The sequence below is a fragment of the Heptranchias perlo genome, chromosome 1, assembly GCF_035084215.1.
Source record: "Heptranchias perlo isolate sHepPer1 chromosome 1, sHepPer1.hap1, whole genome shotgun sequence".
NCBI lineage: Eukaryota > Metazoa > Chordata > Chondrichthyes > Hexanchiformes > Hexanchidae > Heptranchias > Heptranchias perlo.
In genome coordinates this window covers 24,695,953-24,768,041 of record NC_090325.1, presented here as the reverse complement: position 1 = coordinate 24,768,041, position 72,089 = coordinate 24,695,953, and the positions used below count along the sequence as shown (strand labels likewise).

Below are 72,089 nucleotides of genomic sequence, written 5' to 3'. Positions count from 1 at the left end.
TTGTTTTGGTGCTATGCGGTCTCCTGAAGTGCCAAGATGGCGTCTTGGCTGCGCACGCATGTTTCCAGCGTGATTTGCGCTGGATGCTTTCTTGGTATAGGTATTAGCGCATGCGCAAATACCGAATGTTAGAAGCATGTAAAGTAAGGAGAAAATGGATACAATCAGTGTGATAGACACCATTTTGGGACTTAACGCTCCACTCAACGCACAGTCTTAACCACAACCATCTGAACATGTCTTAGAGTGCCTGGAGGACCCCCACCAGTGCTATTTAAAGGGACCATGCAGGATTTACAGGTTAGTTGCTGGATTATTGCTTCTGGCTGCTGATACATTTGTAACTGTTTTTGGAGGTCCCCTATACTTGAGGACGCGGGGACATAGCCTAACATTTAGAGCCAGGACGTGCAGGAGTGAAATTAGGAAACGCTGCTACATGCAAAGGGTGGTAGAAGTTTGGAACACTCTTCTGCAAACGGCAGCTGATGCTAGCTCAATCGTGAATTCTAAATCTGTGATTGATATATTTCTGTGAACCAAGGGTATAAAGGGATACGGGGCTAAGGCAGGTATATGGAGTTAGGTCACAGGTCCACCATGACCTCAGTGAATGGCAGAACAGGCTCGAAGGGCTAAATGCCACTGCCTCCTGTTATGTGCCACTTTCTCCTGCAAGCAAGCGGGACGTGTGTCTGGGTGATGGTTGAATAGCTGCCAGTGTGTGTGACCTGTGAGTTATGGGTGGGAGGCTTGCAACAGTGGTAATGTGTAAGGGTGAGAGGAAGCATCTGATTGAAAGAGTTGAGTACTGATGGAAAGAGTTTGTTGGTATGTGAGTGATGGGAGTGCGTGGAGCAGTGGATGTGGCTAGTGGTGCAGTTGGTAGGAGATGTCACTTGTCAGTTGACCTCACTCACCTTGACAACTCATGTGAAAGCATTGAACTTCTTCCTGCACTGCATCCATGTTTGTGGTGAGCATTGATCTCGTCCCCTACTGCCTCCCACTGCCTTTTAGGCATATGTCTGGGAGGTCTCTTGCCACCCCCACCCCCCCCCCCCCCCCCCCGGGGATATGGGATGTCCCTCCTTCTGTCCACCTCTTGCACCCAAGGTCTCTAGTGCATCAGCAGAGAATCTTGGTGCATGCACTCTTGCAGGCCTGGTACAAACTCAGATCGGCAGATTAGTGAAGTCTGGCATGCAGATTGGAGGATGTGGAATTTAGTAGTGTGAAACCTTTATTCAATGTTTGAACATAACTCATCAGTTTATAAACATAGGGACGGGACCTACATCTGTGTTTTACGTGTACAATGATTGATCTCCGTTCAGACTCCGTGCCGACAGCAGACTGTTATTTTCAGCAAATAACAGGAACCGGCTACCTTTAACAACAGACTCATGACTAAGGTCAGAGCATGTGAAATCAGGGAACAGGTAGCAGAATGGATAGCAAGCTGGCTACAAAACAGAAAACAGAGAATAGGGGTTAAGAGTCGCTACTCAGACTGGCAAAAGGTGGGAAGTGGTGTTCCACAGTGATCGTTGCTGGGACCACAATTTACGTTAATGATTTGGATTCGGGAATCGGAAGTACAATTTCAAAATTTGCGGACGACACCAAATTGGGAGGAGTAGTTAATACAAAGGAAGAATGAGTCAAAATGCAAGAAGACGTTAATAAACTTGCAGAAAGGGCAGGAATTTGTAAATGATTTTCAATATAGATAAGTGTGAGGTGGTGCATTTTGGTAGGGAGAACATACTGCTTTGATAATAAGGGGGCTAATTTGGATAACCCCAAAAATTGGGCGCGGGTAGCGCGATCCGCTATTAACCAAATGCTTCCTGCGCAGGCAGGACGAGACTTTCGTCCGGCCTGTGGACTTACCTTCAAGCAGCATAGGAAATCAGTGTTGACACGAGGATTCAACGCAACTTTTACTTTCCACCAGCAGGGGGAGCCCCAATCTCTTAAAGGCAGGCTGTCTCTTAAAATCTTTGGTACCTTATCAAAGGCCTTTTGAAAATCCAAATATATTACACCTACTATATTTCCCTTGTCCACTCTTTTTGTTACTTCGTCAAAGAATTCAATAAGGTTGGTCAAGCATGACTTTCCCTTCTGAAATCTGTGCTGACTATTCTTTATTATATTTTCATTTTCTAGATGTTTTTCTGTTGCATCTTTGATTGAAGATTCCATTATCTTTCCTACCACCCACGTTAAGCTAACTGGTCTATAGTTCCCTGGACTAGTTCTATCTTCCTTTTTAAATATAGGAATCACATTAGCTGTCCGCCAGTCCACTGGCACTATTCCCTTTTCTAATGAATTTTGATTTATTTATGTATTTTTAAAATATATTTTATATATTTAAAAAAGGAGAGAGAGAGAAAACAGGAAACTGCAGACCGGTTAGCCTAACATCAGTAGTAGGGAAAATGCTAGAGTCTATTATAAAGGATGTGATAACAGGACATTTAGAAAATATCAACGGGATTAGACAAAGTCAACATGGATTTATGAAAGGGAAATCATGATTGACAAACCTATTGTAGTTTTTTGAGGATGTAACTGGTTGAATAGATAAGGGAGAACCAGTGGATGTGGTTTAGTTGGATTTTCAGAAGGCCTTTGATGAAGTCCCACATAAGAGGTTAGTGTGCAAAATTAAAGCACATGGGATTGGGGGTAATATACTGGCATGGACTGAAAATTGGTTAACCGACAGGAAACAGAGAGTAGGAATAAATGGGTCTTTTTCGGGGTGGCAGGCAGTGACTAGTGGGGTACCGCAGGGATCAGTGCTTGGGCCCCAGCTATTCACAATATATATCAATGATTTGGATGAGGGAACCAAATGTAGTATTTCCAAGTTTGCTGACGACACAAAACTAGGTGGGATGGTGAGTTGTGAGGGGGATGCAAAGAGGCGATTTAGACAAGTTGAGTGAGTGGGCAGATGCAGTATAATGTGGATAAATGTGAAGTTATCCACTTCGGAAGGAAAAACAGAAAGGCAGTGTATTATTTAAATGGTGATAGATTGGGGAATGTTGATGTACAAAGGGACTTGGGTGTCCTTGTACACTAGTCATTGAAAGCAAACATGCAGGTGCAGCAAGCAGTTAGGAAGGTAAATAGTATGTTGGCCTTCATTGCAAGAGGATTTGAGTACAGGAGCAAGGATGTCTTACTGCAGTTATACAGGGCCTTGGTGAGACCACACCTGGAGTATTGTTTGCAGTTTTGGTCTCATTGATCTCAGGGGATCTCATTGAAACATATAAAATTCTGACAGGGCTTGACAGACTGGATGCAGGGAGAATGTTTCCCCTGGCTGGGGGGTCCAGAACAAAGGGTCACAGTCTCAGGATATGGGGTAGGACATTTACGACTGAGATGAGGAGAAATTTCTTCACTCAGAGGGTGGTGAACCTGTGGAATTCTCTACCATAGACGGCTGTGGAGGCCAAGTCACTGAATATATTTAAGAAGGAGCTGGATAGATTTCTAGACACAAAAGGCATAAAGGGGTATGGGGAGAGAGGGGGAATATGGTATTGAGATAGAGGATCAGCCATGATCATATTGAATGGTAGAGCAGGCTCGAAGGGCCAAATGGCCTACTCCTGCTCCTATTTTCTATATATGTAATAGTGCCTTTGCTATCTCTTTCCTAACTTCTTTTAACATGCGCAGATGCAATCCATCCAGACTAGCAGTCTTGTCTTCCCTAAGTTTGATTAGTTTATCAATTATCTCCCCCCTTTCTATCTTAAATGTCTTTATATCTTTTTTGAACTCTTCTTCTAATGTCATGCCCACCTCGTTAGCCTCCCTGGTAAATACTGAGGCAAAGTAACTATTCAATATTTCTGCCATTTTGCTGTCATTACCTGTGTGTTTATCTAGTGCATTCCTTAGTGGCCCTATCCCTATCCTGATTTTCTGTTGTTATTAATGTGTCTGTACTTTATTTTTTTCATATTCCTTGATAATTTAATTTTGTAGTTCCTCTTTGCTTTCCTAATTGTTTTTTTGATTTCTCTCCTAACTTCTTTGTATTCCCTTTTCTCATCCTCTCCTTTATTGTCTACGTACTTAGAATATGCCTTTTCTTTAGTTTCAGTTTTACCCTTATCTTTTTATTCATCCATCGTGTTTCAATACTGGCTAGTTTGTTCTCGCTTTTTAGAGGAATATATTTCTCCGGAACATTATTGATCACCATTTTAAATATTTCCCACTGCTGTTCTATCTCTTTGTCTGTCAATTTTTTTTCCAGCTTACCTTCCCTAGTTCCATTCTCATCCCCTCAAAATTAGCTTTTTTCCAATCTATTACTTTGGTCTTTGTCTTACTTATGTCTTTCTCAATGACGTTATGATTGCTATTCATAGAATTATAGAATCATAGAAATTTACGGCACAGAAGGAAGCCTTTCGGCCCATCGGCTATTGCCTAGATGTTCCCCTACGCTTACTTTTCTTATCTGCTCTGGTTCTTTTCCCATTATTAGATCCAGCAGTGATTCCTCTCTTGTTGGGCTTCTCACATACTGGGTAACCAAGGAGTCCTGTACATTGTAAAAACTCCATTCCCTTTTCCCCTTTCCCTACCTGCTTTCCAGTTTATTTGGGGGTAATTGAAATCTCCCATAATCGTCATTTGTTGTTATTTTACTCATTCCATAGATTTGACTACATATTTCTTCCTCCACTTCCCTTCCACTATCAGGTGGTCTGTAGAATATACCTATTAATGTGATCGATCCCTTCTTATCCTTTGAATCAATTCATATGGATTCTGTTTCTATTTGAATATTACTTGTGTCTCTTTTTTCTATTGCCATTATGTTGTCTCTAATTAGTTCAGCTACCCCATACCACCTTCTTCCTGCCCTATCCTTTCTAAATATGTTATATCCTGCAATATTTAACTGCCAGCCCTGTTCCTTATGTAGCCATGTTTCTGTTATCCCGACTACATCCGGTTCCTCACTTTTGAATTATTGCCTCCAGTTCCTCCGTTTTGCTTCAGTTGCTGTGCACATTGCTATACAAGCAATTTAAATTGTTTTTAATAATTCTTCCCCTCACTTTATTTTTAACAGTCATCTTGTACTTATGCTCTATAACTCTATTTATTTCCTGACCGTTTATGTTACCCTTATTCCTTATCTTGGTCTGACCTTTACTCTCCTCTCCTATTTCTTTTATCTTCAGACTTATGTTATTTTCACCAGATCCCTCCCCTCCTGTCTTACTAGTTTAAAGTCCTAGCCACAGCCCTATTTTGCTTTTCTGCTAGGATATTTGTCCCATTCCAGTTCAGGTGGAGCCCGTCACAGCAGTACAGCTCCTTCCTGTCCCAGTACTGGTGCCAGTGTCTCATGAAATGGAACCCTTCTTTCCCACACCAGCCTTTCAGCCACGCATTCACCTTGCTGATCTGTCTGTCCCTATGCCTATTTAGTATGTGGCTCAAGTAGTAATCCTGAGATTACCACCCGTGTGGTACTATTTTTAAATTTAGTTCCTAACTTCTGATATTCTCTTAGCGAGACCACCTCCCTTTGCTTCCCTATGTCATTGTCCCAACATGGACCATGACAACTGGATCTTCCCCCCCTTTTCTAAGTTCCTCTCCATTTGCCCCGAGATATCTTTTATCCTTGTACAAGGTAGGCAACACACCCTCCTGGACCCTCGGTCGCGACTGCAGAGGACACTATACATCCCCCTAATTACTGAATCCCCTATGACCAGAACCTTTCTATTCTGCTCCTCCCCTCCCTTGGACTGCCTCCTGCTCCATGGTGCGATGGTTAGCATTCTGGCCTTCCACCCCACAGCCTGCATTCTTATCCTCACAGGTAGCTAGTAGATTGTACCTATTGGAAAGGATCAGTGTCTGTGGGGCCTCCTTCTATATCTCCCATAGGTTCCCCTTACCCTGCTGACTAACAGTCACACTCTCCCCTTCCTGTGCCTGTGCTTTCCTCTGAGGTGTGACTATACTCTGGAGAAAACTATCCAAAAACTCCTCCCCCTCCCTTATGTGTCAGAGTGTCTCTAACTCGCACTCCACTCAAGGGCTCTGAGCAGGAGTGTCTCAAGGCAGAGATATTTCCTGCAGATGCGCCAATCTGGGACATTCTCACTGTCCACAAACTCCCACATATCACAGTCCCGACACATAACCTGCACTACCATTTCTAGTTTTTATTTATCTATTTATTAGTAGTAATTTAATTCTAGATATAATAGAATTACTTGAGATCTAGATTATATTTAATAGACGGATTTAGCTTGATTTCAGATTAATTTGTAACTAATTAGTCTTGTTTTTTGTTTATTAACTTCTTTATTTTAGTATCCCCTTAACTCCTATTCATTATTTATGTATACCAGATTTTTATTTAATGCAATTCAGATCCCTTCAATGTTGGTAACCTCTATTTAGTTAATTTTATTCCCTTAGATCTAATTAATTACTGATTATTTATTTACTTATTCACTGTTGCACCTTTGTTTAAATTACTTAGCATCTCCTTCCCACTCTCACCAAATTCCCGTCATCACTCTATTTAGTAGACTCACGCAACTCTCAACAAGCTCTGTGCTTTTGCAGATATCCCTCTAATATATACCTTCAGAAACACACTAGTTACAACTGGTGAGTCAACTCCCAGCCACAATAATTAACACCCACTTACAGTTGATTGACTGTTAACTGCCACTGACTTGCAGTTTTTTTAAAGGTGTTCTAAAGTTAGAAAGCTAAGTTAAATTTCAGTTTGATGACAATACACTTTCTGTACTATTCACCCATTACTTACCAGTCAATTCCTACACTCACCAGATTCCCATCATCACTCAGTTTAGCAAGTCACTCCATTTCGTAGATTCACCTAACTCTCACCAAAAGAAGTCGCCAGAGGAAATGCAATGGGCCCCAAAGCGATCCCAGACTAATTTCTGGAGCAAAGAGTGGTCAACGCTTGGAATGAACTTCCGCATAGAGGAGTGAGACAAGAAATAACTGGCCATATTGAGGGAAGCCATGATGTGGAGATGCCGGTGATGGACTGGGGTGGACAAATGTAAGGAATCTTACAACACCAGGTTATAGTCCAACAGTTTTATTTTAAAATCACAAGCTTTCGGAGATTATCTCCTTCGTCAGGTGAGTAGTAACATTCACTACTCACCTGACGAAGGAGATAATCTCCGAAAGCTTGTGATTTTAAAATAAAATTGTTGGACTATAACCTGGTGTTGTAAGATTCCTTACATATTGAGGGAGATTGCAAATTATTTCTGGTGAATTAACTGAAGTGGGCTGGATGGTATTTCTCATCTGTACTTATCTTGTGAGTTTGAGATCAGCAACCTGGTGCAAAGTCATGTTTTGAATGTGCCTAGGAGCTCCAGGGAACTCTTCAGACTTAATTTGTACTTTTAAAAGTATTAGGAGGGAAGCAACACTCTTAGAAAATAAAAAATTAACCACGGGAGTGGACTTGTGCTGAGAACTCATTTATAAACAACAACAACAACTTGCATTTATACAGCACTTTTAACAAAGTAAAACATCCCAAGGTGCTTCACAGGAACATAATCAGACAAAAACTTACACCGAGCCAAAGAAAGAGACATTAGGAGAGGCTGGTCAAAGAGGTAGGTTTTAAGGAGCGTCTAAAAGGAGGAGAGATAGGTGGAGAGGTTTAGGGAGGGAATTCCAGAGCTTAGGGCCTAGGCAGCTGAAGGCATGACTGCCAATAGTGGGGTGAAAGATGTAGAAGATGCAGAAGAGGCCAGAATTGGATGAAAGCAGAGTTCTCGGAGGTTTGTAGGCTGGAGGGGTTTACAGAGATAGGGAGGGGCGAGGTCATGAAGCGATATGAACACGAGGATGAGAATTTTAAAATCGAGGTGTTCCCAGACCCGGAGCCAATGTAGGTCAGCGAGCGCAGGAGTGATGGGTAAACGGGACGGAGTGAGTTAGGATATGGCCAGCAAAGTTGGAGGGTGGAAGATAGGAGGCTGGCCAGAAGAGCATTGGAATAGTCAAGTCTGGAGGTAACAAAAGCATGGATGAGGGTTTTAGCAGCAGATGGGCTGAGGCAGGGGCAGGGACGGGCTATATTACAGAAACGGAAGTAGGCGGTCTTTGTGATGGAGAGGATATGGGGTCAGAAGCTCAGCTCAGGGTCATACAGGATGCCGAGATTGCAAACTGTCTGGTACAGCGTGAGACAATGTCCAGGAAGGGCGATGGAATCGGGGGTGAGGGAACGGAGTTTGTGGCTGGAGGCGAAGGCCATAGGCTTCTGTCTTCCCAAAGTGGAGCAAATCGTGGTTCATCCAGGACTGGAAGTCGGACAAGCAGACTAAAAACACAGAGGCAGTGGAGGGGTAGAGAGAGGTGGCGTTGAGGTAGAGCTGGGTGTCATCAATGTATACATAGAACATGACATGTTTTCAGATGATGTCGCCGAGGGGCAGCATGTAGCTGAGAAATAAGAGGGGGGGTCAAGGATGGATCCTTCCAGGACTCCAGAGGTAACGGTTGCAGACAGGTCGAGAAGGATGAGAAGGGATAGTGCACCATGGTCACAGTCACAGAGAATGTGATTTGTGTCTTTGATTAGGACTGTTTCAGTGCTGTGGCAGTCTTTGCGCTTGGTGTGCAGCAAGTCATTTACCAATTTCACACCGACATCTGTATGGTCACGGGCAGTCTTAATAAAACCCAATAACACTAATTGTCGAATGACATGGCAAAATGTTATTGTTTGCCAAATCAAGTGATTCAGTCATGGGAGCCAGGCATCTGTCGCTCTCTGCCTCAACATTCCTGCTGGGGAAATACAAAAGAATTGACAACCAAAAGCTAAGTTTGAATATGTAATGAAGAATAATAGACTGTATTCCAAGGCAGTAATATACCTCAGGAATGGACAGTGTTGATAAAGTACTAATGTTTCACTGTTGTGATATCATCTCAGAACTTCGATGTTTCACTGCCTTGGTTTACACTGCAGACTGTGTGTTACACTGTTACACATATCGATTGATTGTCTACATTGCTAACCATTAAACAATGCCAAGTCCTCCCTGTTAACTATGTGACCAACATTTAGTGTAGCTAAGTAAAAGTTCAAGGCTAGACATGGGAAAATAGCTTGGGCAGATTGTTTGACAATGGTTGCCAGTAATATTCTGGTGTGAGCTAAAGCCAGATGCTTAAACTAATCCTCCAAAAGCATATTTCATTAATCATTCTAACTGTTATATAAGGCATGACCTCATCAAACATCAATCTAGGACACATAGCTGCAGCTACAAGAAGCATTAAGTCAACACTCCTGTTCCTTCTGGACCGCAAAGAAACCCCCCAAAAAATTAAACGTCCTTACCTTCCTGGGCCTCTTTTGGCTCTGCTCCTGTTTGCAGCCAGGTTTCACTGACAGGTATTGCACTGTGTGCGACTTGCACGATTTGTAGTTAAAATTGCGTCGAGATCCTAACTATGTCATAGGACTCCCTGACTTTAACATATTCATGAGGCCCATGCCTGCCTGCAGTGGGCACCTCCGAAGCTTCCAAAAATCCAGAAGTTAAAATGGTGGTGAGCAGGAGCACATCGGGAACGCAGCAATAAGTATTCCACCGCTATTTTAACCACTCACCTGCCCTGTGCCCGTCAGGCAAACAGGGTTAGAATTGGGGCTTAGGTTTAGGAGTTCTCCTAAACTGTCACTGATCTCTGTTCTTACTACCTCTAAATTTCCTGGACGATTTTCAGTTCAAAGCAAGCTGCTGACTCAAACATTGTGCTGTAGAATGACCTACATTGTTAAGCTTGTGAGTCCCATTTAATATGGGTTATAGATTCATAGAATCATACAGCACAGAAGGAGGCCATTTGCCCACTGTGCCTGTGCTGGTTCTCTGAAAGAGCTCTCCAATTAGTCCCACCCCCCTGCTCTTTCCCCCTAGCTCTGCAAATGTTTCCTTTTCAAATATTTATCCAATTCCCTTTTGAAAGTTACTATTGAATCTGCTTCCACCACCATTTCAGGCAGTGCATTCCAGATCATAACAACTCGCAAGCTGTAGCAGAGACCAAATGCAGAGTGAGTAAAGCTCACTCTACTTTGTGCCAACAATTTTCATTAATTCCATTCTCAATAGAGCACAAACCTACGTTCCAGTGGAAATCTCCAGTTTGACTGCACCAACAATCTGCGCAAACTCTCAGGAGTATTTTGAGACTGACCAAACTAATTGTACTTAGGACTCACTGCAAATTGTATGTTAGAGCAGATTTTCATCCTAACATTTTGTTCTGAAATCAAGTTCCAAAGTTGAGAGGGCAGTTTCTAATATATCCCAATACTCAGTCTACATGTGTTAACACCATCTTGGTCAGCAGATTACAACTGTTCTATATAAAGAGCTTCAAATTGATATGAAGCTCACAGCAAAAGAAAACGTGCTGTAAACAGAAGAAAAATCTGGGACTCAACCAAACTTGTGTGCTCACTTTTCATATCACTGGCATGTTTCAAATATTAACAAGTAATAAATTGGCATTTGCTAATATATTTATGTCTAATTTTGCAGTCAGGTTATGATCAGGAAAGCTCCTTAGTTAGATATTTTCCCCCTGATTCTACAGTTCCAACAAGAAGCCAAGGAGGAATTCTAAGGTCCTGTTGTGTTTCCCAACCTGTTGGAAATAGTAACTTGCATACAAGCTCTGATCATCTTCAGAGAATGAAGTGATTTATTGGGACTGGAAAAATTACCATTCTTGTTAGGTTACCAGCTTAATAATATGCAAGATGCCTAAGTAAAAGTATGGAACGAGAAAATGTTATTTGGTTTAATAAGCCTGTTGCTACCACAGGCTATGTATAATCATGTAATCTACCCAGATAATGCACATAAATGTTTTACTTGCCCTTTGTTATTATACTGATATAATTACTGAAAAAACTGTACTGAAATATATCTATTTGCAATGGTGCTGTAGGCTGTAGTATGACAAAACGTTTACAGTTTTGGCAAAATTGTACATTGTATATTGAATGTTAGCCATGAAAAATGTCACTGTTAGACAATTTAAAGAAAAACAGTATAAAAAGTTAAGATGACAATGGAAGACATTCAAGCACATACAGATTTTCTTGAGTGTATTTGCTTCTTTGGAATTTAGTCAAGTGCGTATAAATGGAAATGTTCAATAATTGAAATGAGAGTTATCTTTGAAGGAAAACATGTTAAATTGTTTCTTTTTCTATAAAATTTTGTGCAAAAGATTTCCTGAAGTAAAATGGGTAGTTGAAAAATACTCATCTGGCAAGATATATTGTAATTATTAATCAGTAGAATATTTGACAACAAGGTTCCAGTCTTGAATGAAGATGATGAGTTTTATCTGATGAGTTTTATCTGATGACTACAGAACTATAGTCTGAAAATACCTGCCAGTGATGTTACTGTACAAGTGCTTAAAGCACTAGTATCAAGTTCCTTTAATGGAGGCAGTAACCTTTTTATTTTAAATGAGTTCATGCCTCCATTAAAATTGTGGAGTGAGTATTTGATACAAGCTTATTAAACAATAACATCGTCCACAGTAACTTCCAACCTCAGAAGTTATGTTTATATTCTTCTTGGTATTTGAGACTACTTTGCTATATTATCTTACTGATTGATTTATTAGGTGTATTATTTTTATATTGCTTTTAGGTTTCTTAATCCCCTATCGAATGATGAAGGAACAAATACTAGGTTTATTACACTTCAAACCGGCTTTACAAATATTTAAATGCTAGCTTTTTTTTCCATTTGTTCTCATGACGTGGGCAATGCTGGCAAGGCCACTTTTCTTTGTCCTGAACTGAGTGGCTTATTAGGCCACTTCAGAGGGCATTAAGAGTCAACTGTTTGGGATGAGACTGGAATCACACATAGGCCAGACCAAGTAACAGTGGCAAGTTCCCTACCCTGAAAGATATTGGTTGGATTTTTACAAAATTCACAATGTTTTTTCTTCTGCTGCTAACCTACAAAATACCAATCTTATTAAATTCAATTTCACAGCTTCCAATTTAAACTCACAACACCTTGGTTGCTAGTCCAGTAACATGCAATACCATGCCTGTATTGTCAGTTTATAAACTCCATCTTGCAGAATCACTCCTCCAGTCTGGATCTAATTGCTTGCTGCTTGATTGAAATATTTGTATTTAAAGGGACATCTCCAAATGCTCGTACTCAAATTTGTTATGAATTTTGGTCTGCCACAGATGCCTTCTTGGGTTCAGTGGCATCAGTCGATCCTGTAAGCAGTCCAAGTGTCATATTTTTATGGGAGTTGACTCCGCTGCCCTGTATCTACTTCTACAATAGCATAAACCAGGGATGCAGCAATAGCATCCTGTTATAATGTGGACTGGATACTCATGTCTTTCTCATGTATATCTCTTCAATCTCTCTGATGGTGGTCTGAGTTAACTCTAGATGTATTGAAGTTTGATTCGATTTGTAAGCTTCTTTATTCTATAGGAAGATGAAATGTACGGAATAACAGGCTATGATCAGAATCACTTAGATTGATCAATGCAACTTATATTTGTGTAATAAAACAAAATAAAGAACATGTGATGCTACCCCCTCTTTTTTGGGTCATCTTATTTGACTTAAACAGAGTAACTCCTCTGGATTCTATTCTACAGACCAGGATAGAACCTTTCACCCTGCCACCTTCTGTATTTCTTTTAACCTTCTAGCAGCACTTCACTGCCTGGCTGACCTGTTCATGCCTGTTTATTTTTAGAAAGCCTGACTCCAGTGTCGTCTTTTAATCAGAAATGACTACCCGCACACATGCAGAGTCCACCAGACTAACTTGGCAATGATCCCTGCTGAGTTCAAATTAATAGCATTGTTGCAGTAGCAATGAGCTTAACTGGTCACTGGAATGTCAAATTATCTTTTATTGTCTGCAGGATACTGGTTTCAGATGCCCTGTCTGAAACCTAATACATACCTACAAGAACTGTGAATTTAACCCTTTTAGCCTTTTAAAGCAGCTTTAACTTAAAAATGCATTTAAAAATAACTCTTAGCTAGATTCATTCAAGGGAAAATGGTCAAAAAAATCCAAAAACTTGTATACAATTACTCCGAGATTTTGTATGAATTAGAACTGGCTGAAGTTGAGTTAATTTGGCTTCTTCCGATGTTTCAAAATTCTCCCATCTCCATTCAGACTTTTGATGACACACGCTGGCTAGTTCAAGTAAGTACAGTTTGACATTTTTGAATTCATGTTCAGGTCTAAATAACTTATCGCCCCCAAAAAAGCTCTTTGGCAGAACTAGAGAGCCGATTGCCACAATTCATATCTTTGGGAATGGAGATCGCGATCCAAAGGTTCAGGTTCAGAGTCAGATTCATCCAACCATGCTAAATCCATATGTCTACCCATTGTCATGTATCCCAACAAATGTTTGGTCAGGAAAAGCTAAAAGATTTCCCAAATATTGACACAGCGTAGCTTGTTTACAAAGGAATATATTTATTTAAGTGCTGATATGAAAGGTCCAACATTCTTAGGATGTTATTTGTTGTTACTGGTTGCCGTGATCTTTGTTGTGCTGGTTGTCATGCAAAATATTACATACTGCAATGGTGGTATCTGACCGCAACATATTTTTCTCATTTGAAGCAACCAATTTATATATGTTTACATTGGTTGCTAAGGTTTATAGCGTTATGCACAAAAAAAATACATTTTTGCTTTGGTTAAGACTTTTTTACAGCTAGATTTGGACTGGGTGTTTTCTCTTTAACCTATTTTTAAGTTAAGAAAAAAACAACAGCATAGGAAATCCATCACCTCCAAATTCCCCTCCAAGTCACACACCATCCTGACTTGGAAATATATCGCCGTTCCTTCATCATCGCTGGGTCAAAATCCTAGAACTACCTACCTAACAGCACTGTGGGAGAACCTTCACCACATGACTGCAGGGGTTTGAGAAGGCAGCTCACCACCACCTTCTCAAGGGCAACTAGGATGGGCAATAAATGCTGGCCTCGCCAGCGACACCCATATCCCAAAAATGAATTTTTAAAAAGAATTAAAATTGGGGAAATCGAATCATTGATTAAAATAGAAAATTATGACATAATTGAAGTCCCTGAAACTTTTCTGCTGCTACAACAGGATTGGCCATCAATTTTCTTGGGTATAAACTTTCAGAAGTGATTGGGAATGAAGAAAAGAAAAGGGATAGCTCTATTAATTAGAAGCAATAGGGCAGATTTTAACCGAGCCCACCAGGTGCGAATGAGGCACCAGGTTGGTGGAATGGAGGGGCGGGACATTGCACCACGTTACCAATGCATTCCTGTGACCCTCACCATTGTAACACACCTCAAAACAGGCACGGGAGGGTCGCCTGTCCCAGTCAGGTGAGGGCATATTTCACATTCAAAAGTCGCGGACCAATGATGTCATCTGTGCTGCAAAACAATTTAATAGAGTGGCCATAAGAGACCAAGGCAAGTATTTTAATTTACCTTTTCTGAGGAATCCTGCTGGGCCAGGAGGAACAGGAATACTTCCCCAGGCCTCGAAAGGAGTTCTTGGGCCTTTCTAGCCCCATGTTTACTTCTCCCTCCCAGCGCCAGCATCTCCTTTCAAACCATCCACAGCACTAACTTTATGCTAGGGACCGTTCCCTTGGGACCCCAACAGCCTTGGACTCCCATCCAAATTTCCACTGTCACCAGTTTCAGGCAGGAGACAGGTCTGCCAAGTGCTAATGAAGCCCGAGAGTTAAAATGGCCCGGGCCTCACGTTCAACTGCCTGCAGGGGATTGCCCTCCTGCTCTGCTCTCCACCCACCCCCGAATGCCACCCCCCCGCCCCCACCTCCTAGTTAAAATCAATCCCAATATCATAGAACTGGTGAATAAGGATTTAAATAAAGAAGTGGTTCAAACAGAATCCCATTGGGATGAACTGAGGAATAACAAATGATTGGCCATTTTACTAGCAGAATATTATAGGCTGTGGAACAGTGGAAAGGAAATTAAGGATAACATTTATAGACATTTTAATTATATTAAAGTAGGCTGGGATGGGGGAAATGTTTATGGTGAGAAAGGGAAGGTTTTTCTTTGCAGTCCGTTCAGGACAGATTTCTCAATCAATATTGTTACTCCTTCAATAAGGAAGGATGAGCTACTTCTGTGCAATAAAGCAGAGAACGTAGGTGCCTTAAAAGTAGGAGAACATTTGGGAATTAGTGATCTCAATCAAATCAGGTTTGGTGTAAGACAGAAAAGAAAAAGACAAGGACAAGGGTACTTGACTGGAAAAAAGCAAATTATAATGAGATAAAAGGGACCGAGTCCAGGTGAAACTGAATGGGTAATTGGTAAAGTAGAACAGTAGATCAGCAATGGGCAATATTTCAACAAGAGGAATTCAACAGCACGAATCAAATAAGATCCAGTAAGGAAACTTACTGTAAGAAGAAAAGTACATCAAAGGCTGGAGTTGCACGAATGATTAGGGAGATTAGATCTAATTTGAAACTTAAAACAAGCAGCAGTTTATGCTTACAGGGCATATAAGAATAAGAATAAAAAGAAAGCCAGGAAAATTATAGAGAATATATAGAAAAGCTACAAAAGGGAGATTGGAAAGGAGCACAAAAAATTATCAGAAACAAAAGGGCAATAAAAACATTTTCTAAAGGAACATCAGTAGTACGAGGATAGTCAAGGTAGAGACAGGGTGCCCAAGAGATAAAGGAACTAAGATTGTGGTGGAGAATTGAAGAATTTCAGAGATAATGGGCTCAATTTTAAAACCAAGCTGGGAAGGGGGCAGGGGGTCAAATTGAGGTCGGAAACCCATTAGTACGGATTTCCCGATCGTCCTTACGATTTTGACATAAGGGCATCTTATTTTTTTTGTCAGTTTCCATCCGACTGACCGGCCTTATTGACAGGCTGGACTCAGTCGGACGGGAGACCTGCCAAGGAGAGGACATGTTCAGGTAAGTCTTCAGGTAAGTCTTTGTTTGTATGGATGGAGGGGTGGCATGGGAGGCATGGGTGGGCATAGGTTGGCATGGATGGGCATAGGTTGGCATGGTTAGGCTTAGTTTGGCATAGGGGTCGTGAGTCAAGGGGGATGAGATTGAGGGTCAGTCACAGGGGGTTGTCGGGATCGGGGGTCATTAAGGGGGTTCGCGATCGTTGAGAGGGAGGGTCGGGGGTGGGAGGATTGGAGCGGGGGGGAGGATCGGGGTCGGGGTATCGGAGTGGGGAGAAGATTGAGGTCGGGGGTCGGGGGAGGAACTGGGTCAGGGGTCGGGGTCTGCGATCAGGGGGATGGAGGTCCGCGATCGGGGTTCGACAATGGGGGTATCTGTGATTGGGAGTCGGGGGTCCGCAAATGGGGGGGTCCGCAATCGGGGGTCGGCGATTGGGGGTAGATCCACGATCGGGGGTCGGGTGCCCGCGATTGTTGAGGGGGTCGGTGCAAGTAGGCTTGTTGGGCCTGGGGGAAGCACTTCTGCTCCTCCGGGCACATGATGTGCCTTTCTAGGCACCCATCTATTAGTCTCAGGCCTTCTCGCCTCCTTTCATGAAGCGTGAAGCGTAAAGCAGAAGGCCCGGGAATCCCGGCCCTCCGGGGTTGAAATTGAGAAGTCCAGAAAAATGAAGGCCTGACGCCTCCTTGAAAGGTTTCAAGGCCCGACCGCTTCCTGGGAGCAGGTTGGCCGTCCGCCCCTATTCCTGCCCCAGTGAAAACCGGAAATGGGCGGGTTGGGGGCGGATCTGTCATGGTGGCAATTTTCAATGCCCCACCGCACCCAACCCACCCGTCTTTTACCTTGAAAACTGAGTCCAATAAATAAGTACTTTGCCGCAATTTTCACATAGAGAGTGGATATTGAAATTGTGGCACCACCAGAGTTGGATGTAGAACAGTTAATGAAATAGCACTAAAGGAGTTTATCAAACTTAACATAGAGAAATCATCAGGACATTCAAGGATCATAAGGGAAGCTGGAGAAGAAATAGCAGAAGTCTGACTATAATTTTCCAAAATTCCGTGGAAAGGAAAATTGTGCCAGAGGACCGGAGGGTGGCAAATATGGCTCCCAAAAAAGGGAGACAGGGATAAGCCAAGAAATTATATGCCAGTTGGTCTTACTTCAGTTGTTGGAAAATTACTGCATTCCAGAATATGAGATGAAATCACTTTGCGAGACCAGAATTAATTAAGACCAGTCGGCACGGATTTCTAAAAGGCAACTCTTGACCAATTATAGAATTCTTTGAAGAAATAACTGAAAGGGTAGGTAAGTGAAATGTAATGGAAGATATTTATGTGTATCTTCAAAAGCATTTGATAAGGTGCCACTTATTACAAGGGAATTACAGTCACATAGATAGAGAAATAAATGGAGGAAAGAAAGGAATAAAAGGAAGTTTCTTGTACTGGGAACCTGTGGTGAGTGATGTTCTGCAGGGGTCTGTGTTGAGGTTGCTCTTATTTATTTTATAAGTAAATGATCTGGATTTGGGAGCTTAGGGAACGATATATACTTTGCTGATGACACCAATTTGGGGGATATTGTAAACTATGACGAAGATTGTGAAAAACTGTAAGAGGACATAAAGAGGCTAATGGGCTGGGTGGATAAATGGCAGATGGAGTTCAATGTAGAAAAATGTGAAGTAATACATTTTGCATGTAAGAATAAGAAATTAAACTATACCTTAAATAGTAGGATTTTAAATGGAGTAAAGAAAGAGGGACATTGGTATGTAGATACACCAGTCATTAAAGGATTCAGTGCAAGTAGATAGGCCATTAAAAAGGCAAACAGAATCCTTGGTTTTGTACTGGAGGCAGAAAACAAAAGCAAGTAGGCACAGTTGAATTTGTGGATGACTGCATTTGGAGTATTGTGTGCATTTTTAAACATCCCATTATAGGAAAGATATAAAAGCAATGGAATAGGTGCAGTGTAAATTCACTGGAATATTACCAGGGGTTACAATTATGATAGAGACTTGAGAAGTTATGGCTTTTTCCCAGAGAGTTAAGAAAGTTAACGGGTGACCTGTTACTGGTTTTCAAGATTATGAAAGATTAGGATAATGTAAATAGTGATAGATTGTTTCTAATGGCTGGTGAGATGATAACAAGAGGACACAAATTTAAGATAATAAAACAAATTAAATGGGATGTTAAAATATTCCTTATACAGAGATGGTTAGAATGTGGAATTATTTGCCACAAAAGTTGCTAAAGTAGAATTCATCAATTCTTTCAAAAGAGCATTAGATGGTTGTTTGAACAAGAGGAATATTAAAGGGTATGGAGAATATTAAAGTGTTTGGGGAGCCAGCAGGAGAGTGGGATTAGGCCAAGTGACTCGTGTGGAGAAAAGCACCAGCAGTGACCTGACTGGCCAAAGGCCAGTTCCTTTGATGTGTGCTTCAATAAGCGTATGAAAAATAGAAATCCCTTCTTTAAAAATAACTTTTGGGCTTGTTATAATTATCAACAACAACAATCACTTGCATTTATATAGGGCCTTTACCATAGTAAAACATCCTAAGGTGCTTCACAGGAGCGTTATCAAACAAAATTTGACATATTAATTTATTGTAATAAATGGCAGAGAATTTGTAATAAGGACGTTGTTTATATATAAAGTAGCATTATTTTCCAGTAAATGACTGCAAATTTAGTTCCGATAATCTTGGAGTGGTAATGTCATATATCTAATCGGTGATGATCTCACAATATCACTGCTGTATTTATTACCTATCTATCCAATGAAGAATATATGGGGTTAATTTACACCGTGGGCGCGGATGGAAAACTGACGGTTACAGATTGGCTGCCCATTATACACCCCGCCCAATTTTCCTTTTCCTGGATTCCAGTTTTCCTCCCGCACCCAAAGTGAAAATTACCGCCAATGATTTTAGACATTTGTACAGTCGTATGATTCTATTGTATGATTGTTTGAATTTGGATTGGTCCATGCTAATCACATGACATTTCTAGCCATTTGGTCAGCACAGAACAATCACAGCCAGAAAACCAGACAATGTAGCCATATTGCTCTTTACCTTGAGCCTCCTATTTTCAGCTTACTGGAGATTACAAGTGCTCTGCTTGCTTGTGCTCCACTTCCTCCCTGGCCCATCTGTGTTCCCAGATCTCCCCTCCCTATCTCCCCATCCCTGGTATTCCCGAGGTCTGATAGACCACAGCCCTTGTCTGTTGCTCACTCCCCGCGCTGGTTCAAATCCACTCTCCTGCTTGTTGCTGCACTTCCACTCTCCGCTCTTAATTTATGTTCTCAACATTTATCCCTCAACCAACATCATTAAAACAGATTATCTGATCATTTATCTCATTGTTGTTTGTGGGGCCTTGCTGATTGCAACTCGGCCTCCATGTTCCCTACAATAATGACAACACATCAAAAATACTTCATTGGCTTTGACGAGCTTTGGGTTGTCCTGAGGTCGTGAAAGGTGTTATATAAAATGTAAGTTCTTCTTCTTTCCTAGAAAACACTGCAGGAGCAATATGAATACTTGTTTTACATGAATGGGAAGTAAAAATCAAAATAATCTATAATTTTTTCTCTTCAAATGATAAAGTACTCAAATTTGACTACGATGTCAACTGTACTCCTTGGTACATTATTCATTTGTAATCAATCTTACCCACCCATTATACTCTATGTGAGTAAATCTCAACATTCAGATGATATTCACAAACCATTTAGGTTTCTCTGCTATCATTGATAATGATGTGGAGATGCCGGTGATGGACTAGGGTTGACAATTGTAAACAATTTTACAACACCAAGTTATAGTCCAACAATTTTATTTTTAATCCCACAAGCTTTCGGGGGCTTCCCCCTTCCTCAGGCGGTGATTTCCACACCGCCTGAGGAAGGGGGAAGCCCCCGAAAGCTTGTGGGATTAAAAATAAAATTGTTGGACTATAACTTGGTGTTGTAAAATTGTTTATAATCATTGATAATGCCATTGGAACCCTTTGATCAAATTATAACTTTACAACTCTCACAAATTAAGATCTCTGCGCTCCTCCAATTCTGGCCTCTTGCGCATCCCCAATTTTCATTGCTCCACCATTGGCAGCTGTGCCTTTAGCTGCCTAGGCTCTAAGTTCTGGAATTCCCTCCCCAAACCTCTCCGCCTCTCTCTCCTCCTTTAAGATGCTCCCTAAAACCTACCTCTTTGACCAAGCTTTTGGTCACCTATCCCAGTATCTCCTTATGTGGTTCGGTGTGAAATTATGTTTGATAACGCTGTTGTGTAGCACCTTGGGGCATTTTACTACGTTAAAGGTGCTATATAAATACAAGTTTTTGTTGTTGTTACTGAAACCTATCTCTTTGACCAAGCTTTTGGTCATTTGTTCCAATATTTCCTTATGTGGCTCAGTGTCAAATTTTGTCTGATAGCGCTCCTGTGAAGCACCTTGGAACATTTTACTCCATTAAGGGTGCTATATAAATACAAGTTTTTGCTGTTGTTTAGTTGATGGGAAATGTTTAATTTGAATAGTGTTGGTACATTTGGTACAGGCTCATATTTATCTTCTGAAAGTTGAGTATGTATAAGCAATGAAGATTAGAACTAATAACGAGGGAAAGTGACATATTGGTAATAAAGATATTATCCTATATTTTTGGTATGTACAAAAATTGGCCCCTGCTGATGTGTCATAATTTAGAATCAAATTTCAGGGAGAAATATATTGGGGTAAATTTAAAATCAATGTGCTTAACAATACCACAGAAGAGATTTAAAAATAAGACTTTATTATTTTCTTGAATGGACAGACTATCTAACACTGACCTTCTAAATTGGCCAAAATTTGGATTTTCTTTATTTATCTGAAATTGTTCCAATTTAATTTCAAATTTTACTTAGAGCTTTTCAATCTCTGTGTCGATACTTCATTTGTTTCCCCCAAATGGCCTTTGATATATATTTGAATAGTCAATGCCCAGTACTTTAGTTTTACTTCTAACAAAAAAAGAAAGAATTTGCATTTAAATAGCACAATATCATATCTCTCTTGACATGGCAAAACACTTCACATACAATGAATTACATTGAAAAGCAGTTAATGTATGGAGGCAAACAGAGCAGTCATATTGGTGGCTCAGTGTGATAGCACTCTCACCTCTAAGTCAGAAGGCTGTGGGTCAATCCCACTCCAGAGATTTGAGCACAAAATCTATACTGACACTCCAATGCAGTACCAAGGGAGTGCTGCATTATCGGAGAAGCCGTCTTTCACATTCGCGCCAGGCAAGTGGCAGGCAATGACCATCTCCAACAAGAGAGAGTCCAACCACCTCCCCTTGACATTCAACGGCATTACCATCGCCGAATCCCCCACCATCAACATCTTGGGGGTCACCATTGACCAGAAATTTAACTGGACCAGCCACATAAATACTGTGGCTACAAGAGCAGGTCAGAGGCTGGGTATTCTGTGGTGAGTGTCTCACCTCCTGACTCCCCAAAGCCTTTCCACCATCTAACCATCTACAAAGCACAAGTCAGGAGTGTGATGGAATACTCTCCACTTGCCTGGATGAGTGCAGCTCCAACAACACTCAAGAAGCTCGAAACCATCCAGGACAAAGCAGCCTGCTTGATTGGCACCCCATCCACCACCCTAAGCATTCACTCCCTCTACCACCGGTGCACTGTGGCTGCAGTGTGTACCAGCTACAAGATGCACTGCAGCACCTCGCCAAGGTTTCTTCGACAGCACCTCCCTAACCCATGACCTCTACCACCTAGAAGGACAAGGGCAGCAGGCACATGGGAACAACACCACCTGCACGTTCCCCTCCAAATCACACACCATCCTGACTTGGAAATATATCGCCGTTCCTTCATCATCGCCGGGTCAAAATCCTGGAACTCCCTATTTAACAGCACTGTGGGAGAACCTTCACAACACAGACTGCAGCGGTTCAAGAAGGTGGCTCACCACCACCTTCTCAAGGACAATTAGGGATGAGCAATAAATGCTGGGCTAGTCAGTGATGCCCACATCCTATGAACAAAAAAAAAATCAATCGAGGCCTCATCAACCCTCTCAGGTGGACGTAAAAGAACCCATGGCACTGTTTCAAAGAAGAGCGGGGGAATTCTCCTCGATGCCCTGGCCAATATTTATCCCTCAACCAACGTCACTAAAACAGGTTATCTGGTCATTATCACCTTGCTGTTTGTGGGACTTTGCCGTACACAAAATGGCTACTGTATTTCCTACATTACAACAGTGACTACACTTCAAAGGTACTTCATTGGTTGTAAAGCACTTTGGGATGTCCTGAGGTTGTGAAAGATGCTATATAAATGCAAGTCTTTCTTTATTTGTACTCGGCAGCATCAACAAAATGAATGATCAGTTGATTAGGTTTTTTGTAGTTGTTTGGTGGGAGTTGAACATTAGCCAGGATAGATTAGATTTATTAGAATGGTACCAGGGATGAAGGACTTCTGTTACGTGGAGAGTCTGGAGAAGCTGAGGTTGTTCTCCTTAGAACAGAGAAGGTTAAGGGGAGATTTGATAGAGGTGTTCAAGATCATGAACAGTTTTCATAGAATAAATAAGGAGAAACTGTTTCCAGTGGTAGACGGGTCGGTAACCAGTGGACACAGATTTAAGATAATTGGCAAAAGAGCCAGCGGCAACATGAGGAAACATTTTTTACACAGCAAGTTGTAATGATCTGGAATGCACTGCCTGAAAGGGTGGTGGAAGCAGATTCAATAGTAACTTTCAAAAGGGAATTAGATAAATACTTAAAGGGAAAAAAATTACAGGGCTATGGGGAAAGAGACTAATTGGGTAGCTCTTTCGAAGAGCCAGCACAGGCACGATGGACTGAATGGCCTCCTTCTGTGCTGTACCTACTATGATACTCATACCAGGAGGACACTCTGCTGCTTACTGAATGGTGCCAAAGGATCTTTAATTTCCACCTGAACATTGGTTTAAAATTTCATCCAAAGGACAGTACCTTTGACAATGCAGCAGTCCCTCAGCACTGCACTGAAGTGTCTGCCTAGATTTTGTTCTCAGGTCTCAAGTCCTGGAGTGAGGCCTGAACTCACTATCTTGTGGCATAGAGGCAAGAATGATACAGCACAGGAGGCCATTCGTCCCATCGTGCCTGTGCAGGCTCTCTGAAAGAGCTACCAATTAGTCCCATTTCCCTGCTCTTTCCCCATAGCCCTACAATTTTTTCCTTTTTAAGTATTAATCCAATTCACTTTTGAAAGTTGAATCTGCTTCCATCCTCCTTTTCAGGCAATGCATTCCAGATCATAGCAACTCGCAAGGCAAGGCTCAACCTTTAAGAAGAATAAAATGAAATCTTAATAAATTATGTGTACTAAACTGTGCAACGCGAAAACAGGGTCATGTTGAAGCGGCCTATAATTCATACTCATTGTCAGTTCTCATGTTCATGTGTTTTATTCTGGCTTATGATTACATAATTCATTTTTACCTACATCCAATTTTTTAGTGCAACTTTTTCAACTTTCGCTAAAATGATTGGACAAACAAAATTGCCTAATATACTGATATATAATTGTAACGGTTTATTAATTATTGGGATCTCATAACTACATGACCATTATGAATGACATTTTGCAGACTGCCAACGTGTAAAGTATTCCCCCAGTTTGGCTCTACGAGTCAGGTTGAAGTCATATGTTTACACAAAAGAGCACAAGATGACAGCCGGCAAGGGAAGCGTAAACAAACACAAGCGATCGATCTTTCAGGTAACAGAGATTTGCGGAAGAAGCTATTCAAAACAGCCCCCTGAGACATCTTTAAACCTCAACAAGAGACACTCAACTGGCGAACAGAGTGAAACTGACCAGGTTGAGGCGGAAGGCGGAAGCCAGTCACAACACGGTGTAGGGTTGCTTTGGGAAGTGGGGGTATCCGCTCGAATTTTAATAGTTTCCAATCGCGTCATATAATCTTGTTAAAATCCCCTCTATGACATACATTTACTTCCCAAAACTGAAAATTAGCTCCAGAGATTTCTTTAAAAAATGATCGGTCAGACAAAAGCTTAACGCATTTTTGGACATTGATGATGTGTATTAAACACAGTGAGAATGTCACGCCATTTGTTTCTGTCCATTTGGGTGTCTCATGAGAGCTCGTGAAAATTAAACGGAAGAAAACAAGCCTGTGTTTTTGACAAATATAATTTAAGGACGAGCTCCGTGATGCATTGTCTCTAGGGTTTCAACTCAACCGAACCAGTTGGAAGAGATACTTGGACTTGGTGTGACTATCATTTACAAAGTCCTACTTAAAACACTGAAGACATTCGGGATATCGGAAATCAGGCAAAGATTTACGATCAGGTTAAAAGCCAAGCATTCTCAATGAATTTCTCAGTGGTGTTCTTCACTGTCTTCTATTCAGGTTGGGACTTTACATTAGAATACATTGAAGCTCTCACGAAAGCTTGGGACGCACTGCCGAAAATGGTACTGAGCCCCACAAATTAGTACGGTTCCAGGCTTAATCCCTGGTCTCAATCCTGTCGTAATGGTCCTACAATTAGCCTCAGAACCTCAATGTTAGCAGGGGGAAATAAGGCAGGATTTCTACTCCCGAACGCCACCAATTGCAACCCCCCCCTCCAGGGGAAAATTTGTACTTGTGAAGGTCGGTCAGGGACAAAATCAGGCTCAAACATGATGCCTCCCGTGATCAAATAGTCTGCTGACACTCGTTATCTAGTTTCACACATGAAGAATGGCTCGATGAGTGAGCAGTGGACTGCTGGTCTCTGTGGAACGACACGCCATCATGAGCCAGTCTTTCAGGAGTTGAAGTGGGAGAACTGGGGAGATTGTGAATGCTGGCTACAACCTTTGCATTGGCCATCACAGTCGATTTCGACAAAAACAAATTTCACCAAAACGACCGTTTACTCGTTCCACATTCTTATGGATGAAAGCATGGTGATGGCGAGAGGGGCGGGGGGCACCAGCATAGACATTTTAACATTTCAATCCTAGAGATATCAGTATAACTTAGTTTAGTTTACTTGTTCAGCGCCTAGATTGCTGTTTCGAGAGGATAAAGCTGCAAAATTATAGAATGATAATTTTCAGCACAGGCCCATCGTGCCTGTGCTGAAAATCTACTTTCAAAAAATAATTATTGCAACGTTCACATTCAAACCTAACAACCCAGAGAGACCAAATTATTCAACACTGCTAAAATTGACATTATTTTGGATTTAACGTTTTGCAGAATTGATGATCTTTACATGTTTTTGTGCTGAACTCAACTGATTACGTTCACGGTATAACTCGTTAAGTTACAAAAACCCTGCAGCCAGTTAGTTTTGAAACTCTATATTGTTAGAATAGTATTCTAACAGAAATGGGTGGCAGTTTAAAGGCGGCAACTAACTGCTCCAGACAAGAGATGATCTATTGCTGTTGGGTGATTTACGATTTACAATCTCTTGTTTAGACCTATCAGTGTCAAGGGTGCTTTAGACATCGCACAAATCGAGAGAAATATATATATATATACATCTTTAAATGAGAATATGGCGTGCACACCCTTAAATGTGAGGTCGAAAGGTTACAATAATTGTTTGACTAACGAGGACTCCGTTGAAGCATAAATAGCCAGGCTGTTACTGTCGATTTCTGCAGAGGTCCCAGTCCCAACACTGTTCAACACCTGCAGGCACGGGCAGTTCACAGACTATACCAAAGTTCAACATTCAGTGAGTATACGGCGCTGCACTTGTGCATTAAAACAGAAAATGGTGTAACTACACAGCAGCTCAGTTATCAAATGTGTGTATTTTCAAATTTCCATCATATGCTGTTTTTTTCTCTATTTAATCTCTGTACTTCTAAAAAATATTTTAATAACTTACTTTTAAAATGATTTTCTTCTTCAACACGTCCTTGTGTTGATCTCGTGTAATGATGTTGAAACATTTAAATTGCCACCAGTTTGTGCTTCTTCAGCAGTGAGCGTGGTTAGGTGCTTCAGAATTTAGTAATATCATCGGGCTGTATGCGTTTTAGTACGCATGAGCGACGGCAGTAATTTTAATGATGGTAATTTTATCCTTTCATTTTCGGAAAATGTTAATTTTTAAAGCCAATCATGTGAAATTTATTGTAAATAAAATGACACGCTCTTGTATTTATATTAATCCTTTTTGTTTCCAGCAGCACTGAAACCCCCCTCCCCCTAGAAACAGTTATGGCGATGTGCAAAGTTTGGAAAGTTTTCGGGACGCTCTTTGTAACGGTGCTGGGCTGTGTGCGTTGCCTGCCGGTGGACGGGGAGCCTCTCTGCACGGCAGGGGGGAGCGCCAAGTATAGCCTGATCTTCACGGGCAAGTGGAGCCGCAGCGCCTTCCCCAAGCAGTACCCCCTCTATCGGCCCCCGGCGCAGTGGTCCCCGCTGATGGGTAAGTGTGTTGTTCCCTGTAAGGGTACCGCTGACAGCTCTAATACTGCGAGCGCAATCTGATCTATAACAACTTTACAGGAGTTTAATTTAACTAAGCTGACAATAGTTACTTATGACCGAGCCTCTCAAATGTGAAAGACAAATCGGTCGTGCCCTGCACTTTCTGATGGACTCGACTGCCTCTAAAACTAGTTTCAAAGTGGACTTTAAAAAAAAACATTTTCCCCCTCAATTTTAATTGTAGGCATTGACACACTGATATCACACAACAATCTATTCCTCCCCCAATGAAGTCCTTTAAAATGGACTTTTGAAACCCATTGAACATTTACTCTTTATTTGGGGATCCACTGCCACCTGTCGGACACTTCACCTTAAACAAGGAAAACGTTTCCCTTTCTCATTTACCCTCAATCACAAGGCGACACTCTTGACTTAAGTTACTTTAAGGAGCGTGTATGGTATGAACATATTCGCCTCGGGAAAATGTTGCCCCTTATTTGCAGCCGCACTGTCATTTTGTAGGATATTGCAATTTTATAAGTTCCCCTGTCATAGTGCAAATTGTAGTGTAACGTTAGTTTCTTTATATCAACGAGAAGAGTATTTATTGTTTTGGATGGCTTTAAAAAAATTGCAGTTATCAACATTTGGTACAACCATCAGCAGAATCAACCTCAGGACACAGGATGGAACTGCTTCCAGAAACACCCTGTTACCTCAGAAAGATTTCACTACATTATCGCGGGGATTCCTACTCTCAGACTGCATAACTATAACTGTATTGGCGGACAGTCTCTCTGTGTCTTTCCAACCTTTCTTTTCTGTATTTGTGCTTCCTCTGTTTATGACTCTCTCTGCCCGTGGCCTCGTTTGCCCCCGTGACTGTCGCTGTTTATTTCTTTTAGTCCAATGTATAATGTTAATTGGTTTGTCTAACTTTGTCCTTTCTTACTTTCATCTCTGGTGTATCTCACTGGGTTTTGTAAATCTCTATCATAGCCCAAGACTCTTCTCACGGATCTCGCTCTTTCAGAAGTTCATGGTTTTTCTTTACTATATCGAAAAATATTGTTGAATATACAGCACAAATAGAATTTGTTTTTTCTGAATTTTTTTCTAATTGTGTTAGTGACCATAAGATCATATCTGAATTATCTGATCGTCCACACCTGTGAGGCTCACTGAAAATATTTATTCCACCTTGCTTTTAAAGCAGGAGGAAATGCTTTATATTTATCATATGTGCACCCTGAAATACTTGTCTTATTTTAAGTCTTGAGGTTAGTTAGTTGATATAAGTTAGGGGGGGGGGGGAGGGAATTATGTTTGGTAATAGGGTTATTACTTTATGCCAGCAAATGCAGTTTATTGTAGTTTTCATACATAATCTCTAGACAGAAGATATTTAGGTGTCAGCCTTGGTTCAGTGGTAGCACTTTCGCCTTTGATTCAGAAGGTCTTGGGTCTCACTGCTGGATTTGAGCACATAATCCAGGCCGACACTTCAGTGCAGTAGTGAGGGAGTGCTGCACTGTTGGTGGTGCCATTTTTTGGATGAGATGGTCCCATCTGTCCTCTCGGGTGAATGTAAAAGATCCAATGGCACTATTCGAAGAAGAGCAAGGGAGATCTCCCCAGTGTCCTGGCCAACATTCATCCATCAACTTAACACCACTAAAGCAGTCATTGGTCATTTATCTCATTGCTGTTTGTGGGACCTTGCTGTGGGTAAATTGGCTGCCGTGTTTTCCTACATTACAACAGTGACTTCACTTCAAAATTAATTGGCTGTGAAGCACTTAGGGATGTCCTGAGTTGTAAAAGGCACTATATAAATGCAAGGTCTTTCTTTAATATCAAAGGGAGAAAGCATTGGTGATTATTTCTTATAGTTGTTCTCAGCCAATGAACCAAAAACCTGGGCAACCTACCCATTTTCTTCCCCCCCCCCCTGCCATTTTTGCTCTGCCTTATCTGATAGGCTCCCCACTTCCCTTAGTGAGATATTCCACGTATAATTGGCAGTCTAGCACATCCCCTTTCTGGGCTACAGCTGGAGCAGCATTGAATCTACCAAACCACCTCCCTGTCTCCAACTTACAGAATGAACATCTAGTTATTTCATTCTACTTGCACACATTTTTCACTATGTGCACATGATGGTGTAGTAGTGGTGAATACCTTACTGCAGCTGGTTTTCCTGGCATACAGCATTGTGTAATTGCTGATTTTTTTTTGGCTATGTATCCTACTGTGTTTTTTTGCATGATTAAAATCCTAAAAGGAAAAAGTGTTTTTTTAAATAAAGTTTTTCCTCCTCCTTAAACAGCGGTCACCCACAGCAGTGACTACCACATGTGGCGGGTGGGAGAATATGCCAGCAATGGAGTACGGGAATTTGCGGAGAAAAGTGAAGCGTGGACTTTGATGCGAGAGGTGGAAGCATCTGGAGAGAAAATCCAGAGTGTCTACGGAGTTTTCTCAGCACCTGCTATCCCCAATGGCGTAGAACAGACCTCAACTGAATTTGAGGTGCATGCCAGACTTTCGCTTGTGAGTATCCATTTATCTGTGCTACTCAGCCTTTTCTTACCCCGTAATTTAATCTACTTGGGAAATGTTCCATTGTCTCTGAATTGATACATTAAAATTTTCAACAGAAATAATTTGGACATAGTGACTTTTTAATTAAAAAAAATTGTAGTGTTATTGTTGGGACACATGATTTGTCAGAGACCCACTCAGAATCTAGAATTTCACAAACCATGTAAATGTGGTAATCGAGCAGCAAACTGGATTGTATACAGTTTATGTAGATACTCACCAGGTTTCATCATAGGATGTCACACTGCATCAAATCATTTGCCCTAGTTATTGTAGTAGAAATCAAGCCTATTTTTACAATAGGGGAGTGATGTCCTTACAGATCAAAAAAATGTGACAGACCTTCATCAGTAAATCATTGGGTAGATCAGGAAGCTCCCTGGGTTGATCCTCTGTCTGTGCTGAGTTGGCTGATCTCAACTAGGTGGTGATAGGGGCTCTATAGTTGCACTAATTTGCTACCCAGTGATCCCTGCTGGAAAGTGGGAATGAATGGACACTGGGTGGGATGCAGTGTTATTACTATCCTTTTTGGAAGGGAATGCAGGGAGGTTAGCAGGTTCTCTTTGGAGTTAGAGGCTCCAAGCTGACACACCTGGCGATAGAAGCTTTGAACTAAGCCAACCTTGTTTGGTAGATTTGGTAGTCAACTACCAGAACCAGACAGGTCCACAGTACTTCAGGACACTGTTGATGATTGAATATTTAACTCACTAATGGAACCTGGAGGGTATACCATCTCTGAGGATTGGGATTCTTTACATTTGGTTCCTGACAATTCTGCATGCCAGTGCCCTAATGGACAAGTAGTGGGAAGCTTACCAATACCACCATAGGTGGTGGTACAGTGATATACAGTAAGGACAGAGTGGCCCTGGGAGTCCTCAACATTGACTCCGGACCCCATGAAATCTCATTGCATCAGGTCAAACATGGGCAAGGAAACCTCCTGCTGATTACCACCTACCGTCCTTCCTCAGCTGATGAATCAGTCCTCCTCCATGTTGAGCACCACTTGTAGGAAGCACCGAGAGTAGCAAGGGCACAGAATGTACTCTGGGTGGGGGACTTCAATGTCCATCACCAAGAGTGGCTCAGTAGCACCACTACTGAACGAGCTGTCAGAGTCCTGAAGGACATAGCTGTCAGACTGGGCCTGCAGCAGGTGGTGAGTGAACCAACAGGAGGGAAAAACCTACTTGACCTCGTCCTCACCAATCTACCTGTTGCAGATGCATCTGTCCATGACAGTATTGGTAGGAGTGACCACCGCACAGTCCTCGTGGAGACGAAGTCCCGTCTTTGCACTGAGGACACCATCCAACGTGTTGTGTGGCACTACCACTGTGTTAAATGGGATAGATTCAGAACAGATCTAGCAGCACAAAAGTGGGCATCCATGAGGCACTGTGGTCCATCAGCAGCAGCAGAATTGTATTCCAGCACAATCTGTAACCTCATGGCCTGGCATATTCCTCACTCTACCATTACCAACAAGCCAGGGGATCAACTTTGGTTCAATGAGGAGTGTAGAAGAGCATGCCAGGAGCAGCACCAGGCGTACCTAAAAATGAGGTGCCAACCTACAACTCAGGACTACATGCATGCTAAACAGCAGAAGAAACATGCTATAGACAGAGCTAAGTGATTCCACAACCAACGGATCAGATCAAAGCTCTGCAGTCCTGCCCCATCCAGTTGTGAATGGTGGTGGACAATTAAACAACTAACGGGAGGAGGAGGCTTTGTAACATCCCCATCCTCAATGATGGTGGAATCCAGCACGTGTGTGTAAAAGACAAGGCTGAAGCGTTTGCAACCATCTTCAGCCAGAAGTGCCGAGTGGATGATCCATCTTGGCCTCCTCCTGATATCCCACCATCACAGAAGCCAGTCTTCAGCCAATTCGATTCACTCCATGTGATATCAAGAAACGGCTGAGTGCACTGGATACAGCAAAGGCCATGGGCCCCGACAACATCCCGGCTGTAGTGCTGAAGACTTGTGCTCCAGAACTAGCAGCGCCTTTAGCCAAACTGTTCCAGTACAGCTACAACACTGGCATCTACCCAACAATGTGGAAAATTGCCCCAGGTATGTCCTGTCCACAAAATGCAGGACAAATCCAATCCGGCCAATTACCGCCCCATCAGTCTACTCTCAATCATCAGCAAAGTGATGGAAGGTGTCGTCAACAGTGCTATCAAGCGGTACTTACTCACCAATAACCTGCTCACCAATGATCAGTTTGGGTTCCGCCAGGACCACTCTGCTCCAGACCTCATTGCAGCCTTGGTCCAAACATGGACAAAAGAGCTGAATTCCAGAGGTGAGGTGAGAGTGACTACCCTTGACATCAAGGCAGCATTTGACCAAGTGTGGCACCAAGGAGCCCTAGTAAAATTGAAGTCAATGGGAAATCAGGAGAAAACTCTCCAGTGGCTGGAGTCATACCTAGCACAAAGGAAGATGGTAGTGGTTGTTGGAGGCCAATCATCTCAGCCCCAGGACATTGCTGCAGGAGTTCCTCAGGGCAGTGTCCTAGGCCCAACCATCTTCAGCTGCTTCATCAGTGACCTTCCCTCCATCATAGGGTCAGAAATGGGGATGTTCGCTGATGACTGCACAATGTTCAGTTCCATTCTCATCCCCTCAGATAATGAAGAAGTCCGTGCCCACATACAGCAAGACCTGGACAACATCCAGGCTTGGTCTCAGAAGTGGCAAGTAACATTCGTGCCAGATAAGTGCCAGGCAATGACCATCTCCAACAAGAGAGAGTCTAAGCACCTCCCCATGACATTCAACTGCATTACCATCGCCGAATCCCCCACCATCAACATCCTGAGGATCACCATTGACCAGAAACTTAACTGGACCAGCCACATAAATACTGTGGCTACAAGAGCAGGTCAGAGGTTGGGTATTCTGTGGTGAGCGTCTCAACTCCTGACTCCCCAAAGCCTTTCCACCATCTACAAGGCACAAGTCAGGAGTGTGATGGAATACTCTCCACTTGACTGGAGGAGTGCAGCTCCAACAACACTCAAGAGGCTTGACACCATCCGGGACAAAGCAGCCCGCTTGATTGGCACCCCATCCACCACCCTAAACATTCACTCCCACCACCGCACCATGGCTGCAGTCTGTACCGTCCACAGTATGTACTGCAGCAACTCGCCAAGGTTTCTTCGACAGCACCTCCCAAACCCATGACCCCTCCTACCTAAAAGGACAAGGGCAACAGGCTCATGGGAACGACACCACCTTCACATTCCCCTCCAAGTCACACACCATCCTGACTTGGAAATATATCGCCGTTCCTTCATCATCGCTGGGTCAAAATCCTGGAACTCCCTACCTAACAGCACTGTGGGAGAACCTTCACCACACGGACTGCAGCAGTTCAAGAAGGCGACGCACCACCACCTTCTCAAGGGCAATTAGGGATGGGCAATAAATGCTGGCCTTGCCAGCGACGCCCACATCCCATGAATGAATCTAAAAAAATGTAGCAACAAGCTTCTGGTTTTAGTATGTACTACTTGAAAATAACCAGTGTGCACAGTTGGGCATCCCTAAGTCTTGACTCTGCCAACTTACTCTTAGGCTCCCTGAGTTTGGATAAGTGGGGTGTGGCTCCATGGGGAGAGAGATGGGACAAACAGGAAGTCTACCTGTGGATTTTTCCGTAGCTTTGTTTGGAGCATCTCAAACATTTTGCTAAGTTCCTATGCATGTCAGATACCTGGCTGGTCAAAACCAAAAGGTCCACCCACCAGGAAATAGCCTGCTGTTTAGGTGCATGTGAAGAGTGGCATGGGTGGCCGGTACCAATGGAATCTTACTCCAGTATGAATTAGCCCCTTTAAAGAGAGGAGGGGATCAAATTGGGCTTCAATGCAATAGATACCCTGGTAAACATTTGGATACTCCACTCTCAGCACAGAATCTTGCTCGATGGGCGAACAAATTGGAGAATCGGATGCAGAAGTAAACACTTTCCATTTGTGGCACTCCTGATTTCCCAGTCATTAACTTTGATGACTAGAACATTGGTAGATCCATGAATTGGGTAAACTGACCTCCGTGTCTGATTCTCTGATCTGAACCTCCGTTGAGGAAGAGGAGCCTCTGAAAATTTATTTTAGTACATTTTGCTTGTGACTTTTTATACTTGCAAGATTCATGTGATGGAAATTTTATTATTAATGGCACTTTTAAAAAAGTTATATTTTAAATAACACTTTGTGCAAAGTTAACAATAGTGCATCCAGACGAATATAGTCATAATCTGTTACCCAATGTTTAAAGTCTGCAACAAAGGAAAACATTGATATAATGTTCGTACAATTCATGAGGCTATTCTGGTCATTCCTGGTCCTACAATGATCATTTATTGTTTTTTAAATTATCAATTAAAACTAACTTTAAAAGTCCTTAAAAATATCAACGAATTAATACAAAAGTTATTCATCACTTCTGCCCTGGCTGTTAAGTTTTCAGGAAAGATTTGGTTTCATTCTGGTAGCACTTGTCCATACACTGACACCCCTTTTATGCTCAAAACTGAAACTTAATTCTGGGTTTTATTTGAACTCGAGACCTTGCCACTTTGAGGCATTACCTCCCATTAGTTCATAGACACTAACCTGGAAAACTAGCAAAAGCTGTCTTAATGGCTTAAAAAAAGTCAGTCTCAAAAAAAACCTGACAACTCAAAAACTGCCCTGAATATCAGTTGATGGTGCAGTCGGGCATGGGCTGGTCATAAGTTAAGCTGCAGGTATACTGAGCATCCGTCACTTCTATATAGTGGAAAATTGTGGCAACAATTGTAGGGATTTTCCCTTGATATTTCTTGTGGAGAAATTGTGGCTCATTGTGAATGTGACTTGGCGCTCTAATGGTAAACCTGGTAAAATGGTTGCCACAGTAACAAGACAGCACTTTTCTCTCCCATTTCCTTGGTTCACGCTGTTGCTCTTCCCCGCCAATTCCCCCATCCCCATCCTTCCCATTTGTCTCCTTTGTCCCTATCACAGTTCACATTCACAATTTTATTTCCCTCCCCACCCCTACCCCTCAGTTCATGCTGACAGTCTCTGTCCTCTCCCCCTGCTCCTTCTGCTTCCTCTCCTTCAGTGCAAGCAATAATTTTAATGGATGGAAAATCATTTAATAGGTTGCATTGACCGCTGTTCTCAAATTCCTGAAAATCGCTCCGATCTTGAAATTCTGTGCTGGGAGGGCCAATTTGTAAAATGGTCCCACTTTTTTTTCTAAAAAGCTTCCTCGGGCAGAAGGCTGATGGGAGCAATTGGTAGACAGGTATGTTGGTCCCAGAAATTATTTATTTTATTCCTGCCGATTCAGTAGTTGAAACCCACCAACACCAGCTGGAGGGTTCTTTGTATTTAATTCTGTTGGAATTGATTAAATCTGTGAAAGAGATTTGTGTATTCCAAATAGAATAAGTTTGCTTTGTTTACCATTGCAAACAGAAATTGAATTCTGTTTTCAACTGTAGGTGAGATATGAGTAACGTCTGCATGAGAATTCTTTGTTTGAAAGGGGCAGTGTTACCATGGTAACTTGTCTTTCCAGATACTTCACCGTGTTTGTATAGAGATGAGTGCAGTGATGAGATGCTTTAGCATCACTGCCTCACCTCTCTCGCTCGTTACTACAAATCTTTTTTCATATATTGCACTTTCAGCAAAAAACCCTCTACAAATCTGCTATGTAGAAGTTTTCACTGCAAGAAGCATATCACCTGTGTTCTTGTTTAAATACTCCCTGCTATTGAAAGGGTCCATGTTGTATATTTGCGTATGTGCATTGTTCGTTCTGATTTCTTCAGTTAGAGTGCATGCATTGGGAAAAGTATTTTGGGGAAAGACTATCTTAAATGGCGTGGGCTGCCTATGGAAGGCTGAGGGACAGAAGCAGCAGTCATATTTTTCCCCATTGAAGACTCTGAAAGCACCCACAGACTAATTGGGAACACACAGAGCCAACAAGCTCAATGGCCTCAACTTTGAAGGTGGATTCTATCAAGTCTTTGCCCCAAAATTAAACATGGTATAAATCCTATGGTTAAATTTAATGCTGATGTGTGTTTTCCACATAGATGAAGCCATTAACTTGAGACATCAAAAGAACTGCTAATTAGAGAGAGCTTTTTCCAGGAACCCTCTTTAAATGAATACCAGAAAGTTGCAATACCAAATGGCAAACCAGTCCATTTAAAAAAAAATGATCTTTTTGCAATTTGTGGAAGCAAAAGTGATGAATAAGTGAAGAAAAGTGATTTTTAGGCAGATTTAATTATTTCATTTGGTGTCTCAGAACTTCCATTCTGGCTTGTAGTGTGGTCCAGATTTCAATGCAGAAACATAATGGATTAGAAATTGCACTGAGCGGCGAACGGACGCTGCCCACCTCTCGTAAGTAACTAACTCACCCACAAACTTCTGGGCTCCAGCTTGCTTTAATGGAGACCTGCAAGAAGTGCAGCGTTCTTTCCCAGGCTTCTCTGGTGAAGGGGACATAGAGATCCTTTCTGCCTCTCACAGCACAATCAGCTTGAAGCAAGCCACGCTGTGAGAGAGAACCAAGAAGTGAAGCTCATTCATAAACGTGCAGTCTAAGAACCAGGAAGTGTCAGATAAGATTAATAAATGTCCTATAAAGTCAGATAGAGAAAGCGAAATAAAGAGGATAAGATTAAAAAACTGAGATAAAAGAGAGAAAGAAAAAGAAAAATGTTAAATGTTTTAATTAAAATTTTTTTTATACATGTCCAAGAACTATTAAAACAGAGAGTAATGGGACTCCACATTTTTAAAAGTTAATTTTCAGTGCCAGTGAGGTTGTTGGCAGTCACTAATACTTACCATATCGTTAAAAGTTGGTTTAGACTTGATATAACTCAGCGTACTTTTTTTCTGGTGAGATTAGTTCGTTTCCAGCTAGGCAGGAGAGCAAGTTGGTGCTGGTCCATTGATTCCAGCCGGCGATATCTCTAATGTGAAGCTGTCAGATCAGCAGGGAATCAGGAAGAGCAAGTTCTGGATTTCCGCGTTTGACTGTGCATGTGCGCTCGCTGGAACTGGCTCTTCCATTTGCCCTGAAATAACGGTGAGCCCTGTTACCCTTGCCGTTATTTCTTGCGCAATTTCTGGGCCAATGTAACATGTGTAACGTGTCAAAATCAACCTGTGCCAAAGTGAGTTGCTTTATCATTTTTTATGTTTGGTAAGTATATCTAACTAATGCCATGCCCAGAACTAGTTTATGTACATTTGCGAATTAAATGATAAATTATGTCTCTCTTTTGACGCTATATTTGCGTCTTTGCCCAATGCTTGTATCTGTGTAGAACAACATTGATCATTTGTGTTAGCACGTGTAAAAGAAAATGCTGCAAATACACAGGTTAAAGTTTTCAGGTGTAGACCCTTCATCAGAATCGGAAGATAAGCAAGACCCTTAAATGGAACCAAGCAAAACAAAGAAGGGAAAAGGGAATCGCAAGTAGGATTTTTTTTTTAAATTCGTTCACGGGATGTGGGTGTCGCTGGTGAGGCCAGCATTTATTGCCCATCCCTAATTGCCCTCGGGAAGGTGGTGGTGAGCAGCCTTCTTGATTCACTAACTAGGAATGCTGAATCCTCACAGAGAGGAGATTATAGATTGAATGGGCAGGAAATTGGTTTCGTGAAAACTGGTGATTGTGTCTGAAGAACATTTCAGTGAGGCAAGAAGACATTCAGAGAATAAGGGCATAAAAGTAACTAAGTGGGGTTGTGAGAGGGCATAAGAAAGCTACACACACAAGCTGATTCTATATAGGTGCTATGGGAGTGCCACTGCTGACTACCTCCTGTACAGCCAGTGGTAATTGGAAGCAAACTTTCCAGAGCTTTTGAGGCTGGTTGCTGGGGAAATACACCTAAGAAAGATTTCTTAGCAGTCAGCCCCAGTGAATTGAGCAAGTCCACTCTGGGGCTGTTGGTGGACCCAGCATCTCTCCAACACTAATACACAGCAAGTCCACTCTGGGGCTTTGGTGGATCCAGCATCTCTCCAACACTAATACACAGCAAGTCCACTCCAGGGCTGCTACCATCTCTCCATTGTTAATACAAATGCAGTATTTTTTCAAAAAACGAATGGGAAAACAACAGCTGCGAATGCAAAAAAATATTAAATAAAAACCAAAGATGCTGGAACACACAGCACTTCCATCCACACATCTTGCAGTAAAGGGGGAAAGAACTACTGCTCATCTTACCTACTGCACGGGGACTAGCTGAACAAAACTTTAAAAAAAATTAAATCCATAAGCAATCAGCACTATGCACGAGTGTGTTGAATTTTTTTGTAATGTGTTCCCAGCCATTTGATGCTTTCTGTTCAGCACGCATTATCACAATACATAAGGTTTAACCAAATTCCTTGTGCTTACTCCTAGTTGTCCTTCATGGTTCGTATTGTGCCAAGTCCAGACTGGTTCGTAGGTGGTGACAGTTTTGATCTGTGTGAAGGAGATCACTGGAAGGAGCAAATGTCTGTAGATCTGTATCCGTATGATGCTGGAACGGACAGCGGTTTCACCTTTACTTCTCCAAATTTTGCTACTATTCCCCAGGAGACTATCACTGAGGTGACAATATTATGAAAAATATCCATACAAAGTATAGCCATTTAAATATGAATTGGATAAATACTTGAAGGGAAAAAATTTGCAGGGCTACAGGGAAAGAGCGGGGTAACGGGACTAACTGGATTGCTCTTACAAAGAGCCGGCACAGACTCGATGGGCCAAATGGCCGCCTTCTGTGCAATAACCATTCCTTGATTCTATGAATCCAATGTATGTTACCAGCATTTATCAGTGGTCAAAAATATCCTGTCTTATCTAATCAACCTTGATGGTTTAGTCGTTAAATGTGGCATATGGTGTGGTCCTGACGAAGAATATTCCAGGCTTGCTTCCTGGAATGTGCAGAGTTAGCTAATCTCAGTTGGTGTGGCAGTTGAGGTGCTATGTGTGTTGATGTCAGGATTGAACTTGGCTGTGTTGCAACTGTGGTAAAAATAGCTTCCTGATACTATCAAGGGACACTGAGAAAAGGACACTTTGAGGTACCAAGGGGTAAGTGGTACCCGTGGCACTATATCCCATCACAGGTCAGTGCCTCCAGGAGACGAGGGGCCGGTGGTACCCATGGCACTGTATCCCATCACAGGTCAGTGCCTCCAGGAGACGAGGGGCAGGTGGTACCCATGGCACTGTATCCCATCACAGGTCAGTGCCTCCAGAAGATGAAGGGAGAAATTTTGACCAAACTAATAGGTCTAATTTTTGTTTTGTTCACAAATGCATCTGTCTATTATATTGGACTATAGTGCCTTCTTTGTTGTCTTTATTAGTACTATTTTGTATGTAATGAATGTAGATACTAACCTAATAGATTATATGGGTCCCTTCAGCTCAATATTAGAATTTTGTGACCCATTATATTATAAACACCCAACACCCAATTTCTTTAGACTTCACCTTTACACACAAACTGTATTTTTTTTCCAGATAACTCTTAATTTGACATTACTGGATCTCTTTGGTAAAATTGTCTTGTACATTAACAATAACTCATAATACATTTACCATCTAATTTAAACCAACATTTTCACGATTCAGATATAGATGTAAAATTGCCACTAACTTGATACTTATCTGTTGAATGTGCTTCCATCATTTAGATAACTTCGACTTCACCAAACCACCCCGTAAACTCTTTCTTCTATCCCAGACTGACACAACTCCCTCCAATCGCCAGAGTGACACTGACTAAGGTGAAGGACAGCCAATTAATTAGGATTTCTACAGCTCAGTCCAACCTCATTCCTATGGGCAATGAGATAGATAACTCTGTGTCAGGTGAGTTGTATAAAACTCTATTATTTCCCATTTAAAATCTACATTATTCAGTGTTGGCTGATTGAGTTCTACATTTCCATGGCTCCAGCAGGACTGCAAACCTAGAATATTTAATAAGCCGTAGCTACTTTATTCCTTATAGTTTTAAATTCCAGTTTTAGCCAGATATTTATCCAGCTCCTTTTTTAAAACTTAAGTAAACTTGGAAGGAGAAAAGGCCATTAGCCCATCAAGGCTGCTGCTTCTACAGTCCACCCTTGACTGTCCCAATTATGGGCTCTTTCTCCCCACTCTCATAAATTAAACAGATTGATTCATATCTTAATATCTCTCAATCCCCTTTCCCCACAGGTATTCATCCAATTACTTCTTTAAAAAATGCCACACAATCCAGGATTAATTACTTGCAATCTGTCTCGCATACCCTGTGTGGGGAAGGGAAATCTTCGACTCTCTAATCATATTCAAGGCTCGAAGTTTGTAACTATCAAGTTCTGACTCATTAAACTAAATATGGGACATTATTTTCATTAAGATTTATCAAGACAGAATTATAACTCGAGGGTATGTTAATCCCTCTTCCATTGCCTATCTTTTTTGTTCCTCTTAGGACTTGTGGTAAAGATGGCAGAATAGGTGGCTTACTCGCAGACCACTGATAACTCTGCACTTTCACAGCTGCTGGGAATTAAACTACAGTCCTGATAAAGTCTCTGAACTAAAAGTAAACCAACCTGACTAAATAAAACTCCTGTATTACATAAATAAAGTTACAAGAAAAATATAGAACAACTTGTGTGCACAATCTATGTTGACATTCCAGTGCTGCTGGGAGTGCTGCATTGTCAGAGATGCTGTCCTTTGGATGTGATGTTAAACCAAGAGTCCCTCTCCTTTTTTACAGCTGTTCAGGTGGACTTAAGATCCTATGGTGTGGCATTTTCCAAAGAAGAGCAGTGTGTTCTCCTGGTGTCCTTGGCAACATTCCTACCCCAGCCAACATCACCAAAAGCAGATTATCTTGACATTTATCTTATGTCCATGGGATCTTGCTGTGTCAAAATGGCTGTCACATTTGCCTTCATTACACTTCAAAGCAATTCATAATTCTTGAGAAATTATTGACAAGGGAGTAATATAAATGGAAGTCCTTGTAGTTTTATAAATTAATTGACCACTCATTATTATGATTTTAATAACAACTGGTTGCATTTTACTTCATAATGTGTCTGAGATTTAAAAACATTTTTTTGCAACAAAATATTTTCTAGACTGAATAATTGCAACTGATTGATCTGTTCACTACAGAGACCCCCCTGGACTGTGAGGTTTCCACATGGTCCTCCTGGGGCCTGTGCATGGGGAAATGCACGGATACGGGTATTAAGCGCCGCACTCGCTACATCAGACTGAATCCAGCCAACAGCGGTAATCCCTGCCCAGAGCTAGAGGAGGAGGAGCAGTGTGTGCTGGACAACTGTGTCTAACAGCGACACCCAGTGGTGATAGACCATATTGACACCCTTTGTTGGATTTAAAGGGCTGAATCTTACCAAACATGCAATACAAATGAATTCAACTAATTGATAGTGATTCAGGGTTTTAAATGACAGCTAGGTTGACAGTCATTCCATGTAAATGCTAATACTTTTTCTTTCAGTTTGCTGTCTACTAAATGAAGACTTAAGTTTCCCTCCACCTCATTTATCATCAATAGCTTGGTGTACAGCAATTAGTGCAAACCTTGATTCAAAACCATACTCGTGGATACACAGTAGTAAATTAATCTCGTGAGCAAACTTAGATTAGACTGTAACCTGGAAATCACTCCCAGCATCTTGTAGTATTTATAGTGTGTACCATTTCAATTTAACATGAGCTTTTGAGTTCTTCTGTTTTTGGTGCTTGACAGCAGTTGTTGGTGTGGATGGCAAATGTGAATGCCTTCCATGTTCTTGATCTGTGATGGTATTTGTGTAAGAAGATTAACGACTGTTAGGAATGTACATTTATAATCTGAATGTAATTACCTGGCAACGCCAAGTGTAGTAGCAAATTAATAGTTTGAAGAAAATAATGAAGGGAATTGATTTGAAAATGGTGGTGTTATTTTGTAATTCGTGTTCTTATTTCCAAGCTTTCTGGTTCCACAAATTTACCAGATGGGTGAATGGGTCTTACAAATCACAATCACTGTTCTTGGGCAGACAATACAGTATTTGAGGGCCTTGTACACTAATGAATATAAACTTCTATTGCAGTGTCATTATTAGTCATTCTAAGAGATTACATTACCCACATAAATAAAACTATTCCCTGAGAAACAGGATGCATTTTGACATTGGCTTTAAAGAATTTTGTAACAAATTGCAGAATTCTTTTACCCATTTCTGTCTGTCCAACGAAAATGTAAAATTTCAGTATCGTGCTTGATTGAAGAGAGCTGTTTCAACCTGGTCTGATTTTTCTTTTTGAATGTATTTAAATGTCTTTATTGCTGGGCACAGAGATTCATGTATTTCAATATGATGTTTGACAAACCTTATTTTCTTTTGTTTGTCTAGATACTATCTTGTAAAGATGTTGCCCCGTTAAGTGTTGCCAACATGATTTATTTGTGCCCTTTCATTAAATCAACCCAAGTACAAGACTGAATTTGAAATCGTGAAATGGACTTGAAATTCACCAGGTTTTTTTGGGGGGGGGGGGAGAAAATGGTACATCACCTGCTTCAGCTTTAAACGGTTTTAGAGAAAAAGTTATGTGGTGCTAAAATCTGGAGCATAAAATGCTAACCAGCTACACCTTGTAAAATGTGTATAATAAGATACATACAAATGGATTTATGAAGTGTGAACAGTTGCAGTATTTCTACCATACGTCAAAGGTCCATTAGGTCACTCAAATCATTGGAAGCCCTGGTCCAACAGCCATCCTCTGGGATCCACCAATTAATTAACCCCAATCATCTCCTGTGTCAGATGGGATGCAGTAAAGGTTCAAAAATGTATAGAGCTCTGTAATTAACATGCTGATGTGACACACTGGAGCTCTAATGTGCGTTGCTGTGGAAAGGATAGAATGCGAGGTAATGTCTAAGAAAATGTACAGTGATCTACTCATTTCAGCTCTATGCTTGTGGGGAAGCACCGAGTGAAGGCCTGTTACCTCCACACAAAGAATCTGGGGAAGAGTCACCCCGATCTCACGTAGCACTAGTGACCAATCACAGACTGGAATAGCCAAAGGCTGGGGTCCCTATCTCTGGGATTCTCTGAGCTTTTTAAAAAATTCATTCTCAAGATGTGGGTGTTGCTGGCAAGGCTAAAATTTCGTGCCCGTCCTAGTTGTCCTGAGTTTGATACAGTTGAGTGGCTTGCTAGAACAATTAAGAGTCAACCACATTGGTGTGGGACTGGAGTCACATATAGGCCAGACCAGGTAAGGACAGCAGGTTTCATTCTCTAAATGACATTGGTGAACCAGTTGGGTTTTTATGGCAATCCAACAGCTTTGTGTTCAATTTTGTTTTTAACTGATATCAGCTTTCTATTTCCAGACTTTTTAAACTGAATTCAAATTCTCAAACTGCTATGGTAGGATTTGAACTCATGGTCTCTGAATAATTAGTCTAGGCCTCTGGATTATGAGTCCAGTAACATAACCACTACACTACTGTACCCCTAATGATGCTTAGTGCTAAAACACCAGAAAGAACGGGAGGGGGAAAACAGGTCTATTCATTACACTTCCATTTAAAAAAAGGATTAAATAGAAATCACACCATAGTGAAGTATAACAGGATTTATTTAAGTCATTGAGAAAGATCTTGCCATTTGGACTGTTATGTTCATAAATTATTGCTCTTTCATGTTTGTGAAGTAAATGAATAGAGAATACACACTATGTGTCAATGGTGTATGGGTAATGCACCATCAAGGGATAGTGAGCCCAATAAATCACAAACACTTGTGTCCAAGTGAATCATATATTTATGATCACAGCAGGTCTATTTTTCATAAACTAGCTCATATGTTCTTTATCAACATACAATATATAATTAGTATGTTTACTTCATGTAGTAGATGTTACTTTTTTTCCCCTCTTATAAATTCATGTTCAACAAAATCATACTGTCTGGTTTGAAGTGAGGCATGGGTTGGCATACAATTTGGATATATGGTTTACATGCAGTAACATGCCCTTATCTATGCAATGTGTACATGTATATAGCTTGTGTATTGGGTAATATTTCTTTTTATGGAAAGGCTAATCTCTCTTCAAGGCCTTGGAAAGGGTACAGCACACATTCACCAGAATGATACTCGAGTGTAAAGGGTTAAATTATGAAGACAGATAGCAAAAACTTGGTTTGTATTCCCCTGAGTTTAGAAGGTTAAGGGAGGGGGAGATCTAATCGAGTCATTTAAAATGATTAAGGAATTCGATAGGGTAGATATAGAGAAACTATTTCCTCTGGTGGGAAAATCCAGAACAAAAGGGACTAATCACAAAATTAGAGGTAGGTCATTTAGGAGTGAAATCAGGAAGCACATCTTCACACAAAGAGTAGTCAAAATCTGGAACTCGCTGCTCCAAAAGGCTGTGGATGCTGGATCAATTGAAATGTTCAAGACTGAGATAGATAGAATTTTGTTAGGTAAGGGTGTCAAGGGATACGGAACAAAGGCAGGTAAATGGAGCTGAGGTACAGATCAACCGTGATCCAAATGAATGGCGGAACAGGCGTGAGGGGCTGAATGGTCTACTCCTGTTCCTATGTTCAGTTGAACCCGTTTAACAATGTATAATGCTAACTATGTTGTGCACTCACTTTTATCATAAAGCGGGATGCACAAAATGATTTGCACTTGCACTTGGTCATTAATTTCAAATTCTAGCATTGTGCATTTTTTTTCTACTGAAAGGACTACTAGAACTTGTATCTCTATAGATTGCTAATATCCTTCGCGTGTGTGTCAGTCTGTACTTCTAAAAGGCACCGTATTGCTATTTCTTATATGTTTTCCTACCTTGTTTCAAATTAACATGTATTTGTATATAATTGACTGCTTGTACATTGTTGTATTTAATTCTATAGTTGCCTTGACCTAACATCTTTTATACTTTTTTGTATCAAATTAAAAAAAAGTGTTTCAATTATGTATTTTCCTTGTTATAAATGAAGTAAATACATGTTCTGGATAGAAAGTTTAGTTCTGGCTTTAATTTTGTTTTAAAAGTTTCTTTGCTAATTTGTGTGTATGCAATCAGATCCCAGATCCCATTAGTTTCTCTTAAGGACTTTTCGTCTCTAACCAGCCTCTGTGACTTTGATTTCATCCTCTATTCCTCCTGACAAGCCTGGCTGTGATTAGGAACTCACCATCTGATAAATCACTGGAAAAGCCCATATTCTCACATAGTGTAAATACACCAATAGCTGTGGTGCTGAGTTTGGTATCTCTGAGAGACGAGTATTCCTGAAATGAACTCTGATGGCCAACATCAGTTTTCCGCCTCTGAAAAAGCAGTGCGTTCGTCATTGACAAACAGAAAAACATAACTTTCTCGAACAGGAATAGACCATCACAGGGCCAGCGAAACCAATCAATTTTTGATCACCCATGTCGTGTTTTAAATTGACAAGCAAAGGATCTCTTCCCAATGGCTTATTAAGTATGTGGAGCACATGGTGTGATACAGAAACATGCAAATTTGGAAAGCACCAAGTCCAATGCATGGCCCGGGCCGAGTTAGCTAATCTCAGCCAGCGTGCCTGTGGGGTCACAAATTAGCCCCAGTGTTCTTTGAGGCTAAGAGGAGGAAACAATCAGCCAGGGTTCCCACTCATCCCTGTCCAGTGACCCCTGCTAGAATGACAGATGTATGACGTTAGAACAATCCTGGTCAGGTGAGATGTCTCCACAGTCATTAAATAGCCTACTAATACTCATTGTCTAGGCTCACACATGAAGAATGAGCAGGGTATTAGAAGGTGACAGTCATCTAGGGTATCTTGGCCCAGCAAGGGAGTTAACATCTTTAGAAGAGGGGAGAAAATTAGGAAAACAAGTATAAGTAATAACATTTGTGATGGAGATTGTAGCACGATCTAAGCAGAGGTATGCCATGTGTGTTAGTTTGGCACAGCTGGTAACCCTCAGTTCATGATCAGAAAACAGTGGGTTTAACAGTTGGAACCTCAGACTTTGTTTCAAATCCAGCCCATGTGGCTGGAAAACTTAGGATAATAGATTAGTAACATATCAGAATTGTTTCTGTTAATAAAATACTAAACTGAATTTGAATTGGGAAGGAGGACTATTTACAAATGAATGTGGTCATTTTCAAATTTACCTGAACTGGTTGAAAATACAACTTGATAAAATGACTGGCCATGTATATCTGGATCTACCCTGAACAATATTAACACTCTATAAGAAATAACTTCAAAAAATTTGTAAAAGTTACATGAGCCATACAAGAACTTTAGCAGTTTATAGCAGAGGAAGCCATTGAGTCCATTGTTTCTGTGCTGGGGCAATCCAAAACTAATCCCAGGAATGCTCTCCCTATAGTCCTGAGATACTGGACTGGAAATGCATTTATTTTGGGGTTTTAAACACGTAAGGGATCACCCTAGAGTTCCACTGATGTTATCGATTTGGAAGGCAGGCGCATGACTGGAGATTCCGCAGCGTCCGGAAACCTTCTTCCCAATCTGGCACAGCAAAGGACTACCAGGTGCACTTGGCACAAGCGGATTCAGAGCCTGACATGAGGAAAGGCGTCACCAGGCTCGGTCAGCTTCTAACAAGGGCGAGATCTTATCGTTTCAACAATTCACCGAAAAATTGCACCTCACTCATCAGGATGTTTTTTTTTAAAATTCATTCTCTGAATATGGGAGTCGCTGGCAAGGCTGGCATTTATTGCCCATCCCTAAAAAAAGGTGGTGGTGGGGCTTCTTCCAGAACCACTGATAGCAGTTTGATATATCTTGCTAGGCTACTTCAGAGGGCAGTAAAGAATCAACCACATTGGCGTGGGACTGGAGTCACATATAAGCCAGACTGGGTAAGTACAGCAGGTTTCCTTTCCAAAGGACATTAGTGAACCAGTTGAGTTTTTACAACAATCCAACAGTGTCATGGTCACTTTTACTGACACCAGCTTTTTAAAAACTGAATTCAAATTCTCAAACTGCCATGGTGGTATTTTAAATCAAATTCTCTGGATTACTAGTCTAGTAATATAACCACTACACCACAGTAGCCCTCTAATGTATTTAGGTGCCTTCAAAGCAAGCACTTCATCCAGGAGCCAGCAAACTTCAGTAAGAATCAACCCTTCCACTCATTCTCAGTACTCGAGATTAGCTGTAAACATATCTCTGTCCCGTACACTGCCTTCGCCTCCATGTTGACAGGACCCACAGAGAGTATAAAAGGAGCATGAGTGAGATCGAGGTCACCAAATAACAGAAAAAGAATGGATTGAAAGGGAGCAAACTCTCACCATCACCATTTGCAGTCAAATGTGTGAGGGGTGACTCAAACTCATACACTGAACGTACCACACCCAGCATAAGCTACTTATATTCTGCGCATTCCGTCAGATGCTGGAGAGTATTTAGCCAGAGTGGCTATACATATCATCTGGTCCTGCCCCTGAATTAAATTTTTTTATGAAGCAACCTGGGATATCACTAAAGCTACAAGCACTATTGATGTATCCTCAGATCCAGCTTCACTCCCTCCCCCCACTAGGCCTTCTCCCAAGGATTCAAGATCTACCTCAGATGCGCAGACTAGCACAACTATCACTGCTAGAGACAAGGACATGCATCTCCCACTATGGTGAAAGCCTCTCACCACAAACGTGTGGATTAGGCACTAGAGGGGCATATGACAGTCAGAGTACGTGGTGTACAGATACTTAGAACATGGAAAAGCAGCCTGGAAACCCCTCCACTTCCGAGCGACCTATACAACAGCTTCCCTCTCATGATGGGAACACACATTGCCTACTGTACAGAATAAGTGACCCAATCCTGGGAGAGGGTGGATATCCTCTGTACCCTGCTGTGTGGCAGTGCTGCACCCACCCCGTGTTCACCTTGAACACGTAATAATATTTACAATTAGGCGATAATGAATCCTCTCTATATGCTGTGTTCAGAGTATATACCAGGGCTTTATAATTGTGAAAACCAGAGTCCAATTTTTCTCTTTTCTGAAAAAAAAGTTTTTGAAAATGTTAAATTTGAAAAATTGTCTATACCTGAACTGTTAATTGTTAAATATTTGTAATCTGTTTGTAAAGTTTAATTTCTTAAAATAAAAAGTGTGTGTGTGGGGATGATGGTGGGTGGAGGGTGAAACGGACAACAAATATTTAATTATATCTAACACTTGAACAAGGAAAGAAATGTGCAGTCATGAGGATCTCTTTTCAATAGAGGTATGATACAATATCAACATTTACAAATGTTTTCCAATAACTCTCGCAAGATCTATTTAGAGGGATCACAACTATAAGTTTGTGTCCACTGGGTGGTGCTAATATATAATGTGACAAAATTTCCCACAGTACCTAGTCAAAGTTGGTGTGAGGGAAAGTGGCTTAGTGAAATCAATATTCAGCTTTTTTATGTGACGTGTCACTGGGGGAGATGTACAATGCTTGCCCCTCTGCTCTCTTAAGAGTCTGCTGATATTACTGAATTATACATGAAAATGAAGTATCGAGCCACGGGATTTCTGTTCACTTTAAGCTGGAGTCTCTCCTTTGCTCTCTATTTTCAGCAAGGGGAACGAGAAGAGAAGTGCATCATAGAGGACATCCCAGGTGATACCCTGGTTACAGGTGAGCGTGTATTCATGCCATCTTTATTTTAATAAAAAGGGTACGAGCTCTTTAGCCATATAAAGACTTGCTCACTTAAAACAAGAGTTTCTAAAAATCACTGTGATTAAAAAAATATCAAGTAATTATTAACATATGGAAATCACATTTTAAAACCATTGGAGAAGATTAAGGTATTGTGAGTTACAGTCCTGAAGTACAGCCTGGACTGTCCTAACATACATTTACAAGCATACTTTTTTACACCTGTTTTAATTGATTGTTCACGCCACACATCTTTATTTTCACCGTTGCTGTATTTGCATTTCTTGCGTTCAAGTGCACAAATTTTTTGTCAACTGAGCATTTTTTTTTAAAGTAATCCACAACAGTATTTTCACTGTCCTCAGTTGTGTAATCAGTAGCCTTAATTACTCAGCATATATGATCTTTTATTACAATAAAACTAAATGATGTTATAGGTTTCTGCATGCAAATTAAAGATAATATTCTGTAGATCATGAAGGAAATACAGTCTAATACTGTAAAGCTGATAAGCTATTAGCCATCTGCAACATTCTCACCAAAGGGAGTGCATATCGATTAAATAGAACAGTGTTTGTTCTGTGAGTGTCCTTGGAAATTTCACTGATCACATGTATATTACAAGAATGTTTCTTCCTCATAATACAGAAGACATTAATGAATAATGCACGATATTCCCCACTTATCAAACTCTGGAAAAGACACTGATTGAAGAAAGATCTTCACTTACTTAAATCAATTAAATATTTAATTTACTGCATTTCCAACTCATCTGAAAGGATCTCTCCCTCCCCAAAATGCAGGGAAGTGGAAACACCATCCGTTGAGAGTGTTGGGTCAGCAGAGCATGAGGCATGATAATATAATGCCCTTCATTGCCGTTTCAAAATGTTGATGATCCTTGAGGAACTTGAAAATATCTGATTCCATTTTCCTGCAGTAAGAGTAACTGGGGTACGGTAGCATAGTGGTTATGTTACTGGACTAGTAATCCAGAGGCCTGGACTAAAATCCGGAATCATGAGTTCTGGCGAATTTAAATTCAATTAATTAAAATTCAATTAATTAAATAAAAATCTGGAATTAAAATACTAGTATCAGTAATGGTGGCCATGAAACTACCGGATTGTCGTAAAAACCCATCTGGTTCACTAATGCCCTTTAGGGAAGGAAACCTGCCGTCCTTACCCAGTCTGGCCTATATGTGACTCCAAACCCACAGCAATGTGGTTGATTCTTAATTGCCCTCTGAAATGGCCTAGCAAGCCACTCAGTTGTAAAATCTCGCTACGAAAAGTCACGGACGGACCACTAGGCACCGGACACGACAACGGCAAACCAAGCACAGTCGACCCTGCAAAGTCCTCCTCACTAACATCTGGGGACTTGTGCCAAAATTGGGTGAGCTGTCCCACAAACAAGTCAAGCAACAGCCTGACAGAATCATACCTTTCCGCCAGTCCCAGACTCTTCCATCACCATCCCTGCCGGTGAGACAGGACATACCCACCAGAAGTGGCGGTACAGTGATATACAGTCAGGAGGGAGTGGCCCTGGGAGTCCTCAACATTGACTCCGGACCCCATGAAATCTCATGGCATCAGGCCAAACATGGGCAAGGAAACCTCCTGCTGATTACCACCTTCAGTCCTCCTCCATGTTGAGCACAAAATGTACTCTGGGTGGGGGACTTCAATGTCCATCACCAAGAGTGGCTCGGTAGCATCACTACTGAAGTCCTGAAGGACATAGCTGCCAGACTGGGCCTGTGGCAGGTGGTGAGCAAACCAACACGAGGGAAAATCTACTTGACCTCGTCCTCACCAATCTACCTGTCGCAAATGCATCTGTCCATGATAGTATTGGTAGGAGTGACCACCGCACAGTCCTCGTGGAGATGAAGTCCCGTCTTTGCACTGAGGACACCATCCAACGTGTTGAGTGGCACTACCACCGTGCTAAATGGGATAGATTCAGAACAGATCTAGCAACTCTAAACTGGGCATCTATGAGGCGCTATGGCACATCAGCAGCAGAATTATATTCCAGCACAATCTGTAACCTCATGGCCTGGCATATTCCTCACTCTACCATTACCAACATGCCAGGGGATCAACCCCGGTTCAATGAGGAGTGTAGAAGAGCATGCCAGGAGCAGCACCTGGCGTACCTAAAAATGAGGTGCCAACCTGGTGAAGCTACAACTCAGGACTACATGCATGCTAAACAGCAGAAGCAATATGCTATAGACAGAGCTAAGCGTTTCCACAACCAACGGATCAGTGGTGGTGGACAATTAAACAACTAATGGGAGGAGGAGGCTCTGCAAACATCCCCATCCTCAATGATGGCGGAGTCCAGCTCGTGAGTGCAAAAGACAAGGCTGAAGCGTTTGCAGCCAGAAGTGCCGAGAGGATGATCCATCTCGGCCTCCTCCTGATATCCCCACCATCACAGAAGCCAGTCTTCAGCCAATTCGATTCACTCCACGTGGTATCAAGAAATGGCTGAGTGCACTGGATACAGCAAAGGCTATGGGCTCCGACAACATCCTAGCTGTAGTGCTGAAGTCTTGTGCTCCAGAACTAGCTGCGCCTCTCACCAAGCTGTTCCAGGACAGCTAAAACACTGGCATCTACCAAACAATGTGGAAAATTGCCCAGGTATGTCCTGTCCACAAAAAGCAGGACAAATCCAATCCGGCCAATTACAGCCCCATCAGTCTACTCTCAATCATCAGCAAAGTGATGGAAGGTGTCGTCGACAGTGCTATCAAGCGGCACTTACTCACCGATGCTCAGTTTGGGTTCCACCAGGACCACTCGGCTCCAGACCTCATTACAGCCTTGGTCCAAACATGGACAAAAGAGCTGAATTCCAGAGGTGAGGTGAGAGTGACTGCCCTTGACATCAAGGCAGCATTTGACAGAGTGTGGCACCAAAGAGCCCTAGTAAAATTGAAGTCAATGGGAATCAGGGGGAAAACTCTCCAGTGGCTGGAGTCATACCTGGCACAAAGGAAGATGGTAGTGGTTGTTGGAGGCCAATCATCTCAGCCCCAGGACATTGCTGCAGGAGTTCCTCAGGAGTGTCCTCGGCCCAACCATCTTCAGCTGCTTCATCAATGACCTTCCCTCCATCATAAGGTCAGAAATGGGGATGTTCGCTGATGATTGCACCGTGTTCAGTTCCATTCGCAACCCCTCAAATAATGAAGCAGTCCGAGCCCGCATGCAGCAAGACCTGGACAACATCCAGGCTTGGGCTCATAAGTGGCAAGTAACATTCACGCCAGATAAGTGCCAGGCAATGACCATCTCCAACAAGAGAGAGTCTAACCACCTCCCCTTGACATTCAATGGCATTACCATCACCGAATCCCCCACCATCAACATCCTGGGGGGTCACCATTGACCAGAAACTTAACTGGACCAGCCATATAAATACAGTGGCTACAAAAGCAAGTCAGAGGCTGGGTATTCTGCGGCGAGTGACTCACCTCCTGACTCCCCAAAGCCTTTCCATCATCGACAAGGCACAAGTCAGGAGTGTGATGGAATACTCTCCACTTGCCTGGATGAGTGCAGCTCCAACAACACTCAAGAAGCTCGACACCAACCAAGATAAAGCAGCCCGCTTGATTGGCACCCGATCCACCACCCTAATCATTAACTCCCTTCACCACTGGCGCACAGTAGCTGCAGTGAACACCATCCACAGGATGCACTGCAGCAACTCGCCAAGGCTTCTTCGACAGCACCTCCCAAACCCGCGACCTCTACCACCTAGAAGGACAAGAGCAGCAGGCACATGGGAACAACACCACCTGCACATTCCCCTCCAAGTCACACACCATCCCGACTTGGAAATATATCGCCCTTCTTCATCGTCGCTGGGTCAAAATCCTGGAACTCCCTTCCTAACAGCACTGTGGGAGAACCGTCACCACACGGACTGCAGCGGTTCAAGAAGGCGGCTCGCCACCACCTTCTCAAGGGCAATTAGGGATGGGCAATAAATGCCGGCCTCGTCAGCGACGCCCACATCCCATCAATGAACAAAAAAAAAACATTGTTCTGCTTTCTTTGGTGATTTGGATTCAAACCAACACAATGATAGTTTGATTGCTTACGAGTCGATTTCTGGATTAAACTGAATGGTCCTTTAAAAGATTGTCAGTACCTGATGCTGTTCCAGAATTTCATTCAAAGACACTCTTTAGGGCCCATAATCAGAATACCTCAACATGACTAAGGATAAATTCCAGGCATCCATTCACCTGAAACAATGGGCAGTTCTATGCCTTTCACACATGATGAGATATGTATCATACAATATTCAGATTTTATGTAACTTCAGGACATGTTTCACTTATTGCAGGAATCATTTTATAAAACTATTGATGGTTTCAAAGATTTTTTTTTAAACTGAGAAATGTTGGTAATGGGTCAGGGCCAGCAATGCAAGACACATCGAGTTACATCAACAGTACAGAAACAGGCCATTCAGCCTAACAGGTCCATGCCGGACTGTGAAAGAGGTGCATGAGAGGGTGAGTATGAGATAGAGCCATGAGATTGTATGAGGATTGGGTTGAGTGGTAGTGGTGGGATGAGTACTGGCGAGGTGAGTAAGTGCAGGTAAGATGACGATGAGCTTTGAGTGGGTGTGAGGAGTGACGTGATAGAGTAGTGTTGGCAGTGCAGAAGGAGATGTGGGGTAGGGGCGGTGATGTGGGGTGGGGGCGGTGATGTGGGGTGGGGGCGGTGATGTGGGGTGGGGGCGGTGATGTGGGGTGGGGGCGGTGATGTGGGGTGGGGGCGGTGATGTGGGGTGGGGGCGGTGATGTGGGGTGGGGGCGGTGATGTAGGGTGGGGGCGGTGATGTGGCAGACGGAGTGTAGGGGAATGAGTAAATGTACTCACTTCGGCTGACCTACTTAGGTCATTGAAGCGCCTCCTGCACTCTGTGCAGGTGCGTGATATGTTGGTGGTGCAGGTGACCTCCTCTGCCACCTCGAGCCAGGCCTCCGTGGTGGCAGAGGCAGGCCACTTCCTCCCGTCCGCTGGGGAGAAGATCTCTGTCCTCCCACTCCAGTAAGACCTGGAGTGAGGCATCATTAAACCTGGGAGCAGCATTTCCCCTGGGCTGCTCCGTGCTGTAATTTTGCATGTTATCTGCAGCATCAGTCAGTGGAGGACTGCCCCTTTAAATCGGGCTCCTCCAGCTAACAGCCTATGAAGCGGCTGCGTCGTCCACCCGCTGCGCAGCTTTCCAGCGCGAAACCCGGAAACCAAGGTAAGTACCTTCAATTAAGCTGCGATCGCGTGCAGAGCACCCCGCGCCCAGTCGACCCCCCGCTGCCAACCCGCCTCCCTCCTAAAATCGAGCCCTATGCCTCTATTCATAAAGCCCAGGATCCTGTATGCTTTTTTAACCACTTTCTCAACCTGTCCTGCCACCTTCAAAGATTTGTGCACATATATCTCCAGATCTCTCAGATTCTGCACCCCCTTTAGAATTGTATGATTTAGTTTATATTGCCTCTTCTTATTCTTCCTGCTAAAATGTATCACTTCGCAGTTCTCTGCGTTAAATTTCATCTGCCATGTGTCCGCCCATTCCACCAGCCTGTCTATGTCCTCTTGAAGTCTATTACTATCTTCCTCACTGTTTACTACACTTCCAAGTTTTGTGTCATCTGAAAATTTTGAAATTGTGCCCTGTACTCCCAAGTCCAAGTCATTAATATATAAATATATAAAAAAAGCAGTGGTCCTAGTACCGACCCCTGGGGAACACCACTGTACACCTTCCTCCAGTCTGAAAAACAACCGTTCGCCACTACTCTCTGTTTCTTGTCACTTAGCCAATTTCGTATCCATGCTGCCATTGCCCCTTTTATTCCATGGGCTTCAATTTTGCTGACAAGCCGATTATGTGGCACTTTATCAAACGCCTTTTGAAAGTCCATATACACAACATCAACCATATTGCTCTCATCAACCCTCTCTGTTACCTTATCAAAAAACTCAATCAAGTTAGTTAAACATAATTTGCCTTTGATCCATGCTGGCTTTCCTTTATGTTTTCTATTATATCTTTGAGGAATGGTTCCATTTTCTTTCCTACCACCGACATTAAGCTAATTGGTCTCCAGTTCCCTGGACTTGTTCTATCTCCTTTTTTAAATATAGGAATCACATTAGCTGTCCGCCAGTCCTCTGGCACATTCCCTTTTCTAATGATTTTTTATATATATGTAATAGAGCCTCTGCTATCTCCTCCCTAACTTCTTTTAATATGCGTGGAGGCAATCCATCCAGACCAGGGGTTTTATCCTCTCTTAGTTTGATTACTTTATCAATTATCTCCTCCATTTCCATCTTATATGTTTTTATATCTCTTTTGATCTCTTCTTCTAATGTCATGCCCACTTTGTTAGTCTCCTGGTAAATACTGAGATAAAGTAACTTTTCAATATTTCTGCCATTTCGTCATTATCTGTGAGTTTACCGTGTGCATCTCAGTGGCCCTTTTCCTATCCTGATTTTTCTTTTGTTATTTATGCATCCGTAGAATACTTTACTGTTTCTTTTTATATTCCTTGATAATTTAATTTCGTAGTTCCTCTTTGCTTTCCTAATTTTTTTTTGGACTTCTTTCCTAACCTCTTCGTATTCCCTTTTGTCATCCTCTCCTTCATTTACTTAAATGCCTTTTTCTTTAGTTTCAATTTTACCTTTATCACTTTGTTCATCCATGGTGTTTCGTTATTGGCTAGTTTGATCTTGGTTTTTAGAGGAATATATTTCTCTTGAACTCTATTGATCATATTTTTAAATATTTCCCACTATTGCTTTGTCTGTCAATTTTTTTTCCAGTTTAGCCTCCCTGGTTCCATTCTCATTCCCTCAAAATCAGCTTTTCCCCAATCTATTATTTTGGTCTTTGTCTTGCTTATGTCTTTCTCAATTATTATTTTAAACTTTATTATGTTACGATCGCTACTGCCTAGATGTTTTCCTACACTTACTTCTCTTATCTGCTCTGGTTCATTTCCCATCATCACCACCAAGTTTCAAAGCAGCAGGAACCAAAACAAAAATAATCAGAAAGTATTGATTAGGTGACGTGATGCTAAAGTTTTAAACGCTTGCAGATTGTAAGGAAAAGGGGAGACTGAGAAAACAAGGAGTTCCACGATTTTGAGGAACATGAATTTTATCATTTTACGTTACAGCCTTTAGTTTCACAGTCAGAGTTCTTGTATCAGTTCCTTTCTCTATAGCTGCTGATGGTAATGAATATGACAGTAATTAAATACTGTAGTCTGACTTCGACCCTCCTTCTTCTGTTCAGGACGTTACAAAATCCAATTGTGGGATTTCGCCACACATGATTTTCTTCCTTCTGCCCCAGGTTTGGGTTTGTTTGTGAATGTCAAAGGTCCAGAAGAACAGGTAAAAAACATTGTGATTTATGCATTTTTTATAAACTATTGAAAAGCTGACTCTGTTAATGGTTTAAATGAAACAGAAAATGATAGCTTGGTTAACGTTTCAGATGTAACCATTCGTTAGCACAACTGACGAAATGTTACACTCGAAAATGTGAACTTATCTTTCTAAGAACATAAGAAATAGGAGCAGGAGTAGGCCAATCGGCCCTTCGAGCCTGCTCCGCCATTTAATAAGATCATGGCTGATCTGATCCTAACCTCAAATCTAAATTCATGTCCAATTTCCTGCCCGCTCCCCGTAACCCCTAATTCCCTTCACTTCTAGGAAACTGTCTATTTCTGCTTTGAATTTATTCAATGATGTAGCTTCCACAGCTTCCTGGGGCAGCAATTTCCACAGACCTACCACCCTCTGAGTGAAGAAATTTCCCCTCATCTCAGTTTTGAAGGAGCAGCCCCTTAGTCTAAGATTATGCCCCCTAGTTCTAGTTTCACCCAACCTTGGGAACATCCTCACCACATTCCACCCGATCAAGCCCCTTCACAATCTTATATGTTTCAATAAGATCGCCTCTCATTCTTCTGAACTCCAATGAGTAGAGTCCCAATCTACTCAACCTCTCCTCATATGTCCGCCCCCTCATCCCCGGGATTAACCGAGTGAACCTTCTTTGTACTGCCTCGAGAGCAAGTATGTCTTTTCTTAAGTATGGAGACCAAAACTGTATGCAGTATTCCAGGTGCGGTCTCACCAATACCTTATATAACTGCAGCAATACCTCCCTGTTTTTATATTCTATCCCCCGAGCAATAAACGCCAACATTCCGTTGGCCTTCTTGATCACCTGCTGCACCTGCATACTAACTTTTTGATTTTCTTGCACTAGGACCCCCAGATCCCTTTGTACTGCAGTACTTTCCAGTCTCTTGCCATCAAGAAAATAACTTGCTCTCTGGTTTTTCCTGCCAAAGTGCATAACCTCACATTTTCCAATATTGTATTTCATCTGCCAAATCTCCGCCCACTCACCCAGCCTGTCTATATCCCCTTGCAGGTTTTTTATGTCCTCCTCACTCTCCACTTTCCCTCCCATCTTTGTATCATCTGCAAACTTTGATATGTTACACTCGGTCCCCTCCTCCAAATCATTAATATAGATTGTAAAGAGTTGGGGACCCAGCACCGACCCCTGCGGAACACCACTGGCTACTGGTTGCCAGTCCGAGAATGAACCGTTTATCCCAACTCTCTGCTTCCTGTTAGATAACCAATCCTCCACCCATGCCAGAATATTACCCCCAATCCAGTGATTCTTTATCTTGAGCAATAATCTTTTATGTGGCACCTTGTCGAATGCCTTCTGGAAGTCTAAATACACTACGTCCACTGGTTCCCATTTATCCACCCTGTACGTTATATCCTCAAAGAACTCAAGCAAATTTGTCAGACATGACTTCCCCTTCATAAAGCCATGCTGACTTTTTCCTATTAAATTACGTTTGTCCAAATGTTCTGCTACTGTCTCCTTAATAATAGACTCCAAAATTTTACCCACCACAGATGTTAGGCTAACTGGTCTATAATTTCCAGCCTTCTGCCTACTACCCTTTTTAAATAAGGGTGTTACATTAGCAGTTTTCCAATCTGCCGGGACCTTTGCCGAGTCCAGAGAATTTTGGAAAATTATTACCAAAGCATCCACAATCCCCACTGCCACTTCCCTCAAGACCCTGGGATGTAAGCCATCAGGTCCAGGGGATTTATCCGCCTTGAGTCCCATTAATTTACTAAGTACTAATTCCTTAGTGATTTTAATCGTATTTAGCTCCTCCCCCGCTAGAGCCCCCTGCTTGTCCAGTGTTGGGATATTCTTAGTGTCCTCCACCGTAAAGACTGAAACAAAATATTTGTTCAGCATTTTTGCCATCTCCATGTTTCCCACCATTAATTTCCCGGTCTCATCCTCTAAGGGACCTATGTTTGCCTTAGCCACCCTTTTTCTTTTTATATAACGATAGAAACTCTTGCTATCTGTTTTTATATTTTTTGCTAATTTATTTTCATAATCTATCTTCCCTTTCTTAATCAATCCTTTAGTTACTTTTTGCTGTCTTTTGAAGACTTCCCAATCTTCTATCCTCCCACTAAGTTTGGCTACCATATACGTCCTTGTTTTTAGTCGGATACTATCCTTAATTTCTTTACTTAGCCACGGATGGCTGTCATTTCTTTTACACCCTTTTTTCCTCAGTGGAATATATTTGTTTTGAAAGTTGTAAAATAACTCCTCAAATGAACACCACTGCTCATGTACCGTCTTACCCCTTAATCTATTTTCCCAGTCCACTTTAATCAATTCCGCCCTCATACCACCATCGTCTCCTTTATTCAAGCTCAGTACGCTTGTTTGAGAACCAACCTGTTTCAGATCCTAACTGAGCAGCTGTGCATTTCCAGCATTTTCTGTTTTCATTTCAGATTGCCAGCATTTGCAATCTTCCTTTTGTCTCCCCTATGTCTTATACTGCTGTGTGTGAACAGAGTAGTCAAGCAGCATGATTCCATGGGATATTTTCCCCTCTGATTGTCGCCTGCACTTCCCAAACTGACCAAATTCAATCGACATATTGATAAATTGGGTAGTCTGCTTCTACAGAGGTTTGAGCCCACAGCTCTGAAAGAAGGATCTGTCCTAGTAAAACAATATAACTTGCATTTATATAGCGCCTTTAACATAGTAAAACGTCCCAAGGGGCATTATATGTTTATATTTATTTTAACTATTATTCCTTCAAATAGAAATTTCAACAGTTCTATTTTCTAATCAACTTAATTATTTTTTCTGTTAATTAATGTTCAAGGGTGTCATAATCGGGTCATTCTAGAAGAAGAAAAATATACTTAGGTTTGGCTATGTAATCTAGTGATTACACCATTCACTTCCCAACCAGAAGTCCATGATCTGGAATCTCTGAGGCATCTATCATTTAAATCATTTGGAGTGTTTCACGAATGTTGATGAAATGATAATGTAGTATTCCATCCAGAGGGTTAAAAAAATAACTTTTGAGTCAGCCACATTATGCTTTATTTCCTCTCCTTTATGCTCTGCCAAACTGTGCTTTGCACATTTAGGTCACACTCAATGACTAGGAAAGCCAGGTGGACTATCCAGTCACTCATGGTTGAATTACTAGGAAAGCACCGTCAGGATAGCTTTTCTTCCTTCCTCTTTCTCAGCACCTTATTCTCACTTGGTGGTGCTGTGTTTAATGACTGATGGAACTTGGTGGAGAAGGTCAGGTGAACACCAGTGGTGACAGAGAGTCAACCAAAGTTTCCTAGTTTATGGCCAGTACCTTACTACATCAGAGCTAACCTTCAATGTTTAAAATATATATACTAGTAAATCTCATGTGGCCTTGTTCAGTTGGTCAGAGGAAATAGTATTTTTTTTAAGCTGCATTTGTTTTAAAAGGCAAAGAAAGATCACAGTGACACCTCTGGAGCAAGCAAGAATAACAGGTGCTCTTGTAAAATTGAGGGTAATTTTCAATGATGAAAATTGGGTGGGTTCTACAACAGGTGGGGGATCCTGAGGTAATAGTGCCACCTCTGGAGGAACTAAAAACAACACATTGCCATTACAATGTTACCCATTGATTTAAATATATTAATTGTCACAATTGCAAGAAACTCAAATAGGTCAAAAATTTTAATATATTACTTATACACACTGAATGTTTGTTCTCAAATTGAATGTTTTTCAGTAGGCTAAAAACAAAATAGTATCTACAGAAAGTTTGCATTGATGACTAAATAATTCATGTTCCTTACTTTCTTGTCAACAGATCTTGTTGCATAAATTATATGGTCCAGAAAGTCGTTTTACATTTCAATCACACTCTCAAGGGGAACACCACATCTGTCTGATGTCCAACTCCACCAAAGTAGCAGTGTTTGCTGGGAACAAACTGGTATGGTCATTTATCAACATTAATCTAATGTGCCTCTTTTCTGGAATGGATATAATCAATAAATTAACAGTGGAATGGCTCAAATGCTAAGTACACTTAATAGGTCCAGCAAGCAAACTCAGAATTCACTTACTGAATTGCACGCAAGCACTAAATTCACACAACAGTCTCTTTGATTATCCAAGAATATTTGAGTATTGAGTGCATTCCGAAAGACATTATATAGCACCTCATTATATGTCCAAAAACAACTGAAAATGTTTCACACAGAATGAATTCATTTAAAGTGGAGTGACTGCTCTTAAGCAGGAAAACACAAGCCATTTTGCACATGACAAAATCCCACAAACAGCAATGAGATGACTGGTACATTTGGATGGGTGGTGCTAGTTCACCAAGAAACCTGAATTTTCTGCTGTTCTGCAAAAAATGCCATTGCCTCTTTATCATCTGCCACAATAGACGGTCAAGTTCCCTGGTTTAATGTCTCTTCTAAAGAGCAGCACCTCCAATAATAAACTTATCTAACTGACATTAGAGTGTAAGTCCTGGAGTAGGGCTTGAATCCAAAACCTCTGAATCAAAGGCAAGAGTGCTGCCAACTGAGTTAACCTAATATATATGAAACAAATGTGGTTGAAAAATGACCCTTTTGGATGCACTATTGCAAAATTTTATTTTCCTACTCAGCAATTCTTGTTGCCTTTTTGAATGATACTGTTAAATTATGGGTCATCTTCTGCTACACATTTGTGCCTACTAAAGCTAGATTGAGACTGCCCAGACTCATTTAATGTAGGATCTATGCAGCAGAAGAGAAAGCAGACTTCATATGGAGGATTCACATTCAACTCCCAAAATCAAAGTGTCAGTTGTGGCTCAGTGGTAGCACTCTAGCCTCTGAGTTAGAAAGTTGTGGGTTTAAGTCCCACTCGAGAGACATGAGTGCAAAATCTAGGCTGGCACTCCAGTGCAGTACTGAGGGAGTGCTGCTTCGTTGGAAGTGCTGACTTTCGGATGAAATGTTAGCGCAGGAACAGTTTATCAGGTGGCTGATATTCTATTGTCATTGCTACACCCTGGAGTAATAACTGGGGGTTAAATTCAATAATCCCCGAATCCATGCATGTGAGATTCATGCTGCCTGTTCACTTACCCAATTCTAGCACGAGCAGCCAGGCCTAGCTGCGTTGTTCAGTGACCAGCAGGGGGGCCCAATATAGTGTGAGTGGCTCGCACTTATTAAAGGCAGACTACAACTCTTATGTGCAAAAAAAAAGATACGGGTCTGCATGGAGTCTGAACGGAGATCAGATATCGCACACATAAAACAGATACAGGTCCCGTCCCTACGTTTATAAGCTGTTGAGTTATGTTAAAACATTGACTAAAAGGTTGTGCACTACTAAATCCCATATCTCCAATCTGCACACCAGACCTCACCAATCTGAGTTTATACCAGGCCTGCGAGACAGCATGCACCAAGGTTCTCTGATGATGCACTAGAGCAAGAGGTGGACAGAAGGAGGGGCATTCTATATCTGCATGGGGCAAGAGGCCCTCCAGACATATGCTCAAGCGGTAGTGGGAGGCAGTAGAGGACGAAGTCAATGCCAGGCACATAGCACCACGAATATTGATGCAGTGCAGGAAGAAGTTCAATGCTTTGACACGAGTGGTCAAGGTGAGTGAGGTCAACTGTCAAGTGGCATCTCCTACCAACTACACCACTAGCCGCATCCACTGCTCCACGTATTACGCCACCCCCGCCCCCCATCACCCACCTACCAACGAACTCTTTCAATCAGTACTCAACTCTTCCAATCAGATGCTTCCTCTCACCCTCACACATTACCACCGTTGCAAGCCACACACCCACAACTCACAGGCACACACACTGGCAGCTATCCAACTATGACAGGCACATCACCCAAACATTCTGCAGGACACTCACCGACATACATCCCACTTTCTTGCAGAAGATGGTGCATAACAGGAGGCAGCAAGTGGCAGTGGCATATAGCCCCTCGAGCCTGTTCCGCCATTCAATGAGATCGTGGTTGATCTGTGACCTAACTCCATATACCCACCTTAGCCCCATATCCTTAATACCCTTGGTTAACAAAAATCTATCAATCTCAGATCTAAAATTCACAATTGATCTAGCATCAACTGCCATTTGCAGAAGAGCGTTCCAAACTTCTACCTTCCTTTGCATGTAAAAGCGTTTCCTAACTTCATTCCTGCAAGACCTGGCTCTAATTTTTAGGCTATGTCCTCTAGTCCTAGTATTCAAGTATAGGAGACCTCCAAAAACAGGTACAAATGCATCAGCAGCCAGAAGCAATAATCCAGCAACTAACCTGTAAATCCTGCATGGTCCCTTTAAAAGCGCTGGTGGGGGGTCCTCCAGGCCGTCTACGACATGTTCAGCTGTTCGTGGTTAAGACAGTGTGTTGGCTGGAGCGTTGAGTGCCAAAATGGTTTCTATCCCTTTAAGTCAGTGTTGCACTCTGATCGAACGTATATTCTCCTTACTTTACATGGTACCGGCGTTCGTTATCTCCGCATGCGCAAACGCTTTTACCAAGAGGGCGTCCGGCGCACATCACGCTAGAAGCATGCACGTGCATTCTGGATACCATTTTGGGACCTTAGGTGGCCATGAAGCATCTAAAAAACGGGCGCTACATGGCCAAATTTATGGCCCTGTATTTCTACTAATGGTTCCTTCACATTGCATTTGATATTTAAATAGAAATATTTAAACAACCATCAGAATGGACACTAGGTATAAAACATTTTTACAGTTGAGATTTAAAAGAGATTCTGATGGGAGAAACCTGTTAATAATATGTTTTCCACATGTACAATAAAGAAATTAAAACTGCAATGGGAAAATACTCTCACTATTGCTAATTTGTTGTTTCTGAAAAAATTATCGGAGTTCATGGTGGATAAGTCACCAGGCCCCGATGGCACGTGCCCTAGGCCAGAGAAGAGAAAGCAGTTAGTGTGACAACTTATTCCATTGGACTGGCATACACCTTTTCTCAAAAAGGGAGAGAAGGATAAACCAGATGTCTACAGACCAGTTAGTCTAACGTCATATGTAGGAAAACCATTAAAATCCATAGTTTGAGATAAAATTAGTGAGCATTTAGAAATGCCTGGGTTAATAAATGACAGCTGGCACAGGTTTATTGAAGACAAATTGTGTTTGACAAGCTTGTTAGAAAAAAAGGTGTATGGTGTGAGAGGAAATATAACATGGATAGAAAGCTGGTTTACAGACAGAAAACAAAGAGTGAGGGTAAATGATAGAAGAAAGTTAGAAGTGCTGTACCTCAGGGGTCAGTGCTAGGGCCATTTTGGTCTCAGTATATGGAGGTGATTTGGACTTGGGATTGGGAGCACAATCGTGAAATTCGTTGATGAGACAAAAACAGAAGTTTTGAAAAATGGGAGGAGGACCGTTCAAGACTTTAGGAAAACACAGATAGGCTGGTGGAGTGGGCAAACAGGTGGAAGGTACAATTTAAAGTGGATATATGTGAGGCAACTTGAGGAATGAGAGTATACACATAATGGAAAGACACTGAATAATGTGGATGAACGGTGAGATCTAGGGATTCAAATACATCATTCCCTGAAAGTGCAAGTACAGGTAGACAAAGCCATAAAAAAAGGCCAAGAGCATTTGGGGTTTTATAAATAGGGGCACAGAGCTCAAGAGTAAAGAAGTAATGATAAATTTGTACAAAACTTTGATTAGGACACAGCTAAAGTATTATGTGCAGCCCTACTACATTAAAGCCATAAAGAGTGTATAGCATAGATTCAGCAGGATGATGCCAGGGATGAGAAACTATAGTTATGAGGAGAGACTTGAGACACAAGGATTTTCCACTGGAGAAGAGAAGGGTAAGTGGAGATTTAATGGAGGTTTTATAATTATGAAAGGTTCTGATAGAGTGAACAGGGAATGGCTGTTGCCTCAGGTTGAGGAGCCAATTTAAAATAGGAGAGTGAGAAAAGAGGATACACAGAGGGTTGTTGGAGCATGGAATGCTTTGCCACAGAGAATGGTTTAGGCAAAGACCGTTGCATCTTTTCAGGGACAACTGGATAAATATTTGAAGCAGAAGATACAGTGCTATGGGAATACAGTGGGGTAGTGAAATTAGTTTTGGATTGCTCTAGCAAATAGCCAGCACGGACAATGAGCCAAATGGCCTCCTGCTGTGCTGTAAACTTCTACAGAAGAACTTGCATTTCTATAGAGTCTTTCACAACCTCAGGGCGTCCCATAGCGCTGCACAGCCTATTAAGTATTTTTGAAGTGTAGTCACTGTTATGTAGGAAATGTTCAATGGTTGTGGGTGCTGGAGGAACATATATGGTGCAATAAAGTCATTCAGAATTTTTTCTGAAACCTTAATTTGCTTATTCTGGCTGATGCTTTAAGTAGATAGGAATAACTTTTCTTCACGGTCAAATTATAATGACCCTGAAATTCTATGGATGTTCTTCTAATCTCCTAGTTTAACCATGGTGTGAGTTGGCAGAACCCCCATGAAATTTCAGGGCCAAAATATTTTATGAAAGGAGTTCAACTTAATACAGAACTCTTAAAATTGAATCCAGAAAGGTATTTCTCTACTTGAGGTGCTATATTTTTCATTTTATACTATTCCCATTTCCTCTCAGTTTACAGTGGGTTTCTATTTTACAGCGCATCCATTTGGATATTCAGGTTGGTGAACATCCTATTGATGAGTCTCTTGATGAAATTGAGGACAAGATGAATGATGTGGAGGAAAGAATCCAGCATTTGGTAGAGCAGATGAAATATATCAGCAAACAGCAGGATTACCAGAGGGTATGTCAATGTGTTTATATGCAAAGGAGAGTGACCCAGGCTTTCTGCTTCCCCCAAGGGTGCAGGACTTTCTTGGGTGCATCCCCAAAGGTGCAGGACTTCCAATCTTGAAGGAAATACCTCTCTAACCGAACCGATGTTCTGGCGTTGCGCTCATCATATGGCTCTCTGGTCTCTGCAGGGGAGTCCTGCTGATAAAAGGGTGGAGTTTTAACGTGGCAGACCATGGGGTCTGCTTCTGCTTCAGCTTCAGGATTCACCCTGCGGCCAGTAAAATAGCTTTTTTCATACGTTTTTATGCCCCACGCCGTCTGGCTTCTGCAAGGCAGTACTCACTAAGTGCTTGGACATTCCTGACTGCTCATTGATTTCTAAGCACCCCATATGCTCATCTTGGCCCAAAAGGTGGATCCTGCATCCGCTGTCCAAGCAGTGCAAATGGCAGAGGCCATGTTTCCCTCATTTGCATGAAGTTCACATATCCACGCCCACATATGATATTTTTTCCAGATGGGCCCCACCTCTCAGTCTGCTGATATATTGGTGTGAAAATATTTGCATTTGTTGGTTCTGAACTATCCAGCAGGGGGTCATTAGATAGTGATCAAAAGCTGATTTTTTTCCTTCCCTTGCCTGTAGATATGGAGGCTAATTAGAATTTAAGTGTTTAAATTCACTCAGAGCCTTGTTCCCCTCTCCCCCAACTCTCAGTGACCTTCTCCAGCTCTACAATCATTCCTAGAACTCTCTATTACTGACTGGTCTTTTGTACATACACTCCACCACCCCCCCCCCACACCTTCCCTCCCCATTGGCAGCCATATCTTCAACCATCTAGGCCACAAGCTCTGGAACTCCCTCCCTAAACCCCTCTGCTTGTCCACATCCTTTTCCTCCTTTAGGACCCTCCTTAAAAGCCATCCTTTCACCAAGCTTTTGGTTACTCCTCCTTCTTTGGTTCGGTGTCCATTTTTGTCTCATTTCGTCTCTGTGGAGTGCCTTGCAAGGTTTTTCTGCGTCAAAGGCACTATACAAATGCACATTATTGTTGTTAAGAGGAGAAAAATTTAGAAAAAAAAACTTAAGGAAAAAACTCGAATGCTTTCAACAAAAATTTGCATATACATTTCATTTCAGCCCTGTCCCAGTCAAACAGCCTATTTTATGCATCTCCAATATTTTCAAAGAAAATGAAAAAAAACTTTTTAAGCTCCTATAATTTTTCTGCTGAGTTGCTTGCAGCAGTGTTCAGAACATTAATTTTTTAATTCCTGGAGACTTCAGGACAATCCAGGAGGGTTGGCTATTATAATGTGAAGGTGCACTGATAATGGGCATGATTTTAACAGTGAAAAACAGGTGGGTTGGGGGCAGGGCATTCAAAATTTAAACCATTTCAGACCTGCCCCCAACCCGCTCATTTCCGGTTTTCACCAGGGCAGGACGAGGGGCGGGCGACCAACCTGCTCCCAGGAGGCGGGTGGGGCCTTAAGACCTTTCAAGAAGGCTTCAGGCATCTATTTTCCCACAGTTTCCGATTTCAACCCAGAGAGGGCTGGGATTCCCGGGCCTTCTCTTTTACACCATGTGAAAGGAAGCGAGAAGGCCCAAGATTAACAGGTAGGTGCCTTTCTGGTACAGCTTGTGGGCGGGGAGGAGGAGTGCTTTCCCCAGGCCCAACAAGCCTACCTGCAGCAACCACTCAACGATCGTGGACACCCCCCCACAATCCCCGACCCCGATCGCGGACCCCCGACCCGATTCCCCCCGATCCCAACACCCACCCGTGACTGACCCCCGATCCCATCCCCCGTGACTGATGACCCCGTGCCAACCTATGCCCCGTGCCAACCCATGCCCACCCAACATTTTCTACAAAGTAATATAAAAACTCCAGCCTTATGTTTTGATGGTGTATTAAAACACACCTACTTCTACATCAAAATCGTAAGGACGTCCGGGAAACCCATACTTCTGGGTTTCCCACCCGCATTTTGACCCCCCGCCCCCTCCGTCCCCTTCCCGGCTCGGGGTCAAAATCATGCCCAATACATTTAAATTGGTCTGTGATAATATTGAATCATTATAAGGTTGTGCATCAAGCTGATGAATTAAATCAATTTTCACTTTGTCCTATGGCACACTAAATTGTGCATAAACATTAACAGAGGCGCAAATGGTGCAAATAAAAATTAACTATGGATGTGCTTTTAAGCTATGACTGTCAATAGAATTTAATTAATTCACAAATTTTTTAAAAAACTTTTTTTCTACAAAGTAATATAAAAACTCCAGCCGTAGGTATTAGATCACACCTACTGCTGCAGTTCAATAACACTGACTGATTGGGTTTAAGACGTGACTTTATTGTACAGCTTAGGCCACGAGGTTTTTGAAATTTTTTTTTCTAATATTCAGATTTGATTTATTTGGAAGAGCATTTTACATAAAAGGTGACTTAAAAGTTACTTGAGGTATATTTTTAAAGATAACTTTAAATTTAATTAATTCAAGAAATGTCATGAAGTTAATCAAAATTCTTATGATATTCAGATTATTGTATGTTACATTCAAATAAAATCCTAGTATATATGATCCTTTAACTAATGCTTTAAGTCTTCTTTCTGATCTACAGTCACGTGAAGAAGAATTTCGGCAAACCAGTGAAGAAACCAACAGTAATGTCTTATGGTGGGCCATCATTCAAACAATTATCCTCCTCTCAATGGGAGTCTGGCAAATGAGGCAAATGAAAAATTTCTTGATAGCCAAGAAACTAGTGTGAGCGGAATGTGTTCTTAAAGGAATTGTATATATGGGGTTGAATTTCCACAGGGGTTTTCCCCAATTGTCTGCCCTAACTTCTGCAGAAGATTCACGGAAAATCTAAGAAACCACGTAAACATCGTTTATATAATTTTTCCGGGGTTTCCGTAGATCTTCAGCCAAAGTTATGGTGAATGATCAGGAGAGCACCCGTGGAAATTTAACCTCTATATATTTTAATTATTTTTAATTTTGAATTATCTGTTCTCCACCTCTCCTTAGGATATTCTTTAAAACCTTTCATCATTATTTTTTAAATAACTAAAAGCAGGATGTTCTCATCCCAGAAAGTCCCAGTGGCTTTCATAATGCTTCCAGATCAGGTATGAGAGCAGGTGTTATAGTGATTTCTGTTGCTCACGGTAGGTTCCGCCTAGCAGAGGGTCAGACATACGCTCAGGCTGTAGCAGCAGTTTCCTCAGTCTATCCACACTCAAAATGGCAGCAGCACTGTAGTAGCAGGGATGATCCTCTGACCAATACATTTAAAACCAATTCAGGATTTAAAAAAAATATATAAAATTAAAGGACTATTCTGTCCAAACTCCTATGAAAATCCCTTATCCACCAACATTCATTTGAAAAAAAAGACAACCCTGTGAATACTTTAAAATATAAAGTATTTAGAAGGTAAAATTAAATTTAAAAATCTTGCTGTGAGGTTTCTGGCTTCCTGATTAAGGCGGCCATCTTTGTGACATTGCTGAGCTGAAGGTTAGTGCTAAAATGTGTCATACCTTCATTTATCATCGTCCCGCAGTGGATGAGTCTGGGAGAAAAATTGTCAAATGTTGTGTGTAGTCCTGGAAACATGACAAAGGCAGTAGCCCAATGGGGGGTGGATGAACATCTCATTGTACGTTTTTAAATAAAGTTAAATTCTCATACTTCCAAGTAATTGTTTTTATAAAGAAAATGGAATGCTTTCAGACCAATATAAAAGGATCACAAGATAGATGCAGATAAGCAAGCCTATTTGCCCCATCCTACCTCACCCGTCCACAACAAACTCCCCCTCGTTGCTGCATCCAATTACTTTTGAAATGATTCTAGGGTTTTTTAACTTCCGCCAATCTGTTCTTCAGCATTTCTTTGATATAGGATAATTTAAGACATTATTATTAGGTGTAACACGAGTGACACTTCCACAAATAACAATTATGTAAACCATACTGCTCCTTTAAATGTTAAGATAATGAAACAAAAATAAAGCAGAAACGGTTTAAGAAGCAAAGAACTGAAAATTTTGGGATCGGTTCCTGTCGGCAAGATCGGCGTAAAAACCGGTGTAAATTTCGGCACCACTTCAGCATATGTGCAATCCAGGAAATTCCAGACCAGTGTGTTCTAACTTGGTATAGACAGAACAAGTGCAGCTGATTGGTTTCCACCACAACTGGCTATCAACATCTTTTCCAGTCAAGAAATACAAGATATAGATTGAAATCCTTAGATCTGGATTTTATTCCAGTTTCTCAGCTGGTGGATGGAAATTGAAAGCAAATGAAATATTTTCAACGTTATAAACCTGTAACTGAATGAACAACATAAAATATGTGATATTTTCAATTGGTAGTTAATAATGTCATTTCTGTCACATCCTGGGTTGTGTGGATATGTACATTAATTTAAATAAAATCATGTTAACACAGTTTTACTTATTAATTTATACTAAATAGACTCCAATGATGTGAAGCGGTGCTGCATAGATAAAATAATTGAAGTCTACTGTAATGTTATTGTTTGGTTTCCAGTGGATAGATACACTGTCTAAATGTGTCAAAAGTGGAATGGCAATTCTACCATATACTTTGGACTTCAAAACTTCAGAAACACTTCAAGGCTTTTTTTTTAAAGTCAAAGGTTTAGAAAATCTCTTTCCATTTTGGTCCTTAGCTTACTCATAAATGACTCTGAAAAAAGTGCCTGTTCACATTAAGAATTATGAGCCTACTGTGAAATAGTATCAAAAAATGGCTTACACATTCATACCAAATACCACTATCTGCTATTTTAATGCCTCAGCTAACTTCCGGGTAATAAAGAATTAGGTTGATATATACTGTGCCACACAGAGTTAAGACATGGGCTTAAACTCCTATTTCATCAGACAGTCCCATCTTGGACCTGGCTTTGACTGGGGGAGGTGAAGCAAGTGAACCAGGCACTTTCAAAGAAGGGTGAGAAAGATTAAGGGTGAGCAAGTCCCCTTATGAACCACTCATATATATATAAAATGAACAACAATGGCAGAGCTCCAGATGTAGGACTGAATATCAACAGCTTGAAGGATTGAACTAAGAATAAAATACAAAGCACAGAATATGCCAGCATTCAAAACCCTATAATGTATTTTTAGCATATTGTTCTGGGAATTAAACAGTGGTGGACAATTAAACAACTAACAGGAAGAGGAGGCTCTGTAAAAATCCCCATCCTCAATGATGGCGGAGTCCAGCACGTGACTGCAAAAGACAAGGCTGAAGCGTTTGCAACCATCTTCAGCCAGAAGTGCCCAGTGGATGATCCATCTCGGCCTCCTCCCGATATCCCCACCATCACAGAAGCCAGTCTTCAGCTAATTCGATTCACTCCACGTGATATCAAGAAATGGCTGAGTGCATTGGATACAGCAAAGGCTACGGGCCCTGACAACATCCCGGCTGTAGTGCTGAAGACTTGTGCTCCAGAACTAGCCACGCCTCTAGCCAAGCTGTTCCAGTACAGCTACAACACTGGCATCTACCCAACAATGTGGAAAATTGCCCAGGTATGTCCTGTCCACAAAAAGCAGGACAAATCCAATCCGGCCAATTACAGCCCCATCAGTCTACTCTCAATCATCAGCAAAGTGATGGAAGGTGTCGTCGACAGTGCTATCAAGCAGCACTTACTCACCAATAACCTGATCACCGATGCTCAGTTTGGGTTCCGCCAGGACCACTCGACTCCAGACCTCATTACAGCCTTGGTCCAAACATGGACAAAAGAGCTGAATTCCAGAGGTGAGGTGAGAGTGACTGCCCTTGACCGAGTGTGGCACCAAGGAGCCCTAGTAAAATTGAAGTCAATGGGAATCAGGGGGAAAACTCTCCAGTGGCTGGAGTCATACCTGGCACAAAGGAAGATGGTAGTGGTTGTTGGAGGCCAATCATCTCAGCCCCAGGACACTGCTGCAGGAGTTCCTCAGGGCAGTGTACTAGGCCCAACCATCTTCAGCTGCTTATCAATGACCTTCCCTCTTTCATAATGTCAGAAATGGGTATGTTCGCTGATGATTGCACAGTGTTCAGATCCATTCGCAACCCCTCAGATAATGAAGCAGTCTTAGCCCGCATGCAGCAAGACCTGGACAACATCCAGGCTTGGGCTCATAAGTGACAAGTAACATTCACGTCAGACAAGTGCCAGGCAACGACCATCTCCAACAAGAGAGAGTCTAACCATCTCCCCTTGATATTCAACGGCATTACCATCACCGAATCCCCCACTATCAACATCCTGGGGGTCACCATTGACCAGAAACTTAAATGGACCAGCCATATAAATACTGTGGCTACAAGGCAGGTCAGAGGCTGGGTATTCTGCGGCGAGTGACTCACCTCCTGATTCCCCAAAGCCTTTCCACCATCTACAAGGCACAAGTCAGGAGTATGATGGAATACTCTCCACTTGCCTGGATGAGTGCAGCTCCAACAACACTCAAGAAGCTCGACACCATCCAGGACAAAGCAGCCCGCTTGATTGGCACCCCATCCACCACCCTAAACATTCACTCCCTTCACCACCGGTGCACAGTGGCTGCAGTGAACACCATCCACAGGATGCACTGCAGCAACTCGCCAAGGCTTCTTCGACAGCACCTCCCAAACCCGCGACCTCTACCACCTAGAAGGACAAGGGCAGCAGGCACATGGGAACAACACCACCTGCACATTCCCCTCCAAGTCACACACCATCCTGACTTGGAAATATATCGCCGTTCCTTCATTGTCACTGGGTCAAAATCCTGGAACTCCTTTCCTAACAGCACTGTGGGAGAACCTTCACCACATGGACTGCAGCGGTTGAAGAAGGCGGCTCAGCACCACCTTCTCAATGGCAATGAGGGATGGGCAAATAAATGCTGGCCTTGCCAGCGACGCCCACATCCCATGAACGAATAAAAAAAATTTGTGCAGTTGAACAGAAATTTATGTTGTTTGACAATTTGGAAGTTCTTCCTACTATACATGCATATAGAACATGCGATTGTCCAGAAGGTACGATACACATTAGGGGGTGCATTTCTGTAGGGGGTTCTCTCGCTCATCTGCCGTAACTTCAATGGAAGAGCCACAGAAACCCCGGAAAAACAGTGGATGATCGGGAGAATACCCATGGAAATTCTACGCCACAGATTCAGTGAGCAATCGGAGGAGAGCAGTAAGTGCACAACCAGCCAGCAGCTGCAGCAATCTATGCAGATTAGATTTTAAGACCAAAACGCCTCAAAATTACCATGCAGTATTTTACTTTTGGAAAAAAAAGATGACTGTTTATTTGGGAATTTAGTCCGTTCTAAGCAAAGAAATTTTTCATGTGATGGAGAGTCTATTAAAACCCAATACATGATGTGTTAACGCAATTCATAGAATGATCTGTACTACGATTTAACTAGGAATTGCATTTGTGCGCTGAATCTAGAGGTAATATACTTCTGAGAAAATATACAAGTAGTAGTACATAAAAGGACTGTTATATTTCTGGATTTCTTTACTTTTTTTTACTCCAGATGTGCGCCTCACATAAGCAAGCCCTATGTACTGGAGAAAGAGTTTTTACTTGTCCAAATATCTACATAAATTTGTAAC

General features: G+C 41.8%; 2 protein-coding genes across 3 annotated transcripts; both read left to right on the top strand.

Annotated features, from left to right (window-relative positions):
- Nucleotides 1–25,693: 25,693 nt before the first annotated feature.
- On the top strand, nucleotides 25,694–44,350 carry spon2b (spondin 2b, extracellular matrix protein). Of its 2 annotated transcripts, none has more exons than XM_067987997.1 (6): nucleotides 25,694–25,933; nucleotides 26,394–26,635; nucleotides 28,970–29,193; nucleotides 37,724–37,915; nucleotides 39,016–39,193; nucleotides 40,502–44,350. In XM_067987997.1, the coding sequence occupies exons 2-6, from the start codon at nucleotides 26,425–26,427 to the stop codon at nucleotides 40,678–40,680; spliced, it is 984 nt and encodes a 327-aa protein (XP_067844098.1). In that variant the 5' UTR covers nucleotides 25,694–25,933; nucleotides 26,394–26,424; the 3' UTR covers nucleotides 40,681–44,350. The 2 variants fall into 2 exon arrangements, with proteins under 2 accessions (XP_067844098.1, XP_067844191.1); XM_067988090.1 differs by having other exon boundaries at nucleotides 26,391–26,635.
- Nucleotides 44,351–45,078: 728 nt separating this feature from the next.
- On the top strand, nucleotides 45,079–67,195 carry LOC137299213 (transmembrane emp24 domain-containing protein 11-like). Its single transcript, XM_067983523.1, has 7 exons — nucleotides 45,079–45,107; nucleotides 45,868–45,998; nucleotides 47,903–48,064; nucleotides 55,451–55,551; nucleotides 59,403–59,528; nucleotides 64,264–64,410; nucleotides 67,046–67,195. The coding sequence occupies exons 1-7, from the start codon at nucleotides 45,079–45,081 to the stop codon at nucleotides 67,193–67,195; spliced, it is 846 nt and encodes a 281-aa protein (XP_067839624.1).
- Nucleotides 67,196–72,089: the final 4,894 nt, after the last annotated feature.

Excerpts from the sequence above, each read along its gene's own strand:
- spon2b (XM_067987997.1), top strand. The coding sequence starts at position 26,425 with ATGGCGATGTGCAAAGTTTGGAAAGTTTTCGGGACGCTCTTTGTAACG. Across the intron at positions 26,636-28,969 it reads GCAGTGGTCCCCGCTGATGG|CGGTCACCCACAGCAGTGAC; the intron begins GTAAGTGTGTTG and ends CTCCTTAAACAG. Across the intron at positions 37,916-39,015 it reads CCCAGGAGACTATCACTGAG|ATAACTTCGACTTCACCAAA; the intron begins GTGACAATATTA and ends TCCATCATTTAG.
- LOC137299213 (XM_067983523.1), top strand. The coding sequence starts at position 45,079 with ATGTATGACGTTAGAACAATCCTGGTCAG. Across the intron at positions 45,999-47,902 it reads GAAAGGCGTCACCAGGCTCG|AGTCTGCTGATATTACTGAA; the intron begins GTCAGCTTCTAA and ends TGCTCTCTTAAG. Across the intron at positions 48,065-55,450 it reads AGGTGATACCCTGGTTACAG|GACGTTACAAAATCCAATTG; the intron begins GTGAGCGTGTAT and ends TCTTCTGTTCAG.